Source organism: Castanea sativa, chromosome 2 (assembly GCF_040712315.1).
Source record: "Castanea sativa cultivar Marrone di Chiusa Pesio chromosome 2, ASM4071231v1".
Classification (NCBI taxonomy): domain Eukaryota; kingdom Viridiplantae; phylum Streptophyta; class Magnoliopsida; order Fagales; family Fagaceae; genus Castanea; species Castanea sativa.
This window is the reverse complement of record NC_134014.1, coordinates 52964600-53035888: the sequence shown is the minus strand read 5'-3', so window position 1 is coordinate 53035888 and position 71289 is coordinate 52964600. Positions and strand designations below refer to the sequence as shown.

Sequence of the window (71289 nt, the reverse complement as noted above, 5' to 3'; positions counted from 1 at the left end):
TAACATATTTAGCATCATTGTACTTCAGATTGTAAAAAATGGTCGTACCCAAAGCTTTTGTTTTTTCGAGGTCTGGGAGAGGTGGAATGTAGGCAACGTTAGCCCTCATTTTGGAGAGCTAAAAAAATTTGAGCTCTCACAAAATTTATTCTGGACTGTAATAGCTCTTTTTGTTGATGCTCTATTTGTAGAAAATTGTCTATAGCTTTTATCCTGTGATGATTGTGATATAAATGTGAATCTAAAAGATTTTGCAATCAAGATTCAGCATTTACTTTTGTCTGTTCTTTTGCCTACCTTAGTACACGCCCTGTGTGCTTTGGCTTTTGTACTGTTTTTTCTATCAATGAAGTTTATTACTTGTTAAAAAAAAAAAAAAAAGATTCGACATTCACTTTTGGATAAATAGCTATTGTAAGGTATTTGGTAAATGCTTGAAACGTGACAAGAAGAGCCCTGGCTTATGTAATGTTGTTTTAGAATAATCATTCTGTGCTACTGCTTTCATTTTCTTTAGTCTGAAGTTAGTTTTTCCTTGAAAAATTATTTCATGGTCCTGTGTGTATTATTTCTTTGTATATGTTGTTTGACAAAAGTATTACTGATGTGTGGAGTCTTGTATTTTATATGAATTCAAGATATGCTTCTTTCGAGTTTAATGGGCTAAGAATGTTTATACGTTATACAGAAGTATTTTTATTTAACTCTTTTTTGTTCAACAAGTCAAAGCCTCATGTGCTAGCTCAACTACTTAGAATTAATAATAAATCCTTCATCACTGTTGAACTTAAGCAAGGGCCTAATAACCCATGATACTTTAGGCAAGGTTTCTTAACCCTCTTCTGTTTTTCCTTCTGTCCACTACTTCTACTTAATGGCGAAGTTTCTTGTCTTTGCTGCAAATGCACAGACCATCATTGACAATATTTACTAATATAATCGTGTCCTCATCTCCTCTTAATGCTGCAGTTGTGCTTATCAAAAAAAAAAAAAATAGTCAATCTTTCATTAGTTATGTGCATCATCTGCCCAAGTGTTGTGTGCTTCTTTTTTTCTAGATTTCCTACGGTTGATATTATGAAGCTTGGCTGGCCTCTTTATATTTGTTTAGTATTTGACGATCAAATGACAGCCTGGAGAGCTTGTAGGTTTTTGCATAATTCGTCCGCCTTTTATGTTCAACTGCTCCCTTTTGCCATGTATAATCTGTGTTGCCTCCTCTAATACAAAAATGTATATAAATAGGGAATATATTTAGATGATGGAGGCAAATTGATGTGGGCAGATCACAGGTTTGATTTTGTAATGCACCAACTTTTTAGTGTTTAGGATTATGGTTCTTTCACTTTCTAGTCTCATACAGTTGAATTAGCATGTAAAGATCTATAGTTATCTTGCCCAGAGCATTGTAGCTTAACTGGTGCCTCTTGGTATTTTCAACGGAGACGTCCGAGATTCAAACTTCCCCCACCCCAACTATTTAATTATAAAAAAAGATAAAAAAGAAAAGAAAGAAATATACTTATCCTTCAAAATGCTTTCCACTCATGGTTCCTATAGCTCTCACCAGAAGACCAACCACAAGAATCAAGACCATGATCACCCACAACTAACCAAAACCCTTGCAAACAATTGCCACACCCCAAATCCCAGTCAAAAATTGCAACGACATCATCACCATCCAATTAACTCCCAGTTTTAACTATACTCCTAATTTTAGAAATCCTAGCCCAAATTCAACCTTATCTGAGATACCTACACTTGTATCCCACAACGTAAATGAATTGACTTCATTTATGTTGATGTAAGGTCTTATTATTTCTTATTTCTGGATTCTGATTTCTTAATAAATCTCTGAGTTTGTTATTTATTTATAATTTTTTTTTTAAATGAAATAAAATCTGTGTGTGGGTTTGCAGTTTTTTGAAATTTTTATTTCTGTGATTAAAATCTTTATTGGGTGCTAAACAAACTCACCAAAACTATGGAAGATAAGTTTTTAAGTTAGTTTGATGGCTTCCTTATTGACATGGATGCTTATGTAATTTCTTAAAAAGTATAAATCCTGCAATATAAAATAAGAAGGGAAAAAAGAGTATTTTTGTGAGTCTCTGTGTATAAAGGTGCTCTTTACTTAAAAACATAAAAGCATATATTATGGGCTAGTTAAAGAGAGACATGAGCCATGCAAACATTGATTGACTGGGTATAATGGATTTCTATTTAGTGACACATAATTCAAGAAGTTCAATGAGACCTGAGGCTCCCAAAATGATTTGGCAGTGAAGAATAGTCCTTTGTAAGGTAGATTAGAGGGACCAAACACAGTGTGTCGTAAGGTTGGCTATTTTGCTAAGATCAGCATTGAGGCACCTTGGAACAAAAGTTAGGTTGATAGTCATACATTGAGCTTTTATGCCACTAAAGTCTCTGTCAGCGCTCTATCCTCACCTAGAGTTCTTATGTAGGTGATTTTGTAGGGCTGAGTGTGAACACCTAAGCCATCATAGACTTCTAGTTTCCAAACCATACTGTGTTCTCTCCTATAATGTAGTGGTCTGGAGTCCAATATCTGGCATGTGGTGCTGCCTTTGTCGCAGTAGCTTTCTTTAGTTTCAGAATTGTGGATGGCAACAATGATATTATGATGAATTGCCTCTTGAATTGCAGACGCCTTAGATTACACTTTGTGTAACCCAGGATTTTGCATTGAACTACCATTGCTTTATTCACTAGAAGATAGTTCTCTGTTTTAGTTGCTCATAAGTTGACGACACTGTTATTTGTTCGGAAATTGAATGGGGCTTGATTGCAAATTAAAATATGGATTTTTGCCATTTTCACTCAAATAAGTTTGTTTAAAGTGTCCTTTGCATTGCTGGTCCATGGTGTTGCTTCTCTTCTTTATTTTTAATTTCAAATTTTATGTTGACCAGCAAAACTAAGCAAAAAGTTGTTGGCCAATCTTTTAAGGTTTACATTTATTTTTATTTTTTTACCAAAGGATGAACTTACCTTGTATTATGCTCTATTAATCTCCCTTAATCGAGACATTCATTGAAGTGCAAGGTTCGTGTTTGTGGATGGTAATATCATTGAAGTATCTATATGATTAAAGAGATACCTTCATGGGACCCTTCATTGGGATTGCAATGATAGGATCTAAGTTTTTGAACTATTGATGTGAATGTAAGCCATGTTGATGATAAAGTTGGACTGTATACAGGACGGTTCATCTGATTCTCCTGGTTTCCAAGTTTGGTTGTAGGCATCTTTTCCCGTGCACTGCCTTTACAATACTAATTTCTGATATATGATAAACAGACAGATGGATAGGTACATGGAGTATTTTGTTATTTTTGTATCTCTGCACATCTTATGAGTCGCTGCTGGTTTTTGGTTCTAATGATAGGTGATTGCACATGTTTACATTATTTAGAATCTGACAATTGTTTTCTTTGTGCTGTCCTATTCTTTAGATTTATTGTTTCTGTTTTTGTATTTGGGATACAGTATGAATTTTGGTATTTTTCCCTTTTCCAAGCCAAAGAAAAAAAAAAAAAACTTATAGATTGGATGTGCAAGTCCTAATACTGCTCTAGTGCCAAATCTCCTTCCCCCCCCCCCTCCCCACCCCCCAAAAAAAAAAATATATATATATATATATATATATATATATATATATATATATTGATGCGAAAATTTGACATTTTTCTATGGCTTCCTTCTCAGGTTATGCTCTTGACAGATAATATCCAGCTTATATTGGACGCTGTGCGGACTTCAAGTGTTTTGGAAATACAGGTATATTTCTAAAAAATCAGACTTAGGTAATAGTTCCTTAGATGCTGTACCTTAGGTTCCCAATTAAATTCAACCATGTGGCTTATTTGCCAATGTACTTGTGTATAGTTGCAACCTCCAGGACTACATGGTTGAATTTAATTGAAGAACTCAAGGTAGAAGACCCGAAGAATTGTACCTAGGTTTCACCCCTTTTCTATAATGTTATTGTGGCTTCTCTAATTTCAATATCTTTGCCTTTATCTTGTAGGGCGACAAAGTAAGAAGGCGCGGCGATTGGATGAGATGGATAATGCCACCAGTTCAGCGTCCTAATGTTTCAGGCCATCAGACCCTGGGAAATGATGTCCTGGCTGGTTATGTCGAAAGCATGACACTGGAGGAGAATACTACTAAGCACAACAGTGCAAGGGCTCAAGCAGATGTTGGTGCTGAGGGATTCCATAGTGGACTGTCATCTGGAGACTTGAGCAGCCAGTCACAGCTTTCTGGTAGGGACGGAACAGATCAGGTCGGTAACCAAGCCGGTTCAGATCACTCTAATTGAGCAAGTAATCAAGATAAAGAGAGATGTGCAGTTTTGCACATTTTCTATTCAAGAGCTAATTTCCGAAGAAAATAGGGGGAGGGAGTGACTTGATGACGATGGTGAATATCTAGCATGTTCTTGAAGATAGTGATCTTGCCATGGCACGATTAAACATGATTTCTTGTGAGCACATGGAAAGTCATTATTTACAAGGGGGAAAAAAAAAGAGAACCTATTATAGAACAGAAAGATTAAAGCAGGAAACAGAAACCAAAAAAAAAAAAAAGAACATTTATATGAATCGAGCTAGTAGCATGGGTTTATTGGGAATGCATGTATGGTTTTTGTGGGGGTTATGCATTTTAACTTTTTTTTTTTTAAATGGTGGCATGATCAGTGTTTTCCAATGGGGAAATTTTGATTTCATTTCCCTTGCTGCCCCTGAGCTGGTTTTTTGAATCTTTGGGGTCAGATCACCTCCACTTTCAGGAGGTATACATAAATTCTGAGAGTGATGGAAGTGTGTTTGGTGGATTCATGTCTGCCTACTATGAGGGGACGAGAGGAGGGTGGCTCTTGCTGGAAGCTGCAGCTCTTGCTACAATCATTATCATTTTATTCTTGATCCGGTTGTCTTTTTTTTTTTTTTTTTTGGACTTCCCTTTTGTCACATATACTATATTTAGAATTACATTGATATGTATACCTTATTTCTTCAAACCCTTTGAAGAATTTACTGCATAAAATGGTCCCTGAGGACAAACCTTTGCATTATCCAGGTTAGGACTGGCTGTGATTGGTATTCATGAAACTTTGAAATTTGGAGCTTGTGAAACTTACCTGCAAGTGGAACTTTCTTGTTCCTTAATTCTCTCTTTTGTCTCGTTTCTTTTCCTTTTCCTGTTTTCTAAATAACTAGTATTGCTATGTTAGCATGCGGAAATTAAAGTGTGAGGTTTATTGGATCTTGGCTGAATTTGGTTTTCTTGGCAAAGCTTGCGTATGAAATTAGCTTTGCATTCATTAATGTCAAGGGTAATAATCAGTTGGTCATACTAAACGCACACTCTGTCGGAATTACTGTGAATGTCTAGTCTTTCCCGAGCATACACTGTACAGAGTCAAGAAGAAATGATATCCACAATGCTTGAAAGTTGTGGGGGAAAACAGGTCACTGTGATCCTATAGCCAATTAAATTTTAAAGCTCCGGTTTGATTTGAAGGCACTTCCTGACTTCGATTATGGTCATATAGATTAAAGGGCAAGATGCAAATCATATTCATACCCATCTAACTGGAGGCCAATTTCAAGCTGACTTATCGGGAAAATTATTACATTAAATACTTCAGGAATATAGCTGACGTAAATCTCTAAATATATAAAAGTATGACATAATTTTAAAGGCAAATGAAAAAGAAATTTTTAATAGGTGGTTTGCTTTTATTGGTAAGGAGCACTACACAAAGTTGTAAATTTTGGTCTAGCCTTTTTTGGGTTGTCTATTGGAACAAAATATATAGGTATTAGACAATTCTGGTGTACTTTTTTAGTGATACATAAGAAGGAATTAATTTAAGATAAATCAATAACTTAGCCTATTAAGAAAATATTTCAAGTATCAAATCAAGAAAAAGAAATCATGATAAATCAATCAATATATCAAGTTGCTCAAATTTGTTATGGCAATTAGATAAAATCAAACACGGAAAATCAAATAACATATGTTAAGAAAGAGAAAAATGACAAGAAAAAAAAATTGTTCATTGAAATCACCACACCAACTGGAATTTAGAATGAATAGATTGAAATAGCAAAATGGATCACAATTTAGGTTGAGGTGGAGTAGAGTTTGTTTGTACCCGTTAATTAACCAGAACAAAATCTTATGGTTTTTTTTTTTAACCATAACATAATAATTTTGGTATCATGTGACTATACCTTGACAATATTTTAATATTTACTCGACTTATTGAGATTCTAATTTGAAATTTTTAGTCTTTAGGTTTGATACTTTAGTTAGCTGGGTTGGAAAAATAGTGCTTACTAACATCTTGCATGATTTTTTTAAAAAGTTGTTTTAAAGAAAATATCGAATTTTTTTTTCCAAATTTCAATTTTTTTACCTTTTTGTTCTTCCTATCTCTAGTGGCCAGACCTTGGTTTGATACCAAGTATTCCATGTCTAAGTAATATGTTGCAAGTTCAAATCTAGGAATCAAAACTCTCCAGGAGCCTTACACATAGGGTACGGTTTTTCCCCCTCTTCCTCTCTTTTCATCTGATACTTTCTCAAAATTAGAAATCTCGACTTTTGATAATTTCTGCTCGTTTGTTACGTGTGTTTAAATAACAGTTTTCAGTTTTTTTAGAAATACGTATGGGTAATAAAATGTATGAAAATACGTGTAATGTTATTTAAAAACTGAAAACATGTGTTTAAACTTGTGTACCAAACGGGCTCATCCTTTCATTTTTGCATTCTTGCACCCGACTACCCTTCTTTCAAATGCCCTTCTCATCATCCCAAGTGCAACAGAATTAGGCACATTGTATAGGCCCTTTAACTAGACCGGGCAAATAAGTTGGATTGACTGGGTTTAGGTTTAATCTGAGTGGATTCAAATCAGATCAAATTGGATCAGGATGAGTTGTTTTAAACAAGTTGTAAAACCTATGACTCTTACCTGGTCTTTAAAGGGTCGGATCAGCCCAATCCAACCGATATTTTTTTTTTCAAATACAAACATTAATAATAAAAAATAGAATGGAACTTGATAATATTGTCTTTGTCTTATTTTCAATACAAATAAGTAAATAAATAAAAACAATATCAAGAAGTCTGCAAAACGAGAATTAACTACTCACTGGGTCAGAGGACAACTGAAAAATTCCAAAAATCAAGGTAGGGGAGGAAACTGTAGATGGTTAAAGATAGAATGATAGAACTTTAACAAAAAATGCATAGGGTTAGACCTACTTTCGATTTTTTTTTTTTTTGACAATGACCTACTTTCGATTTGACATTCTTGGCTTGACTCTTGGACATGCTTCTCCTGCACTCGTAAAATTTCCTCCATCATGATCAAGATGGGTTATTGAGAGATTGAGGGTATATGGTACATGCACTGATGCACTTCTAAATTTAAAAGGTATTCAAAAATATGTGTAGGTGAAAAAATGTGTAAAAGTATGTGTAATGTTATTTAAAACTGAAAACATGTATTTGAATGAGTGTACCAAACGAAACCAAAGATTTCTTAATTTTGTAAAGAATGTTGGCTGGATTTTGCTTTAGCTTTTTTGGGAATATTTTTGTGGGATGACTATTTTATTCAAAGCTCCATGTAGCTATTATAAATTTGTTATGTTAATTTATGTTATTAAAAAGTAGTTATGTATTTGTTAAATTAAGTATAATATCACAAATTCTATCTGTAAGTGCACAATTGTACTCGGACCCAAAAATAAGTGCTGGGCTCAGACCCAATGAGTCTTATACAACGAAATTTGTAGAGTATGGATTTGAAATCTAGGTTTGGGATGTTGGAAGTTCAATTAATAGGCTAGAGTGCCACAATCTATGCAAATGATAAACAAGTATGACAAAGAGACCTCCTCGGACGTAAGCCGAGAACGATTTGTATAAATATTCTCTTTCTATGCCAAAGTTTACAATTCTTAGTTCTTTTCTAGCTAAGAAGCCGGTCTCCCTCTCTTTCCCCTCTCGTCTCCTTATAGACTTCTTCTTCTTCACTGGTTCATTCACGTGTCATACAAATCTTCCCCTTAGATACTTGTCTTATCCACCACCTTCTTGAAGTCTTCAACTAATAACAGGAAGGCTGTATTCTATTGTTCAGAGGTCATTTTCCCATTAATGCGGCCAGGGAGGTAGATGCAGGGCCTTTAATGTGGTGGTAGCAGCTTTTTCCTCAGATATTTCTCAAACGTTTTTGCTTCTAAAGAGTGCTTGGATCACCCTTTTACTCATCAATTTCTCCAGAATCCTGCCTCTAACCCATTTAGCAAGTCCCACGGTCATTGCCGGGTCTGTCCAAGGAGGTACTCCTCCTCGGACCTCTACAGTGCAGACTGACTTGTGGGCCAAAATGCCCTGATCAAAACAAATTGATACTAGCCAATCAGGCACAAAACTCAAACGTTTGTTCAAGAGCTTTTACCCCCTACACTATCATCAGTCGAATATTGACGATAATTACATCACAAAATAAAAAATTATTCCATTATTGATTATTTGACTAGTTAGGTTTTTAAAAATATGATGCATAGAAATACACCTGTGTAAAATATGATGCATAGAAATACACTTGTGTTGTGGAAATTGAATAATTCAGCGTGAGATTTGGAAATTGTGGAAAAATTGTAACATTTTGCCTTTTGTATTTAATTTTTTTTTTCTCAAAGAATCTAGCTTTTAACTTTTTCAAAACAAATTAGTTTTTAGTCTTTTTGAAACACATATAAGTTAAAGATATAAATTACCAAAAATTTTACATTTTAATAAACATTATGCAAAAAATTTAACGAAACAGACACAGATTATCCCTGTTAATAAGGTTAACTGCAAAAATATTACATTATGATTTATGACACTTATAGGAGCATATTATCAGCAGGAGACAATCACATGTAACTTAAAAGCAAGAGAGAGTCACCAAAAAGTTTTATAACTTGATTGATACCTCTTTTAAAAAAAAATGTTTAGAACATTCTTATTAAGAATTGTAATAAATTTAGCATTTAGTATCTCAAAAAGTTACTTTATTTATTTTAACATTTCACCTTACAATACACCCAACATTAAAAATTCTTTTATTTTACCACTTCATTTAAATATTCTTTTTTTTATTCTTTTTTGATGCTTTATTTTTTCTTTATGTTCTCAAATAACTACCATTCATACCATCTTTTCTGTACCCAACAACTATAATTAAACAAATCATTTTTTTTTTACAATGTTACTACAGTGAGCTGCTATAAATTAATAGAATTTATCATTTTTGATGGAGTATGCTTTTAACATTAAAATTTAGCATTTATAGCATTTACATTAAATGCTCTTAAGTCAAGGGGAAATGAATCTAGGTGCACAGAGTAGTTAAAACTGTTCTAACAGTAACATTTCTCACGATGGAGAGGGCGCTAGTTGGACTTTCTTCGTGTGAGAAAGAGAAAGACTGAGAGTTAACATAAAAAACAGTCATTGCTGTCTGCTATCCACGTGTCTGTAGACTCCATCAATATTGGCTATCACATCTCTAAATTTCTTTCTTCTCGTTTCAAACCCTACAAAGCAAAGATGTGTCAAGCACAACAGGTTAACACTGCTAGGCTCTTCTTATTTAGACATATTCATTCTTACCCAATTTGTTTCAAAATGGCATATTATCAGCCGAGACAATCACATGTAACTTAAAAGCAAGAGAGAGTCCCCAAAAGTTTTATAACTTGATTGATACCTCTTTATTAAAAAATATATATATTTACATTAAGAATTGTAATAAATTTAACATTTAGCATCTCAAAAAGTTATTTTATTTATTTTAACATATCAATTTACAATACATCTAACATTAAAGGTTCGGTTATTTTACCACTTTATTTAATTTTTTTTTTTTTTTTTGTTCTCAAATAACTACCATTCATATCATGTTTTTTGTACCCAGCAACTATCATTAAACAAATTTTTTTTTTCTTTCAATCTTGCTATAGTAGGCTGCTATAAATTGCAAAATTAATAAGATTTACAATTTTTGATAAAGTATAACTTTTACAAATTTGATATTAAAATTTAGCATTTATAACATTTGCCATTCTTAGAGCATCCACAGCAATGGAGTTAAAATTTTAGCAATTTAGCTCCACAAAAAGTTACTTTATTTATTTTACTTACTTATTTTACAAAATATGCTGCAGCAGTAGATCTATTTTAGCTTTCAATACAATAAAATAATATAAACATCACAATAAAATAATATATCTACTATAATAAAATAATATGTCCCACTACCCAAAAAATATTCAACCACAATTTAATTGGAAAGGTGAATAAAATTTTTTTTTTTTATAGCTCTCAGCTACAGTGCTCATGTATCAATACATGAGCACTGTAGCACTTTAGCTAAATTTTTTTACTTTACCTCCATTGCTGTAGGAGAATTTTTTGTATTTGAGTGGAGCTAAAATAACTATATAACTATTTAGCTCCACTGCTATAATTGCTCTTAACGAGAATAAGTCCGGGGGAAATGAATCTAGGTGCACAGAGTAGTTAAAACTGTTCTAACAGTAACATTTCTCACGTTGTAGGGGGCGCTATAGTTAAACTTTCTTCGTGTAAGAAAGAGAAAGGCTGAGAGTTAACATCAAAAACAGTCATTGCTGTCTGCTATCCACGTGTCTGTAGACTCCATTAATATTGGCTATCGCATCTCTAAATTTCTTTCTTCTCATTTCAAACCCTACAAAGCAAAGATGTGTCAAGCACAGCAGGTTAACACTGTTAGGCTCTTCTTATTTAGACATATTCATTCTTACCCAATTTGTTTCAAAATGGCATGTTATCAGCAGGAGACAATCACATGTAACTTAAAAGCAAGAGAGTCACCAAAAGTTTTATAACTTGATTGAGACCTCTTTATTAAAAAAAGATGTTTAGAGTATTCTTATTAAGAATGGTAAGAAATTTAACATCTCAAAAAGTTACTTTATTTATTTTAACATCTTACTTTACAATACTTTCAACATCAAAAGTTTCGTTATTTTACCACTTCATTTAAAATTTTTTTTTTATTCTTTTTTTATACTTTCTTTACGTTCTCAAATAACTATCATTCATACTATATTTTTTGTACTTAGCAACTACCATTAAACAAATCATTTTTTTTTTCAATCTTTGCTATAATGGGCTGCTATAGATTGCAAAATTAATAGAATTTATAATTTATGATAGAGTATACATTTTACAAACTTAATATTAAAATTTAGCATTTACAACATTTACCATTCTTAACGAGAATAAGGCAAGGGGAAATGAATCTAGGTGCACAGAGAAGTTAAAACTGTTCTAACAGTAACATTTCTCACGTTGGAGAGGGCGTTATAGTTGAACTTTCTTCGTGTAAGAAAGAGAGAGACTGAGAGTTAACATCAAAAACAGTCATTGCTGTCTGCTATCCACGTGTCTGCAGACTCCATTAATATTTGCTATCACATCTCTAAATTTCTTTCTTCTCGTTTCAAACCCTACAAAGCAAAGATGTGTCAAGCACAGCAGGTAAACACTGCTAGGCTCTTCTTATTTAGACATATTCATCCTTACCCAATTTGTTTCAAAATGGCATATATATAGATGATGATCATAATATGGCTATAAAATGAAGTCAACCTTGTTGCAAAAAAAAACCCAAGAAGGCATTAAAGCAACGGTTTGCGTGGATTTGGCTGGTTGAAACTGAAAGTTCGGCAAATTCCCAGGATAAAAAGAGCTCATAGATTTGGCAAACACTGTTGCCACATCTTCTGGAGTGGTATTTGCTTTTTGGTGCCAGGACTCAGGAGGCTTCAGCTTTGCCTTTGGTCTATTCTGTTTAGAGGATCCACCAGTTCTGTATCTATATCCAATTGATTGCCTTGGCTATCGTGCCTAACAAGAATGTCCATCGGTGATAAATTCTGTACACTCTTACTTCCATTGGACAATAAAAGAAAAGACCTAAACTCTTTTTTTTGATGAACAGAAAAGACCTAAACAAAGCAGTTCCATGTATATAAATTATGAAGATAATAGAGGAATCAGAATCTTATCCTCCAAGTCCTCTGGACCTTAGAACACATGGGATTTCGATGGGTCTCGATCAAACAAAACAGAAGAGTTAGAATATGTTCTATACGGACCAAGTCATTATACATAGAAAGTACCATCTCTAGTTCTTGTCGTCTTCTTAGATCTGTGCCATCCATAAACCTTCTTTTTTAAGTGAAAAATCTGGTCCATAAATTTTTTTTGCTAATTAGCTGCAGTTTAGTTATGCAAGCTATGTATGCATCCGAAAAAAAATTGGAACTTTCTGTTTGCATGATTTTGATTATTTTTAATGAATTCCTTGTTCATTATCTCATATCATTTTTCTATTATATTTTTCGTATTTCTAGCAATAAATTTATCTGAAGCTCTTATTTGAGATTCAATTAATTTTGGTTTAATTCTTCTCTACTTAAAGTTTTTTCATATGCTAAAAATAAAATAAATTTTAAAGTGTAAAGCAATAGAATCTAATTTATCAAAGGTTATTATTGCAACTTCATTTAATGATAAATCACTCAGAGTCTATTTGGTTGGGAAGATGGAAAAGTGGGAGGATAGAAAATTATGAGAAGATATAAAAGATTTAGTTTTCTCTCATTTGTGTTTGATTGGGGGTGGAAAAAGTGGAGAAATGAAAATTTTTTTTGTTTCACTGAGATAAAAAATGAGAGGATGAAAAATAAAAATATAAAAGCAACACATTTGTTATTAAAAAAAATTTGTATGGACACTTTAATTTTTTTTTTTATATATAAAATAAGCAAATGCTAAAAGGATATAAAATAAAATAAAACAAGATAAAAACAAACAAAAAGAACCAACATGTACTGTGCAACATTTTATTCAAAAAACAAAAAAACAAAACCAAAACCAAACCAACGTGAAGGTAGCAAACAAAAAGAAATTTTGTCCAGGCAAAATTAAAAAAAAAAAAAAAAAGGAAAGACAAAATAGAAAAAGACAAAAAGTTGGCTATTGGATAGAGTAGAGTAATTTTGTCCAACACGCATCTTCCTTCTTTTGGATCTCATTTTCTCTCCAAGAGATTGAATTTTGGTGAGCCTAAAGAGAAAACAGTTGGACCTCACCACTTTTCTCTCCCCTTTTTCCTCTCAACCAAACACCCTTCCCACTCGTTTTATCTTCTATTTTTCACTCTCTTTTTTTTCATCCTCCCTAAAATCCACTCAACCAAACATACCCTTAACAAACTCAACTTACCCAAAGCAAAGACATATTCAACATATAACTTAATGAATTAGCAATAATCGAACAAATATTAATTTCATATAAAGACACAAATATCATAGTTTAGCAGTAAAATTAAATAACAAGATATTAAAATTTTTAATTTTATTTTTTTATAAAAGAGTTTTAATTTACTTTGGGTGAAGCAATGTCAAATGAAAGAAAATTGAAATTTAGTTTTCAATTTTAATTTAAGTTAAGGAGAGAGATAGTTTTGTGTACAAGAAATAAATTAACTTTGCATGGAAGATTAAGTATTTAATATTGACAATTTATCATGTAAAATACTGAATTACAAAAATTACAGGCTCAAATCGTTATAAAAATTGAAAGTCAATGATGATTCAACACACTCACTCTTTTTAGAATATAATCAAGAATTTTAATTGGACCCAATTTCTGTTGGTTCATAATTTTGGGTGCCTTACAGGAGTGTGTGAGAGACCAAATTACTCTTATATATTTTTCTTTTTTTATCCCAATGAAATAATTCTAGACCGAAGTGACATTCTCTACTTGGACATTATCATAGTAGCCTCTAACTGTTCCAGAGCTAAAACTTCATTTATGATTAAATATAATAAGCACCAACACATTGCTAATGAGAGAATGGTGACTCAAATCCATATTCATTCGTATAGTCTTGTTGGCCCAAGGCTCCTTTCACTAGGCCACCAAATAAGTTGGTGTCGTAATTGGTTATTGTCATAAGTCATAACTTGCAAATTTTAATAAAATTAGTTCATTTAGGTTTTTTTTTTTCATCTATGAAAAATACAATAAAAATTGCGAAACAACTCATACATAATATCACAACTTAGTGTGATTTTGTGATTGTATTTCACATAGGACCCTTATAATAATTTAATTTAAGAAAAAATTAGTTGCACCAAGCAAAATGTGACATCAATTTGGGCAAGACTCGTGTGTCCCTGAACTTTCTGATTGTCTTTTTGGTAAGCACAGGAAAATTTTAAAGGGGAGTGAGTGGGGGTTAGTGGTTACCTTACACCCAACGTGGTTTGTAGCAAGAGAGAGGTCAGAGGTGAAAACAGTGACCGAGAAAACAAGAGTGGTAGGACCTGAGGAAAAAGGGCAGGTTCAGTTTGGCAGAAAGTACTGAAAAAGATGTGAAAGAGTTTCGATCAGAGTAACACAGTGTTGACAGCTGTCATGACTTCAGGACAAGACTCTGTGAACTCTGACCAACTTCTCTCTAGTGGAACCCCTCAATCTTTCCACTCTTGACCAACTTCGCATGCTACAGAATGGTTGGAATTTGCTAGTGCTCGGTTAGTTGGGGTACTCATAAAAGATTTCTTTTTCTTTTTTTTCAAGAAAATATTCATGAATTCGGACTTAAACAAGAAAATTCAATAACACAACTTATTTCACAATAATTTTTTTTTATTCACTTAGATAAAAGGGAAAATTGCAAAGAATATCTTTGAAGTTTGAAGTTGCTTCAATTTTATGTCTTTTATGTTTGAAAATTTTGATTTTACACTCTAAAATTTAGTTAAGTTAATAAAACCTTATTCTCACTATTAATGGAGTGTTTGAGAGAGTAGTTTAAGTTATGTTTTTTGAATGTTTTTTATTTATATGTGGGTGAAAAAGTGTGTGAAATATGTGTAATATTGTTTAAAATATGAAAAAAATTGTTAAAACTAATCTACCGAACGGGCTATAAATGACATGTTGGTGTGGAGAGAGAGAGAGAGAAAGAGATTTCTTTAGACACCATTGCCCACAATTAAATGACAGGTTTACTATTATGTGTGTGTGCATGTGTGTAAATATAGAAACGGTTTCACAGTGTTATAGAATAACGTTGTGAAAGCATTGTCCTTAAAAATTGATCTATGCCGCCCGGAGTAAATTTTGGAGGGACTAGTTCTCTTGGCTAAACAATCTCCTAAGATTAGACTATAGCGTCAACCTTTGTAATGGATGCACTTCCACTCACAAAGGTTGAAGAACAACCCTCTATTGCCTTTCCTTTAGAGAAAAATATAATTGTAGAAAAACATGTGGGAGAGAAATTTAATAAAATTGTAAGTTTGTTTGGATACCGCTTATTGCTGAAAACTGAAAACACTGTAGCAAAATAATTTTTAAATATGTGAATAGTATCATAAGACCTAGTTTTAAAGTTATTTTTGCTGAAAAAAATACTTGCGGGTCTCGTGAACAATGCAAAGGACACACAAAAACTCAGACGCACGTCTGCGTTCCTTTTCAGCCAAACCAAATGTGGACTACGTATATCTAAACTAAATATAGAGTAGTAAAATATGAAATTTAAAAAAAAAAAAATGAAAGAGTGTGATGATGTGTATTATAGGCTATTCATGATAATAATGGTCCATAGTTATTAGTTACTAATAACCTATAAAAGTTAAACGACTATATTATCCATTATTTCCCAACAGTTATTCTTCATATAATTGTCCAATGATTATTTTACACATAAATTCCTAACGGCTAGAAAATAAATAATAATAAATTGTTTGGAATACACACCCACACCAACAATCCCTCACATGTTATAAACACAAAATAGGAAAGGCAAGCAACTAAAGACATCATGCATTAATATGGTATCAAAAGGTTTTAACCAACTTAGAATAAATGAGTAGGAACTATAAGACAATGGTGGAGTTAAAATTCTTTTAACCAAGCTATTAGTAAATCAAACTTACCACTCATGTAACTTTCTTTACCAAGATTATTCTTAAGCAGGTTGGCGCCTTATCCAGGCCATTCGCCACTGGGTTTCAAGAGAGCTCTAGAGGCCTACTCAAAAAGTTTCATAGAAAGCAGAACAACTTCCACTCACACATAGGTGGCATCCATCAGGAATGTGTGCAAGACACCTCATCCCAACAGGTAGGGAATATGGATCCATTAAGAGCCTAAAACTTAACTTCCAACAATCTGCAATTTAGTCAGTGACATCCATCAAGAGTGTGTGCAAATATACCTGACCCCAAAAAGTAGTGATATGGATCCATTAAGAGCCAAAAGTTCAACCTCCAATAATCTGCAACTTAGTCAGTGGCTTCTATTAAGAGTATGTGCAAATGCACCTCGTCCCAATAGGTAGGGATATGAATCCATTAAGATCCTAAAGCTCAACATTCAACAACCTGCATCTTAGTCAGTGGCATCCATAAAGAGTATGTGCAGATACACCCCATCTCTACCCATCCCAACAAGTAGGGATATGAATTCATTAAAAGCCTAAGGCTAAACCTTTAATAATTTGCAACTTAGTCAGTGTCATCTATCAGGAGTGCATACAAATACACCTCATCCCAACAAATAGGGATATGGATCCATTAAAAGGCTAAACTCATCCTCACAAAATCCTGCAACTTAACACTGTTTTACACCATGGGGATGGATTCATCTCTAATCTCCTTCGTGAGATAGCCTAAGCTCATCCTCACCTAATAATTGGGCCTTGGAAGTTTCAATTAACAACCAACTATGTTAAAACCTTTCTTCATCTAGTTGCCAGATCTGCAAGTTGAGCCACCAACTGTAAGCAATCAAGTCTTTTTGGATTTGTGGTATTACTCCAATGATTTCTAGCTCTAGAAAAATTTCAACACTCAAGTATAGTGAAGTTAGTGATGAAATAATCTCCTCTCATTGATATGACAATGGTGAGAGGGAAAGAGAGGAAAGAAAGACTATGGTCTCTCTCTCTCTCTCTCTCTCTCTCTCTCTCTCTCTCTCTCTCTCTCTCTCTCTCTCTCTCTCTCTCTCTCTCTCAAATAGCCAATATTGTTCTCTAATTCTCCCTCAAGTATTTCATGAGTAAGAACAAGTTATATGGATTTAGGTTGGGTTGGCAAAGTATGCAAATAAATTGACATAGAGCATTAGTATTGATGGAGCTAAAATATTTAGCTTTTAGCATCTCAAAAACTCACTTTCTATTTTTTAACACACCACTATATGACAAACCCAATATCAATGGCTCTATCTTTATTAGCACTTCATTTAAATATTATTTCTTTATCATTTTTTATATATATTTTTTGTTTCCTTCACTCTCTTCCTCTTTGTATTTTCTCTTCTCTAAACATCAAACCACAGGCCACAGGCCAACCAACACAACACAAACCACCACACAGTGGTGCTTCACATCATTGATGGCCTGCAAGCTTTGAACCTTATGGCAACCCACCAAGCAACCCATCGATTAACCCAACCCACAGTATGACCCATCACCAGAATCCGATGAAATGGAGAGAGAGAGAGAGAGGAACGAGTTTGAGAGAGCTTGAATAAAATATTATTTTTTATAAATACCTTTGAGCTACAGTGATCGGCCATCTATGGCAAATCACTGTAGCTCATTTGGTAAATGTTTTAGATATAACTACATTAATGTAGTTCTTTTTTTGTGATGTTGGTTGTTAAAATTAGCAATTTAGCTTTTTAAAGCATTAGCATTGGTGATATAAAAAAGCCATATCGCAATTTTTAACACCTTAAATACTAAAACATGCTGCAACGGTGGTGCTATAGGTAAAAGTTTTAGCTCCTGTAGCTCAAATGCTAAAGCAAAAAATTATATTTTATTCTCCCTCAAATTAAAATAATGTTTGTTTCCATTTTTTTTTTCTCTTCCCGTTACACTCACTCTCTCTTTGTTTCACTTAAGCTCTTCGGTTCTCTCTTCCTTCATCTCCCCTGCTTAGCTACGACTATCTTTCTTCCTCAACTAGCCGCCGACTCAAGCCCCAAGCTGATGTAAAATAGATAGCACATGCTTTCTTGGAATTGTAAGGGTGCAGAAAGTCACGACGCAAGATCAAAATGGGGTACTAGTAGAGGCCATCGAGGTGACAATGTCAGAATTGCATAAAATTTGGCAAGTTCAAGGGAAACGACATTCTGATCTAGACTCATGACAGTTGCCATGAGTTTCACCTAAATTTAGGTGAATTCCTTCATCAAGTCCCCGAAAACAGTGTTTTTACTATTTATAGTATTTTTTTTCCTTAATAACTTTTAGTTTAAAAGTCAGAATAAGGTCCCGTCTATTTTGGGACAACTTTTAAGGTCAGTAGTTAATGATTCTACATTTAACCCAATTTTGCCATTTTTGGTAAATTTCGGTATTTTGTCATCTGATCGCGTAATTAGTGTGAATTAGGGTTTTAAACGTTTTTCCTCAGTATTTATATGTTTTGTAGCCGTCAGAGGCAAATCAAATTATTATCAATAAATATAGACTTTTTTCAAATTCTTTCTCTAGTGGATTCTAGTTTTTTTTTTTTTTTCCTTGTGGATTCAAGAAAACCCCTCGTGGATTTGAGGTTGACTACCATAAGCTAATAGTTTAGTTTTTGTTCTATCAATGGAGCATCGTGTGTGTTTTCTTTAGGCTTCCACGACATCACAAGCCCTAAGCCTCCATCACCGGCGTTTGTGTGTTGTGTTTTAGTGTGGGTTTTGGGCTAGGTTTGTGTTTTGAGCTGGGTTTTGGCCTCTCTCTGCGTTTTGGCCTGTCTCTGCACAATGTAAATATGAGGTGCACTGCTATTCAAAATCAGTGCACGACTTATTCTAAGATTAACTTTTTTTTCTTTTTTTTTTCAGATGTATCTTCTCTTTAGTTGTGTGGTGTTTTATGTTATGTGTGGTGGTTTTGGTTGTGGATGTGCGGTGGTTTCCATGACTATGGTGGTGGTTGTTATGGCTAGTTGTGACTATGGTGGTTGTAAGTGCACAATTTGTACCTGATCCAAATCAGTAGATGGACCCAAGCTCAAAGAGTCTTATACAATAAAATTTGTAGAGTATGAGTTTGAAACCTAGGTTAGGGATATTGGAGTGTTAATAAACAGGCTAGAATGCCGCGATCTATGCAAATAATAGATGAATATGACAAAGAAAACTCTCCTCGGACGTAAGCCGATGACCACTTGTATTGCCTTTCTATCTTTAAGCAAAAGATTACAATTGGTGTTCAAGTCTTCCGTCCCCCCCCTCTGCATACCTCTCATGTCCTCTTATATCCATCTTCTTCTTCCCTTTTTCTTCCATGTGTAGCACAAATTTTTCAAATAGATACTTATCTCATCCACCACATTTTTGAAGTCTTCAAATAATAGCTGGAAGACTGAACATTACTGTTTAGAGGTCATTTCTCCATTAATGCGGCCAGGGAGGTAAATGCAGGGCTTTTAATGCGATGGTAGCAGCTTTTTTCTTCTGATATTCTTCGCACGTTCTTCCTTCTAACGACTGCTTGGATCACGCATTTACCCAACAGATCTTCCAGAGTTCTATCTCTAAGTCCTTTAGTACGCCCCATGGCTTTTACAGGGCCCGTCCGAGGAGATACTCCTCCTCGGACAACTCCTTCTCCCCTTGTAGAATGAACTGGCCTGTGGATCTCGAATGCTTTGCTTAAACAGACTTACCCCACCAAATTGGGCCCAAGGCCCAAATATATATATATATATATATATTATTTATTTTTCCCTCACAGTGGTTATAATTATTTTTTATTGTATTATTTATATTATTTTAATATGTTAAATGCTAAAAGAAAATCATTAATATTAAGTGTTTTATAAAACAAAATGGTAAAACTGTAAAATGAATAAAATAATTTTTGTGACGTCAAAAAGTTAAAATTTGTGTCAGCACCTACGTGGATGCTGTGAGCACCATCTTCAGCATTTCGCGGGAATGAAACTGCCAGCAAGTTTCACACGAGTTGCTCCAATAATGTTCGAGTCTTTATATTTGAGGTGTCATTTCGCATGAATGAGAAAGCCCTTTTTTCCAGCAGTAGCTACAGCACAAATACTTGTACTTAATTACAAATAATCACAAAATATAATAAATTAAAAAAACATTACAAGTAAATTAACACAGAATTAAGCCAACACAAAATAAGGAAATGACAATATTGAAGGAAATAAAATCAGATTATTTTCCTTTTAAAAAGAGATTGAAAATTTATGCTCGTGACTTTCCTACTATCTTCTTGTTGTCCTGTCCTGCTTAAAAAGAGAAAGGTTTCTAAATAAAGAGACCTTATCCCCGAAACAAGGTTAGGCAGCAGATAATAAAAGTGTTCACTGTTGACGCTACTTGCTACCCTAAAAAAGCGCACACAACATAATAGAGGGTGAAAGCTATGGATCAAGGAAAATGATTACAGATAGACGGACGTGATACGTGGCTTCTCCAAGGAAAGCAAGTACAGAGGGGTAGTGTCTTAGAGAAAACCGCGGGCAACAACTTATCCCTTGAATAATAATGGTACTTTGGGTCATTTCGGCTATTTTTCCAATAATTATATACGTATTATGAAAAAATGTGTGTAAAAATATGTGTTTTAATATTTAAATATTAAAAATTATTGTTTAAATACCTTATCAAATACCTTTTTGTTTATTGTATTTTTTTTTGTATGGGCAAAATATAAAGGGAAGAAGTTCTAAAGAAATTGATTTGGAGATTATTTTCGTAAATAAATTAAGAAGAAAAAAAATGATCACCTTTAATATTTTTCATAAAATTATGTCAAAATTTTATTATGTCAAAATTTTATTAATATGATTTATTAACTATTGTTTCACGAACAAACGTTCACATGACGTGACAGAGAAAGAATATGAGCTGCACAATGCCACAAGCTTTACCCAAAGATGTATTCTTTTGTGACCGCATGCCCTTGCCTCATCCAAAGCAGAAGATTGTACTCTCTGCTGCTAGCTCTAAGAACAGTTGCACCAGTAAGTGCAAAATAGAACCCCAAAAAAAAAAAGTGTTGAGATATATATATTTTGATCAAAAGAATATCTACATTAGTGAGTATAAAATGATGCATAAATACATAAGTGTCATAGTATTTTTTTTGGGTAGTGTTAGGTTTGTGAGAGAGATAGAGAGGGATAGTGAAGAAGGAAATAAAAAAAATATATAAAAAAAGAATATTTTATTGAATTAATGTATAGAATAAATAGAATAAATAGAATGAGTAGATGTTTTATAAAAGTAGAGAGTTAAAATAAAATGAAAAAGTAATTTTTTTGTGCAAAATAATGACTGATGCAATTGTTGTAATGTCTTTTTATCAAGAATTTTGCTAATGTGTGTGCTAAGGGTACATAATAATTATTTATTTTTGAAAAAAAATTTTCTCATAATTGAAAAAGCGTTGATAATTTTTAAAATTTTTAAATTTCTTTTTACAATAAATAGATGGTTTAATATAACTACTAAACGTATTATTATACCAATTTCTTTAAATCAGTCAAATCATGAGTTCTTTCTTTCAAAAAGATCTCTTTCCATTCACAGATTTGAGGATGGAGATTTCAATGAGTCAACAAGTGCACCAATGACATTTCACTTCAAACTGTAAACACCAATACCAAGTACTAGCACAAAACTTGTACGAACATCCACCCCAAACCACAGAACCTAGGTGGCAATATAACTGCATCGTTCCAAGTGGTTTGCACTTTGTACAATATATCAAAACTTAAATTATAAGTTAATGAAGAATCGAACAGCTTTTACCAAAAGAAAAAAGAAAAAGAAGAAGAACCTCTCAAAAAAAATAAAAAAAATAAAAAAGAAAAAGAAAAAGAAAAAGAGACTATGGGTCGTTTGGATAGAACTTATTGCTGAAAATTGAAAACTGAAAACACTGTAGCAAAATAATTTTTAAATGTATGAATAATGCTGCGGGACCTATTTTTAATAAAAAATTGCTAAAAAAATACATAAACAGTACACGCACAGTACACGCACAGTGCGCGCACAGTACACGCACAATGCGCACACTGCACGCTTGTCCCCCGCAGCAGAGGAAAAAAAAAAAAAAGGCAAAACGTAGACCTAGCAAAAAAAATCTGAATCCAAACGCCCTATAAGAATGGCACACGTCCTAACTCCTGAGAGAGAGTTTGGATTGGACTGAAATGTATTCATTTCAACTTTTTTTTTTTGTTTTGGAATGCGCACAGTTTACTGTTTATTGGTCATAAACAGTAAATTTAAGCCAATAAATAGTAATTTTAGGCATAAATAGTATTTTTTATATGTTAAAAAATTATTTTGCTACAATATTTTTTTAGTTTTCAGTTTCAGTTTTTAACTGTATCCGAACGGAGTAATGCATTGGCTTGGAAGCCAGGACAGAGTAATGAAATATTATATATACAATTTTTTTTTTTGAGAAAAATTATATATTTGATATAATGTTTTGTTTTTACACAGAAAGTCATGGTTCAAGGCATTGTTTATTATTGATTTTAGAACTATGTTACTGTAACATATTTTAATCCAAAAAGGTTTTGTATATACTTAATTATAATTTTATATAAATAAGTGGAGGATTGATTGACTATTTTTATAAAATATATTTTAATTTTGATTAAATAGTCATAATTTAAATTATTGAAGGAATATAAAGTTCATCAATTTTAATATTTATTCCTGTTATCTTCTTATTATAGTCAAAATGGTCATTTAACAGCTTTTCTCTTCAGTGTTCCATTAGTTTGCTCAATTCACTGAGCATAAAAATGCTCAAACGGTTTGAAACTTTTTTTTTCTTTTTTTTGTTGAGCAAAAACGGTTTGTAACTTAATGGCTATCCAAACCTTCAGTAATAGCCATGCGTTACTATCATTTTTATTGTCAAACCTCAAACGTTTGATAACATAATGTTCCTTTTTTCGGGCGAAAATAAGAAATTAGCCATAACTTTCCAACTATATAATTAGTAGTTACTATTTACAAACTATATTTTTTACTAGTATCTCGAGTCTAAGGGACTCGATTTTGAGCTTAAAAATCGAGTCTTTTAGAGTCGATTTTTAAAGTCTGCTAATGTCTAATGTGACATTTTTTCCACGTGGCATCTACCTGAAAATCGAGTCTCTAAGACTCGATTTATAAGCTAAAAAAAAAAAATTTAAGTCATCAAGAACTTCTCATCTCATCAGAGAAGAAAGAAAGAAAAAAAAAACCCAGATCGCAGAAAGAGAGAGAAAAAAAAAAACCCAGATCGCAAAAAGAGAGAGAAAAAAAAAACCCAGATCGTCAGCGTGGGAGGGTGGGTTTCAAGTCGGCGTGGGGCATGGGTGGCCGTCGGTGCTCGTGGCTAGCCGTGGGTCGGGTTCAGATCGTCGTCGAAGATTGCGATCAGAGTAGGTGGCCATGGATCGGGTTCAGCCGTGGATCACGATCGTCATCGGTGAGTTTTTTTTTTTTTTTTCTCTATCTTTCTTCTCTGGTGGCGGATCCGATCTGTTTGGGTTTGGTGTTGTTGGATTTTAGGTGGTGGTGGTGGCGGCGACTACTGTGCTGTGGGTTTTTTTTTTTTTTTTTTTTTTTCTTCGGTCTGTTTGGGTTTGGCGTTGTTGGATTTCAGGTGGTGGCTGCTGTGTTGTGGGTGTGTGTTTTTTTTTTCTCTCTATCTTTCTTCTGCTTCTGATAAGATTCTGGGGATTTTGAAACATTATAAATCGAGTCTTAGAGACTCGATTTCCAGGTAGATGCCATGTGGAAAAAATGCCACATCAGACGTGAACAGACTATGAAAATCGACTCTAAAAGACTCGATTTTTAAGCCCAAAATCGACTCTCTTAGACTCGAGATGCTAGTAAAAAATATAGTTTGTAAACGGTAACTACTAATTATATAGTTAGAAAGTTATGGCTAATTTCCTATTTTCGCCCTTTTTTGGTATAAAAGCCATGCGTTTTTGATTTTGGTTTAAAATACGACATAAATGAAAAGACTCCACTCACCCTATGGCCTATATAAACATTATTGGGTGAAGGATAAAAAGAAGAATATTGGAGGTAGCCTTTACTCTCTAAACAACCAATCCTAAAACTTACTCCTCAACCATTTTGTTAAATATATAAACTCTCTGTACACTTTATTTTGGGATCAAGAAAGTATTGTTTGAGAGGTTTTTTTTTTTTTTTTTTTCCTAACAAGTGGCGTAGTCTTGTTAGGATATACAACTTGGTGGCTAAGTTTGCTGTATTCTGGGGCAGCACACAAAATTGATTAGTTTACTACCCCAAAAATTTCGTAGGCAGAGTGTATCATCTTAAGAAAATAACCTGGTTTGCTCCTCAACTTCACCACCTAAATAAGTCATGGATTGATTGTAATTTATATATCATGTTATGGATGTACTTCAAGCACAAGCAAGGCATTATAATTATTTTTATTATTATTATATTTGATACATTGATATCCGAGGGTGAGAGAATTTAAATTAAAGCCTCTTTGTTGGAAACTTACAAAAAAATACTAGTTGAGTTACAAAATTCTTTGCTTAAAATACTGTTGGAAACTCAACTAAATTTTAATGAAACCTTAAAATTTTGAAATGTTCTATTTAATTCTTATAGTTTCAAAAAATGTTTCATTTATCACTTTTTTTTGTTAATGTTAACAGTGTTAACATCACATATTGATTCATTAATTTATTTCAAACTTTGAGATTTAAATGAAACTTATTCAAAACTTTAAGCTCTAAATAAAACTAGTGTGTAACCTTGTGCATATGCAATGGTACAATTAAAAAAAATCATAATTACATGATTCAAATTATACATTTTTTAGTACAGGTTCAAGTTGTACATGATATTAGCATCCATTTTTTTTTAAACCATATGTGTGGCTACTTTTTGTACTCCCAGGGAAACTATTTGCGTACTCCCTGGGATACTATTGCAGTCCCACATCGCCAGAACACCCACTTTCTGCCTTATAAGCTTGAGCCGAAGAGAGTAGTGTACCATCAGTTAATAGTTTCCCAGGGATGTGGGGAAGTGTTCTGGCAATGTGGGACTGCAATAGTTTCCCTGAGAGTACAAAAAGTAGCCACACACCATACATTTCTAAAAGATGCAACAATTTCTCATTATATATATATATATATATATATATATATATATATATATATATATATATATATGATTTGAAATTTAATTGGATTTGGATTCTTTGATTTTTTTACTTAATAATTCACTTGGTATAAAAATTAAAAATTAGATGGAACATGTGGCACAAAATTAAGAAATCAATTGAAATCTAATTAGATTTTCTCTAAGTTTTAGCTTTTAATATATATATATATATATATATATATATATATATATATATATATGAAACTATAAAGTATAAATGAAAGTTTAAGGTTTAAATTAAATATAACCAAAATTGTAGGTTTTAAAAAATAATTTATCCAAAAAAATACTGTAGGGGCATTGGGCCCAGTAATTTACCAAGGATGGCCCAACGAGGTCTTTTGGGCTAGAAACCCTAAACCGAAGACATCAAAATGATCTTGGAGTATCTGAAGGGATCTCATAAAGAAATGTCAAATAAAGATATGATAAATGAATGACCAATTATGTCTGAGGAGTATATTTGTCCTCGGATTGTTAATCCGAGGACATTGGACGAGAAGTTTAGTATCCCCGGGATATGTTGTAAAGAATCCTACGGCTACGGGAATACATGGTACACGTGGAGGACAATAGAAAAGGCGGGGGAATATCTAAGGTAAAGCTGCTACCACCGCCCATACATTAAAAGCTATGTAAATTGATATATTGACTGCATGGATGGAAGGATGGGACGTGAGCATGAAGTTTGGAACTTGGTCCTTGACCCCAGCGGGTTTTAGGGAAGGATTGATGGGACAAGTATCCAAAACCAGCATTACAACCATGAGGTGGAGGACGATGAAGAGGAAAAAGAAGTATAAATGAAGGAGAAGTCCTACGAAGAAAAGGAGAGGCTTTTTCAGGAAGAAAAAGAGCCAATAGTATATGATAATCAATATTTGTATCCAAACTTAAGGAAATACTATTATAAACTATCCTCGGATTTCGTCCGAGGAGGAATTCTAAGTCTTACTCTTGCAAACAACTCTTTAATTTGTCCCATTGGGCCCAAAGCCCGTTCTTTCCCTTATTGTCTAAACCATCCTTGAAATCTAGATTAGAAACCCATCCTCTACAAATTTATTGTAAAGAAAGGCCTTTCAAGCCCATCTCCCTCCAGTCATAGTTTGAGAATTTGAATTATGTCCTTACAATTGGCGCCGTCTGTGGGAATTTAGTCTTTAACGAAGTTTAGAACATCATGGTAGGATCAGGACCACAACGCAGCGCGGAGTCCGTAGGCTCCCAGCGTGAGGATCACTCCTTGCATCCTGATCACGGAGAGAACAGGGAAGGTAGTGTACATACTACACACACCATCAGAAGTGCAAGTCATTCGCAAGGAGGAAGTAGAGTTCCTTATGAAAGAAATGCCAGGGCCATGCAGAAGGAGATCGACGGCCTAAAGAGGAGATTGCGTCACGAAAGGCGAAGGGGAACTCCTCCGGTCTCTGACCCCTCTTCGGAAGGATCCGAGGATGACAATTACGGGCAGAGATCCAGGACTCCCCCAGGTGAATCTTTCTCTTCCGAAGAAGACAATCTGCATGGGAGGCGTGGCAGAGACTACCCCTCTAGGGGCTTGGGAAATGACGCAATGGGAAGAGCGTTACACCAAATCTCCAGGTCACCCTTCACGCGCAGATTGGAGGAAGGGAGGTTACCTCGGCGCTTCACACAACCGGCCTTCATTATTTACAATGGTTGGACGGATCCTGTGGAGCACGTAAGCCATTTCAGCCAGAGAATGGCAGTGCATTCCAGGAATGAAACTTTGATATGCAAGATCTTTCCTTCTAGCCTGGGGCCCGTGGCCATGAGATGGTTTGACGGTTTAAGGGCAGGCTCCATTGATTCTTTCAAAGAGCTTACTAGAGCATTTGGTTCTCGCTTTATCACGTGCAGTAGAGTTCCTCGACCATTGGATTCTTTATTATCCATGGCTATGAGGGAAGGGGAAACCCTGAAAACGTATTCGGACAGGTATTGGGAAATGTTCAACGAGATTGACGGGGACTTCGATGATGTGGCAATAAGGACCTTCAAGGTCGGCCTATTGACGGAGCATGACTTGAGGAAGTCCTTAACGAAGAAACCTGTTAGAAGTGTGCGTCGACTGATGGATCGCATCGACGAGTACAAAAGGGTTGAGGAAGATCAGCAGCAGGGAAAAAGCAAGGCGAAGGTTATCCCACAAGAAAGGAGGGATTTCAGGTCGGACAGATACAACAACAATAGGCCTACACGGGATTTTTCCAGGCAGGCTGGTCACATACCCCCACAAGTGGTCAACACCATCTTCAGGGAGCCGGTGCAGCAGCTGTTGGAGAAAATAAGGCATGAGCCTTTTTTCAAATGGCCAAATAAAATGGCAGGGGACCCTTTGAGACGCAGCCAAAATCTCCATTGCCATTATCACCAGGAGAGGGGTCATACCATCGAGGATTGTCGCACTTTGTGGAATCATTTGGAACAATTGGTTAAGGAGGGAAAGCTGAAGCAGTTCCTGTACCAACCTAATGGGCGAGGAAACCAATCAGGAGTAGCAAACCACGACGGCCCTTCGTCGAGACCTCCTCTAGGTACTATCAATGTCATTTTTGCAGCACCTGGAAGGACTGGCTCAACTCCTTTCAGGGTAATGTCAGTGGCTCAAACATTGGCCGAAGAGTCACGGGATCAGCCGAAGAGGATTAAGGCAAGCATCCTACCAGTCCTAAGTTTCTCTGAAGAGGACAAGATGGGGACTATCCAGCCTCATGATGATGCCTTAGTGATAACCCTCAGAATAGGGAACTATGATGTAAAGAGGGTAATGGTTGATCAAGGCAGTGGCGCAGATATCATGTACCCTGACCTATTTAGAGGCTTGAATTTAAGGGTTGAAGATCTTATGGCATATGACTCACCCTTGATAAGTTTCGAAGGGAGAGCTGTCGTTCCGAAGGGACAAATTAGACTGCCTGTGCAATCAGGTCCGGAGGTGGTAGACGTAGATTTCATCGTGGTCGATGCTTATTCTCCCTATACGGCTATTGTAGCGAGACCTTGGCTGCATGCGTTAGGGGCTGTTTCCTCAACCTTGCATGTCAAAGTTAAATTTCATTCTGGAGACCAGGTGGTGGAGTTACTTGGGAGTCAATCTGTGGCTCGACAGTGTGTCACGGCTGCAATTCTGTGTCGACCAGAGCCAGATTCCTCGGCCTTGGCTAACGGAGAAGCATAGCAATCAAAGTCTCTTGTCGCAGCCAAGGTAGATGAAGCGGTATGTGAAGAATTAGAGAAAATTCTCATAGACAATGACCCTGAGAAGTTCTTTCAGGTTGGAGTTCAATTGCCACAGGAAGAGAAGACGGAGCTGATTTTATTTTTAAGGAAAAATATGAATGTATTTGCTTGGAATGTGTATGAGGCCCCTGGGGTTAATCCGAGCTTCATATGTCATTATTTAAAGGTCAATCCAACTGTGGTACCGAGGAGGCAACCACCTCGGAGGTCCTCCAAAGAACATTCCGAAGCCGTAAAAGAGGAAGTACTCAAACTCAAAAAAGCAGGTGCTATCAAAGAAGTGTTTTATCCTGAATGGTTAGCCCATACGGTGGTGGTAAAAAAGAAGAATGGGAAGTGGAGAGTTTGTGTAGACTTCACAGATTTAAACAAGGCTTGCCCGAAGGACTCATTCCCAATGCCTCGGATTGATCAATTGGTTGACGCTACTGTTGGACATCCTCGGATGAGTTTTCTTGATGCTTTCCAAGGTTATCACCAGATACCTTTGGTCGTTGAGGACCAGGAGAAGACTGCATTCGTCACTCCTACGGGAAATTATCATTATAAGGTAATGCCCTTTGGTTTGAAAAATGCAGGGGCTACCTACCAAAGGATGATGACGAGAATGTTTGAGGCACAGCTAGGAAAAACTATTGAGGTATACGTGGACGATATGGTGGTAAAGAGTAAGGAAGTTTCCGCGCATCTGGAAGATCTGGGCAACACTTTTCAAAAGCTAAGAGAGTATAAATTGCGGCTCAATGCCTCTAAATGCTCTTTTGGTGTGGGATCGGGCAAGTTTCTAGGTTATATGGTGACTCACCGGGGAATTGAAGTGAATCCTGCTCAAGTTAAGGCAATAAACAACTTACACCCACCTCGAAATCCTAAGGAAGTGCAGAGGCTAACAGGTATGACCGCTGCTCTCAACCGTTTTATATCTCGGTCCGCGGACAGATGCAGACCTTTCTTTCAATTGTTGAATAAATGGAAGGGCTTTGAATGGACCGAGGAGTGCGCAGTGGATTTCCAACAGCTTAAAGAATATCTCTCGCAACCGCCCGTTATGTCTCGACCAGAAGTTGATGAAATTCTGTTTGCATATATTGCAGTGGCAAACCATGCAGTTAGTTTGGTTCTTATCCGAGATGATAATAATATCCAGAGATCGGTTTATTATGTAAGCAAGTGTCTGTATGAGGCCGAGCTGAGTTATTTGCCACTGGAGAAAGCTATCTTGGCGGTAGTCCATGCTACACGAAGACTTCCCCATTACTTCCAATCTCATACGGTTGTTGTCCTTACACAACTCCCTCTTAAATCGATTCTGCGAAGTGCGGATTATATGGGAAGAATTGCCAAATGGGGAACTGTCTTAGGAGCTTTTGACATCAAATATATGCCTCGCACCTCTATAAAGGGGCAGATCATCGCGGATCTTGTGGCGGAATTTGCTGAGCCTTCGTTGGAAGACTATAATGAAGAATCAGGCATGGGTAAAAAATCAGTAGGCATGATTTCATGCAAAGAGCCTCCATTATGGAAAGTGCATGTGGACGGAGCAGCAAATCAAAAGGGATCTGGTATAGGGCTAGTTTTGATGTCCCCGGAGGGAATTATTTTTGAGAAATCTTTGAGATTGGGATTCTCGACCACCAACAACGAAGCAGAGTATGAGGCCGTCCTCGCAGGGATGAACATGGTTCATCAAATGGAAGGGAAGACGGTGCAAATGTTCTCAGATTCACTATTGGTGGTAGGCCAAGTAGAAGGGAAGCTAGAAGCAAGAGATTCCAGAATGCAAGCATACTTAACCAAGGTTAGGTGTATGCAATCTAAATTTACGTCTTTTTTACTATTACATGTATCCAGATGTGGCAATACCCATGCCAACTCATTAGCCACACTCGCAACGTCCTCGGCACAAGGTCTACCACGAGTTATCCTTGTTGAAGATCTGTTGAAACCCGTAGGGACGGTTGGTAACTCCACTCAAACTCTTCAAATTAGGACAGGGCCTAGTTGGATGGATCAGATAATAACATTTCTCAGAAATGACATCCTGCCTGGAGAAAAGGCCGAAGCAGACAAAGTTCGCAGAAAGGCCACTCATTTCTGGTTATCCGAGGACCAGAAATTGTACAAACGTTCCTTTTCGGGACCATATTTGTTATGTATGCACCCCGAGGCAACGGAGCTACTTTTGGAAGAGTTACACGAAAGGATTTGCGGAAGTCACACAGGGGGAAGGTCTTTAGCTCACAGAGCCCTTAGTCAGGGCTATTGGTGGCCAAATATGCAGAGGGAGGCGCAGGATTATGCAAAGAAGTGCGACCAATGTCAAAGATTCACTCCAAATATACATCAACCAGGAGGAGTCCTTAATCCTCTATCTAGCCCATGGCCTTTTGCTCAATAGGGCTTAGACATTGTTGGACCCTTCCCCAAAGCAACAGGAAACAGGCGATGGCTCCTCGTCGGAACGGATTACTTCACCAAATGGGTTGAAGCCGAACCATTATCAAATATCAGAGACATGGAAGCAAAAAAGTTTGTATGGAAAAATATCGTTACCAGGTTCGGCATCCCTCATATTCTCATTTCAGATAATGGCTTACAATTTGATAGCAAAGTCTTTCGGAAATACTGCTGTGATCTGGGCATCACGAATAGATATTCCACTCCGGCTTATCCGCAAGGAAATGGGAAAGCCGAGGCTGTCAACAAGGTAATAGTGAGTGGACTCAAAAAGAGGTTGGGGGACGCTAAGGGGAGGTGGGTAGAAGAACTGCCACATGTCTTATGGACGTATCGAACTACGCCATGAAGATCCACAGGTGAAACACCGTTCTCCATGACTTATGGAGCCGAGGCAGTAACACCCTTAAAGACTGGGTTCCCAACCCTGAAGAAAAGCTCTTTCGTTCCAGATAGCAATGATGATCTATTGAGGAGAAATTTGGACTTAATTGAGGAACGACGGGAGAACGCCATGGTTCAACTAGCTTATTATCAACATAAGCTAAAAAAGGGGTATGATTCTCATGTAAAGCTTCGACCTCTTGGACCTGGCGACTTGGTATTAAGGAAATTTTTGGGCACAACAATGAACCCAGCTTGGGGAAAATTGGGGCCCAACTGGGAAGGACCGTATCGTATTACTTTGGTCGCAGGAATAGGGGCTTACAATCTTGAAGATTTGGACGAACGTGTTGTACAACGTCCCTGGAATGTAAATAATCTACGAAGATATTATTATTAAATAAAAGGCACTTCGGCCATTTTTTGTTAAAACTACATTGTATTCATTGTCTTCGTTCATTTAAATATCAAACTGAAGCTTGGTATGCCTGGATCCTCGGACCACATACCTCGTCTAAATTGATATTTTTTACCAAGTGTTAAACAGAACCTAAGTTATGTCTGGTCCTCGGATCATCTACTTTGGAAAAATTAACATTTCAGTTGTTTCATTTAAATATCAAACTGAAGCTTGGTATGCCTGGATCCTCGGATCACATACCTCGTCTAAATTGATATTTTTTACCAAGTGTTAAACAGAACCTAAGTTACGTCTGGTCCTCGGATCATCTACTTTGGGAAAATTAACATTTTAGTTGTTTCATTTAAATATCAAACTGAAGCTTGGTATGCCTGGATCCTAGGACCACATACCTCGTCTAAATTGATATTTTTTACCAAGTGTTAAACAGAACCTAAGTTATGTCTGGTCCTCGGATCATCTACTTTGGGAAAATTAACATTTCAGTTGTTTCATTTAAATATCAAACTGAAGCTTGGTATGCCTGGATCCTAGGACCACATACCTCGTCTAAATTGATATTTTTTACCAAGTATTAAACAGAACCTCAGTTATGTCTGGTCCTCGGATCATCTACTTTGGGAAAATTAACATTTTAGTTGTTTCATTTAAATATCAAACTGAAGCTTGGTATGCCTGGATCCTAGGACCACATACCTCGTCTAAATTGATATTTTATCAAGTGTTAAACAGAACCTCAGTTATGTCTGGTCCTCGGATCATCTACTTTGGGAAAATTAACATTTCAGTTGTTTCATTTAAATATCAAACTGAAGCTTGATATGCCTGGATCCTCGGACCACATACCTCGTCTAAATTGATGTTTTTTACCAAGTGTTAAACAGAACCTCAGTTATGTCTGGTCCTCGGATCATCTACTTTGGGAAAATTAACATTTCAGTTGTTTCATTTAAATATCAAACTGAAGCTTGATATGCCTGGATCCTCGGACCACATCCCTGATCTAAATTGATATTCTTTACCAAAGTGTTAAATCAGTTATTGTCTGGTCCTCGGATCATTTACTTTGGGAAAATTAACATTTCTTTTCTTTTTGTTAAAGTATCAAGGTTTTGCATGCCTAGGTCAATAGAAGTCCAAAATGAAGAATTAATTACTTAAAGTCTCTCTGACATAATGATATACGGATAAGAAATCCATGAGCATCACTTAATGCAGTTCTTGGCATGTTAAGCCTGCCTAGAGTATCAATTTCGATCCAGGTTATGGCTTTAATTTAAGTTAGAGCAAAAAGATAGTACTTTTGGAGTGATATGGTTAAAACAAAACAAAAAGGGGAGAAGCCATCTAATAAGGAAAGTAACATTTGCACTTATATTAGATTCAAATATACTAGATTCAAATAGTACTTGCGAAATTACACTTAAACTACGGAGAAGCAGTCACGGTTTAAGCTTAATCTTCAGAAGGCCTTTAGGGTCTTGAGGAGGTGGAGGCTGCACGAGAGACTCATCGGCAATTCCTTTGCCTTTGGGATCATCCTTCAAAGTTATTGGATTAGCTTGATCGCCCAGCTCATCCTTTGAAGATTCCTGAAGGTCACTTAAAGGCTGTATGTCTTCTAGTGCCTTTTCTTGTACTGGATCAACTTGCTTGAGGGTATCTTCAGGAAGAGTTAAGTCTTCAGCCAAATCGCCTCTTTTATCCTCAGATGATACCTGGCCAGCTTCAGGAATGGTAGAAGCTCGAATTGCAGGAGGATAATAGACACTCTCTGCTTTCCAAAGAGTGGAAGAGGCATCAACCCCAGCTTGGGAAAGTGCCTCATTCCACACTTGGAGGCAGTAATGCCTACATACCTCGGGAACCTGAGCTTTGAAAGTTTCGGTGATCTCCTTCACACCTATATCATAACCGTCTTGTTCAGCTTAGTCCCTTGAGATCTCGGCCTCTTCTTTTGCTTTCTCAGCCTTTTTCTTTTCCTCAAGGGCTTCCTCTTTGCCCTTGATGTCCTCCTCTTTGACCCTCTTAGACTCGTTCAGATCTTTCTTGAGATCCTCAATGAGCCTTCGTGCTGCTGAGAGGTTATCGTCGGCTTGACGGAGCATTTGGCGCTGATCCTCGGCTTGTTTAGTCGTTGTTTTCAGATCAGCCTCTAAGCCTGCCTTATCACTCTCTGCCTTAGCCAACTTTGTTGAGACCTCCTGCAGTTTCTTCTTGTGAAGGTCCGAAATCTTTTGGGCGGTTTCACGCCTGGATTCCTCGGCCCTTAGAGATTTATAGGAGCTGATGGCAATCTCTTCTGCCCTATAGGCAGATTGAACGGCCTGCGAACGAAACATATAAAACTTAGACATATATGTATAAAAAATATATATATATATATAATAAAAATAATAGCCCAGGTTTTAGAGGAAAAAACTCACCATTGCAAGCTCCTTCTTCAAAGTCATAAAAACGTTGTGGTCCCTTTTCTTTCTAAGCTCACCCATGTCCTCGGGGAGTAACAGCGCCTGCTCCAATGCATCTGCGACGCATGCAGCTGTCCCTTCATCGGAGTTTCTGATGGACCCATCCACGGTGATAGCCTCGTCGTCCATGGACATGTCAGGGAGCCATATAGGGGTGCGCACGGCCACCTGTTGTTCGGTTATTCTTTCCGATCTAGTCTGCACGGTGCGGGCCTGCTTTCCACCCTTTTCTAGCTTGGGCTCCTTGAAAAGAGAGCCCTTTCCTGCCTCCACCACTTCCTTCCCTTTCGGCTGATCCCTTTTTCTTTTAAGGTCAGCTACGTTGGTGCGTTGAGTTTGGGAGGATGGGGGAGGAGGAGGAAGCCTAGTTTCAGGGCCTTTGTCAGCACCCTTTTCTTGGGTCCGAGGGCGCACCTCTTTAGGAGGTTCTTGGGCTCTAAGGCCTTTATCAGCGCCCTCAAGAACATCTTTTAGGCTGGGCTTAATCTTGCGTTGAATGCCCATATTATCAGTCTGTTGAGTAGTAGCTTTCAAGATTTGTGTAGAGGTGCCGAGGATGGGAGTTGAATCTTCAGGAGAGTGGGGTTGATTAAAAACCTCAAACTCGTCCTCGGAATCAGATACCTCAACTATTTCTTCTTCTTCTTCCTTTACGGTAGGGTGGGAAGACGCAGCTTCACTAGGGATTGATTGTGTGGGGAAAGGGACTATGGGAATCCCAACTGGAATGAATTGTGGTGGTTGGATTGGTTGGGTGACCAAAGTGCCTTGAGGAATAGTAGTCCCCTCCGGTAGCAAGAAACCTTCAACGGCAACGCTAATCCGAGGAAGGCGAGGATCGTGGGCTTTGATCACGCACTTTGGAGCCTGAAAGGCTTTGGATATCGGAGTGTAGCCGAGGATCAGATGAGCCGCTCGGAGTTGGCCGTCAGTATGCACGAAAACCTCAGCTTGTAGGATCCTGTCCAACCGTCCGAAATCAACAAGATTAGGATGACGATCCGCGGCGTGTGGATCTGTAGAGTTATCCAAGTAAAAGAGGGTAAGAATAAGTAAAAAGACAAAGGATAATAGTATGTAAAAGAAACTTCACCTGGAGTCCCTTCCCTTGTCGGAAAAGGGAGGCCGTCGTGCCAATTTCCTGATACGATCAGGAAGTCATTTTTTAGGCCCTTATTTGATTCAGGCAGACATTGAATTAGCCTAACTTTTGGGTATCTAGATTTTAAATAATATTCGTCTTTTTTGCTTAGGTAATGGAGGTTATAAACCCAGTTCACGTCGTGGTGAGTGAGCCCTAGGTTCATCTTCTCATTTAAGGCATCTATGGAACCTAGGATCCTAAAGACATTTGGGGCACACTGGGTGGGAGCTAATCTAAAAGCCCTAAGATAATCCCTAGTCACGGTTCCCATGGGGATTTTCATTCCCCCTTCGATGAACGCAATCATCGGGATTACAACTTCCCCCGTTTCTCTTTTTGTATAATATTCTTCCTTGTTACAGTACCTAATAGATACATCCGAGGGGATTTTGTACTTAACCTTAAACTGCTCTATTTTTTCGTTTGAATCCACCAGGGACGCAAATCTACCCATCTTTGAAAAAAGGGGGTGTGAAGAAAACTAACAAAGAACTACGCCGAGGATGAAAGATACAGAGAAAAAGAAAAGATGGGAAGGAAAAGAAACAAAAGAAACAAAAAGCTGATAAGGAGGGAAAAGAGTATTGAAGAACTTACTTTAAAAAAAGAAGAAGAAAGCACGGTCACCTCGGGCAGGGTACTTGATAGAAAGAGAAAGTATGGGAAGATGGAAAATATGGCAGGTACGTTATGAGGTTACTGTAGTGTGAAGAATTTCGAAGAAAATTAGTACTTATATATCAAAAGGTGTTATGAAGCGGGCGAATTCCCGCCTCAACACAGGAACCGCTCTCAACCGTTGGATATGTGTCACATCTTTGAAACATGGGGGACATAAAAGCGCCAGTAATTAATTCGGGGGCGTTTCGCATACCGAAATATTGGGAACATGCGACGGGTAGTTCAAAAGTTATTTCCCCGTCAGCAATATTGCCAAGGTTCCGCAGAATAAGAAAGTATTTTAAAGTCGAGATCCTATTTTCCTCCCGAGGTGAAGAAATAAAGAATCTCGAGGGGCTATTGTAGGGGCATTGGGCCCAGTAATTTACCAAGGATGGCCCAACGAGGTCTTTTGGGCTAGAAACCCTAAACCGAAGACATTAAAATGATCTTGGAGTATCTGAAGGGATCTCATAAAGAAATGTCAAATAAAGATATGATAAACGAATGACCAATTATGTTCGAGGAGTATATTTGTCCTCGGATTGTTAATCCGAGGACATTGGACGAGAAGTTTAGTATCCCCGGGATATGTTGTAAAGAATCCTACGGCTACGGGAATACACGGTACACGTGGAGGACAATAGAAAGGGCGGGAGAATATCTAAGGTAAAGCTGCTACCACCGCCCATACATTAAAAGCTATGTAAATTGATATATTGACTGCATGGATGGAAGGATGGGACGTGAGCATGAAGTTTGGAACTTGGTCCCTGACCCCAGCGAGTTTTAGGGAAGGATTGATGGGACAAGTATCCAAAACCAGCATTACAACCATGAGGTGGAGGACGATGAAGAGGAGAAAAAGAAGTATAAATGAAGGAGAAGTCCTATGAAGAAGAGAGAGGCTTTTTCAGGAAGAAAAAGAGCCAATAGTATATGATAATCAATATTTGTATCCAAACTTAAGGAAATACTATTATAAACTATCATCGGATTTCGTCCGAGGAGGAATTCTAAGTCTTACTCTTGCAAACAACTCTTTAATTTGTCCCATTGGGCCGAAAGCCCGTTCTTTCCCTTATTGTCTAAACCATCCTTGAAATCTAGATTAGAAACCCATCCTCTACAAATTTATTGTAAAGAAAGGCCTTTCAAGCCCATCTCCCTCCAGTCATAGTTTGGGAATTTGAATTGTGTCCTTACAAATACATAAAAAGAAAAAGGTAAAAAAAAGTAATAATTAAATATTTTGAAACAAATAATACAATTCCAGAGAAGTATAAATTATGATATTTGTTAATCTTTTTATGTTCCATACTTTGTTTATTCTGTCTAAATAATATGAATCCACCTTAACTTTTATTGAGTTACATGCCATTTCAAACTTTTCTTAGTCTTTCATTATTTTAAAAAAGTACATGTATATTTAGCAATAAGATAAACTCATAAAACTAAATATGAATTACACTTTCATAACTTTTAATTTGATACCAACATAGGACCATAATTAAATAATCAAATAATTTTAAATTGTATATATAAAAAGAAGCAAGGGTGATGATAAGTTTCATCCTGAGCAAAAAATAAATAATTATACAATCAACTAAGAGTAATGTTAGAGATACAAAATCTTTTACAAAAAAATTTACAAATTGCTGATGTGATGAGTGATTATTTGTAAATTAAGAAGTAATGTTAATGGTGAGCTTAGGTAAAAATCAATAAAAAGTTAGTCATATCAATTGTAGGGTCATTGGGCCCAAGAATTTATGAAGGATAGCCCAAGAATATCTTTTGGGCTAAAGGCCCAATCTGAGGACATCAAGTGATCCGAGGGTGTATGAATGTTAACTCATAAAGAAAATACTAGGTAAAGAAGTGATAATGTCTGAATAAATATGTCTGAGGAAAATTGTGTCCTCGGCTAGGTGAAGCCGAGGTAGGAGAAGGGTTGTTTGATATCCATAAGCTATGTTCTAGAAATTCCTATGGTTTAAGGAAGACACGGTACACGTGGAGGATAAGAGAAAGGGCGGTGGAATATTTAAGATAAAGCTGCTACCACCGCCCCCGTAAAAACTCTGCAACTGATATTCTGGCCGCATTAATGGAGAAATGAGACCTGAACATCAAATTTGAAACTTGGCCCTTGTCTCCAAAGATTTCAAGGAAGGTGGATGTGACAAGTATCTAAACCAGCGGTCTAACCATGAGGTGGAGGATGAGAAGGGGAAGAATGAGGGAGTATAAAAGAAATAAGGGACCTTCGGTAACAAGGGGGATTGAAAAAAGAAAAGAAGAAAGAGGAGATTGTAGACCTGACTATTCACAATTATAATCTATCTTGAGAAGCAGTATTATAAACTATCCTCGGACAGTCCGAGGAGGAGTTTTCATTCATATTCATATAAACAACTCCTTATTTGTGTCATTGGGCCCAAAACCCATAATTCTTTGTTCTTTAAACATCTTTAGAATCTAGATTTAAAGTCCACTCTCTACAAATTTACTGTAAAATGGCATTTCAGGCCCTTTCCCTTCTGATTGTGGGTCAGGGGCTCGAATTGTGTCCTTACATCAATAGTTTATAAAATAGTTTGTGGTTGTAACATTACTCATCAAATAATTGACTAGGAGATTTTAAACACAAGTAACTAAATGACAAAGTTAACTTATTGTATATAGAAACAAGAATAACATAAGAGAAACAAATTCAATTACTAAAAATTAACAAAACAAGTTAATGTAAAAAATAATGATTCACTCCATTTTCCTTCCATCTTTTCTCATTTTCACCCCTAACCAAGCACAACACAAAAAAAGAAGATACAAAAATATTACTACCAGAAAGTTCATTAAGAAAAAAAAAAGAATATACAATGATAAAAACGAAAATAAGATATATCTTAAAGAGGAAAAAAATATATCAATATTTTGTATCATAGTGTTGACATAATTAAAATTTTCTTTCCCTAATAAATAGACCTAAATAAAGGTCGTGCTACCAGTGACAGCTCTAGGAATAATTTCTAGTATTGTCATTAAAAAAACTTAAATTATACAAAATTTAATAAAAATAGAACTTGAATATATCAGTATTACAAAAAAAAAACCTATATGAAGTCTTACAATTCCTTGTACTAACAAAATTAAAAGACAAAAATGGACTAATTGGAGATAAAGTGAGATATGAAAATAGTGAAATAAGAGTAATAAAGTGAGAGAAAGTCTAAAATGATGAGAGAGAGAGAGAGAGCAACATATAGTACATGTTACGACTACGGCAAGAGAGTAGTGTTAGGATACGTGCCCTTTTAATCTTATTGTATGATGCTATGTATGACGCTATGTATGACATTATGAATGATATTATATTATGATTAATAAAGTTGTTTTGTCATTATCTAAAATAATGGTAACATGAATATTTGGAAATTATCATATAGTCCGTGAGATGTATAGTATTATGTGATTTAGTCACAGAAAACATAAATCACAAGTTATTTGTAAACTCAGAATTTTAGTTCGTAGTTGATAATGAGATTGGTCATTTCATCTGCGAAGACTATAATATATCAACTAGATGATTTGTCTTGATCATGGAAATGAAGATTTATAGTTGATATGTTTTAAAAGTTAAGATATATTGAACTGAACCGCTGTGAGATTTATTATTCTATTAACGACTGTCAAATGAATAATAAATCTCACGACTTCTATTTACATGAACTCTCAATCCTGAGAAAATAATGAACTTGATCATGAAGTGTAAGTTGCTTTGATTTTTCAGGAGTGAAATCTAAAGTCACGATCGAAACCTCAATATGTTGGGCAGCTGCATGTAATGTTGATAGAACATATATTCTCAAGATGAAATTCAAAATCTTTTAATAGTGATATAAAATATTCCCTTGAGATAAGTTTAATGGGTTTGGTTATTCAGAATGTTATGTCTAACTATTTTAGTAGGAAGTTACTAAAGTATATATTTATGAAATTGGATTTCATAAATAGATGATGAATAACTTAAAGGATTAAATCGGACACTCAAAAATTAAGACGTAATAATTTTCAAAGTAGCAGTTAACGTTCATGACTTTGTATTACTACGAATATTTTAATGAAGATGTTACATGTATAATAAAGTCTTGTGATATAATTTATTAATAAGGCCTAGAGTGTAATTATCTTTATATAGTAGTATTAAATATAATTAATGGTAACTTTGAACTTGTCAATAGTTGACAGATAAGCCCAAGACCCATTGGAGTTAGATCTTATTTGTTTCCTTTTGGTCACACTCTAAGCCACGTACTGAAGCCCAATTAGAATGGTCCAAAAGGCTAGTCTAATTAGATAATCAGTTAGATAAAATGAGAGAAACATATAGAATTTTGTGTGGAATGAAATGATATGTATGTGAATGTAAGTCACTATCTTATTCTTTCATGAACACATTCGTGTAAACTAATTGAGAGACCACACATCTTGGGCATAAGTGGAATTGGAGAGAAGATTAAAAGTGTTCCCGAGTGAAGACCATATATGTAAGGTACGCTTTCTTGTTCTTAAATTCTGAAATTTACATAGTACATGTTATCTATTACGAATAAAGTAGATCCGCTAATTTTCCTTTGCGTATGTTTTGTATGCAATATAAACTATGTTTTTCCCAATAAGTAGAGTTGTTCATGCCACTAAAGAGAACTCACGACCACATTATCTCTCTTGGTGTCATTTTTAGGAAAAATGAAATTACAAATTATTTTCATGTAATCATTTGAATGAGTTGTTACAAACTATGTTATTTTTGTTTTTAAATGAGCCTTTTGTTGACTATTTTGTTTATTTGTTGTTGTTTGCGCTATCATTTGAGCCAAATTTTATTGTCATTATTTGGGCTTTTAATTTTTTGTTTAAGGGGTTAAGGATTATATTTGGTAAGCCAATATTATTTTTGTGATTAATGCTAGGGATTGAACAAAATAACATAATAATTTACAACATTCCCAAACTAGTGTATCAAAAAATTTATATTAAACTATCAAAAAAAACAAAAACAAAATTAAAATTAAAGATTAGGTGGGTCTATGTGTGAGTTGACATACTAATTTAAGAATGTTGTAAAATTGTTATAACATCTTATTGTATTCCTAAGACTATTCTTATTTTTGTTGAACCCAAATTCTGAAAATTTTAAAATTAGGATGACCTATATTTGTTTTTAAGTCTGAAAAAATAGGTATAACTACGTATATCATTTTTTTTCAAACTTCTATGTAGAGTCGTCCCTGGTGCTTCGGGTTGTATAGGTTGTTCATAATCCCATAAAATTGGAAGATTGCAATAGGTTGATGGATCTTGGTCCGTTGGACCGTACACACGATCCTCTTAACGAATAAATGTAAACCATTATGAGATTGTTTAAGACAGTATAGGTGCCTGATCACTGGGATGAAGTAATTGCTTAGGAAAAAATCTGAAGGGCAGAAGAATAAAAACTATAGTAGGGACAATGGCCATAACAGCTTCTGTGTATCATATCAAGAGGCTGAGAAACAATAATAAATTCTCAACTACAACAAAAAATTTGGTTGAAGAACAAATGGTTAAAAGAATTTTGAAGGAGATAAAAGAGAGAATTGAGACCTTTTTGCCTAGAATGATCACAGCAGCTGACAGAGGAAAACGTAGAATCTATTTAGGAACAATTTATAGTAACAAAAATAAGTTAAATAGTAAAATAAGCTCTATTTTTTAGCTTTTTCCAAACACAACCGTAATAGTTTAGGTTTATAGGTGGAGTGAACTTGGGAGTAGCTACTTGATTGTAGTATGGTTATGAATGGTCCGCTGCTAGTTGAGTTGGTTCTTCAAGTACAACTGTTGTAAAGATGTGAAGTATTTTGCAACTAGGAAGTGGGACTGGTGAGCTGATTCTGTCTTGCTCGCTATCAGCATAGTTCTGCAGCTTCTGTGTTGTTGGTCTGATGTTCTGGTTTGTGTGCCTTACTGGTTTAGCAGCTAGCTGGAAATTTTGGTTTCTATATTAGTTTAGTGTGTAGTAGAATTGCTGTTAGAGTTTGTATGTAGATCTCCAATTTTTTTTGGTGTAATTTGCTAGTTAGCTAGGGAGTGGGGGGTTTGTCTAGTTTGTTGACAAAGTGGGGTCTGCAGTTATTTGTGAAAGCCAAGAGGAAGAAGATGGCAATGCAAAATGTAAAACGATGTCGTTAGTCTTACCATTCAAAAAGGAAAGTAAAAACAATGTCACATTGAGATGTTTTTAGTACTATATGCACCGTTTCACTAAATCCCTAGATGTCGTTGTATTGCAGTGTTTCAAAAACAAGTTGAGTAGTTCTCCCAAAAAAAAAAGAAAAAGGAAGTTGAGTATGGTTTAACATGTTTTAACCCCAAGTAAAAAATTCTCGGATTCAGGTTAATTTATATATATATATATATATATATATATATATATATATATATATATATATATATATATAAAAGCTACTAAATCAATACAAAAGCTAAACCATGTAAAGGTAATATGACATCAACCATCCAAAGATAATGACTAATTGTTTTCAAATAACAACCATTAGAAAGTTTTCTTTCTAGTTTTACAATAAAGAAACAAGATTCAAAGAAATTGAACTTAGAATATAAATTTTGAAGGCATTGAGTAGCTTAAATTAAAAATCTCAATATCGTTAGGTGCGATAAAAGAGTTAGAGCATTGATCTAAACCCTGAATTTCTCAATAATACTCCTAAGATCCTTGCCATTATTAGACTCATTGTTGCAACTTACAAGTGAATTAATATCTCTTTCATTGTTTCCAAGTGAAACAAAGTTTGCATATGAGAGAATGAGAGTCAAAGGAACGTGCCATTTTTGGCCAAGAATGCCACAAAAATTATAAGCGCTTACTATTCTATTTTTTTTATAAAAAAATTATAGATTTTTTTTAATGTAAGAATTTATTATGGCAAATCACCTAACTTTTATGTTGATGATATCATTAATTAGAGAATTTTGGTTTTGGTAAACTTAAGGTTTATGTAATATTTAACTTGGTATTTTTTGTTCATCTATTTTTTTTTTTTTTCATGAGAAACTATATAAGTTGACCTATAACTGGATCAACTCAATATGCTCACAACCAATTTAAGATGACTTGTTTTTACCCTAACTGCACTCGACTCGTTTGTCATGTCTAACATTTTCTAATGTTGTCACATAAACTTTTGAGAGTTCACATTTTTTCATGCAATTTTAATTTAGTTTAATCTAAGTGTATGTGTGTAAATTTTTTTTAAAATTTTTTTTATCCCTAAATTAAAATAATTTTTTTCAAAATTAAAAAGATATATCACAAAACCAAGAAAATTGTAATTCAAATAATCGACACATATTTTGCATTCAAAAAAAATATCCCCCGGTCAAAATCTCCATTGAGTTATCAAGTGAAAAAAAATATATTAAAAAAATAGGAAAAGAGGCAAGGTACAAGGAATAGTAACTAGTACACCAACGTTTACCATGGAGATTTGAGAGGAGTCGAAGGGTAACAGCCACAAGCGCAGAGCATAGTCTCACGCTTGGCACGCTTGGCACAGAGAAGACGCGTCTTAGACATGACCATTCACACAAGCAGCGCCATAAAACACACCCTCTCAGTTCCTCCCAACTCTCAAGTCTCTCTTTCTTTCTCAGTACCTTGTGTGTGTGTATGTGTGTTGTCTTAAGGAGGTTGGCAGTAGTGACTTGGTACGGGTCTAAACCATCTCACCTAGCTAGGTAGCGCACTCAAACTCAATGTGGTCATCAATAGGAGTTGAAGAACCAACTCGCTTAAATAACAAAACCCAGAGCCTCAACAGAGTGTCATCATCATCATCATCCTTAACCTCCAAATCACTATCATCATACACGTCTTCGTCTTCATCCCCTTCACCATTCTCATCCTCCTCTCTCTGCCAAAGTGCCCCAAGAAGCACCAAAGCCATGGAAGAGGTTTGGAAGGACATCAATCTTGCTTCTCTTCAAGACCAAGAAACAATCCTCCAACCTCACCCTAACTCCGACTTTCGCGGTGTGATTCTCCAAGACTTTCTTGCTCGACCTTTTAGCAAAGACCCACCTGCCAGCATGGTCTCCTCCTCCACCAACACTAAAGAGACTGCTCTCTATGCCGCTGCTGGAGGCTCACTGTTGCCACCTCCTGCCACTCTTTTGAGCTTGAATTCGGGCTGTGAATTTCATTTTTTTGATAACTCTGACCCAGTACTTAGGCCTAGCTCACATTTACAATCACACCCAAGTTCTAATGTTTCTTCTTTCAGTAGCCCATTTGAGGCCCTAGCTTCCCCTTCTGGCTTGCCATCTTCTGCTAAGAAGAGGGTTCCAGAATCTGAAAATTGCTCCGGGGATCGGCGACATAAGCGTATGATCAAGAACAGAGAGTCCGCTGCTCGATCGAGAGCTAGAAAACAGGAATGTCTCTCTCTTTTTCTCTTTTTTATTTTATTTTATTTTTTGAATGTATAAAATACATTAGTCTGTTTGATTTTGTTTTCTAAAAGCATATATTTTTGTTTGTGCTTTCTGTTTACAGGCCTACACAAACGAGTTGGAACTTGAAGTTGCTCACTTGATGGAAGAGAATGCAAGACTTAAGAAACAGCAAGAACAGGTGAGTTTTATATATATACATAAGTCCAACCCAAAATGGTCCCCCATAACTTCCTTTTTTAGATCTATTTGCTTCTCCTACCTAGAACTATTCACTTATGTTGACTGGTTTTATTTGGGTGAATTTTGATGTTAGTGTCTTATTGATTTTGTATCATTTTTTTTTTTTCCTTTCTTTGAGCAGTTGCGATTGGCTGCAGCCGCTCAACTTCCCAAAAAGCACTCGCTCCATCGAACGTCAACAGCTCCATTTTGAGCATCATCAATGCCTTCCTTTTCACAATTTCCCTCTTATACCTCAGCACAGTCCCTTTCGAGTTAGGGAGAAATAGAAAGAAAGGGTATTTATGGGTTTCAATGTTTTTGTATGTAATTGTACCTCAACTCCATATTTATAGTGGCGTGTCTTTAGTAAAGAAGGGATAAATGCGTCTGAAAAGATAGTGTTTCTGTATTCCTAAGATGCAGGAACTTTCTTTTGGTGGGTCTCTGTGCTTGTTTTGTTTGTATCCTTCTCTTGACTTTTTTCCCTATTATTTTTATCTCATTTTAATGTATTTTTATCCCATTTTAATATATTAATATTTGTTAAGATGATATTTACTATTTAATCAATAAATTTATATTTTATACTTTATTTTAGATCATAAAAATTTAAAATTTAAATATTTATTTAATAATATAGTAATAAATTTTTTATCTTTTTTAAAATTTTATAAGCATGAAAGAAATAATAAAAACATATAATTTTCTTAAATTTTTAAAATTCACGTTGAATATAAAAATATATAAAGAATATAAAAATATATAAAGAATGTGCAGATCTTAAAAACCTTGTTCTTACAAATTTCAAGTATTTCTTAATAGAAGAGAGAGAGAGAGAGAGAGAGTGAGAGAGAGAGAGAGATTATGGGAGGTGAAGTGGGGTGAAAGAAAGGACGGGTCATGTCGCTCCAAGAAGATGCACAGTGCAAAATGGACGTGACGCTTTTGTTTTGTTTCTTCGCTGGCTATATATATATTGCTTTCAATATCTTTCCTGCTTCTTATCTTTCCCTGTGCGTGTCTCTTCCTACTCCTAGTACAATCTTTTCTTTCTCGTTATTATTACAGTCACTGATGCCCTATTTTGTTTGGTTTCTGGTGGCTTTTTCTATGCCGTTAATTTCTGTCCCAGTTCATCCATATTCAAAAGCAGAATGTGGTACAGTGTAATAGTAGCTCCACTTATTTCAATTAGTAAAGTTTTTTGTTTGGTAGGCTCTACAGAAACTTATATTTGAATCGTCTAAAAAAAATCTATTAATATCTTAATCAGATGACAAAGATAAGGGCAGAACCATGATTCAAATTTAGAGATATTTGAATTTTTAAAAAATCTATTATTATCTTAATCGGATAACAAAGATCAGGACAGAACAGGATTCAAATTTAGGAGGCCAAATTCTTTGTTTAATAATTTTAAATAGTTAGAATATTAATATTAAATGTTGACAACGATACATTATTAGTATTAATTTTTTATTTATTTTTGTATTTTTTAAAAGTCAATAATAGATATTATAATCAAAGAGTAAATTAATGCTAATAATGTATTGTTAAAATAAATTTTTAAAAGACACCAACTAATTCAAGTGAGCAGTAGATTATAAAAAAAATAAATTTTTTTCAAGGATTGAGTTAAAGATACCAACTGATCTAAGTTGTTATTGACACTAATTGGTGTGTGGATGGAGTGATAAGTAGCACATTAGTTGTCTTTGTGACTATGAGGTGGAGTTACTTGAGAGGGACAAAAAACTCTTAAATGAGAAAAAATTAAGTAAAGGTTATTGGGTTTTTGTGATTTGTTTTGCTAGGATTTATAATTGATTTGTTATATTTTTTTTTTTTAACTTAGACTATATCCAAAGATTTTTTTTTTTTAATTATCTGAATATGTGAATTGTTTTGTAAATTTTTCTTATTATCTGGATTTGTAAATTGTTCAAATGTTTAGCTAAATGTTTTTCTTCATAATCTTGGGACAACTAAACAAGTGATGATTTGATAATTTTTTTTCATTTTTGTTTCATGGGTTAGCTTGTAAATTGTTTGGGAGAGGGGGCCAAGTATATTAATTTTAGACTCAAAAATATATTTTTTATGCTAATATATATACTAGGGAATTCTTTTTTAAAGGTTGGGTGCCATGGCCCCCTCAGCCCCAAGTAGTTCCATCCCTGACAAAGATAGGATAAAAAAAAAGAAATGTACGTTTGCTAAGAGCCTTACTTCTTTGTGGCATTGACTCTACTTTATGAAGAGAATTAGGGTTTGAATTCTCTCCCTCCATTACAACTTGTTAAATTAATTAATTATTAATTTAGATTGATTTTCAAGTTAATTTCTACTGATTAAATACATCACCAATTAAGCAATTAAGTGGTAAATAAAAGATATAACAATATGGTGACCAATCCCAAGGAATATCTACTATTAGAATTGAAGTTGTTACAATATAAAATAATCCTAACTTGTATTGCTACCTCTAGTAATGACTTCCTCATGTGACCTTACACAACTTTAATATGGTTAGACTCTTTCTATCATCGATTTTCTACACGAACTTTGTCCATGACTCTAAGAATCTCTTAAAGGTTACCCTAGTATGGCTTTGTGACCTCAGTCTTGATTTGTACCATTGCAACAACAACACTATATTGATTATTCTCTAGCAGCTTCTAAACTTGCATGTTGAATAGGTGGAGGCTAGGGTTTCTCTCTAAATAGTATAAGCTTTTCTACCTCTACCAAAGTTATTAATTTTGTTTCAGTGACCACTTACTGTCCGTTGGAACAAAAAATTTCAGTGCTAATCTATTTTAGCACTGTTTTAAGAATATTGTTAAAGTTATTATACACCTAAATATTCATCAAATATTATTAGAATAATGCTAGAGATACAAACTATTTTATAAATTTTTTTACAAACAGCTGATGTGATGAATGATTATTGGTAAATGAAAAAGTGATATTAATGGTGGGCCTAAATTTAAACCAATAAAAAGTTGGCCACATTAATATTTTGTAAAAATATTATAAAATAGTTTGTGATTGCAGTATTACTCTTATTGTTATGCCATATCAAATTATTTATTAAAAATAAATTAATATACATCTTTAATATCATTATTACATAACATCTCACATATGAGATTATGAGTGTATATATATATTCTCAATAACTAAAAAAAAAATGGTATGTGAGTAAAGTAAAAGTAAAAAAAAAACACACACACACATTCTTAACAAAAGCAATAATATATTCAATGGAAAAGTGGTTTTAGAAACCAAATAATGATTTGGTGTCATATCGATTGAAATCAGTACTGTACCGATCGTAATTTGGTGGATTTGATGGAAACAGGCGGAATAGAAGAAAATTAAGAATAAAAAAGAATAAAGGGGTGATTCATATCGGTTCACTAATCAATATAGAAATTTCTGGCCGTTCTAGGCAAAACAACACAGAACTGATAAATTGGCCTCTACCACCTTGTAAAAATTGTCCATAATGAGCTTTTATATAGGTACTTTAATTTTGGTTATAAAAATCCACTTCAACAGTCAGCTTATTGTAAAACACGTCAAATCAAAACCATCTTTGCAATTCTCAATCAATTGAGAGTCTATTGAGGAGGCTATTAAGGTGAGTATTCATGAGACACTTTTTTTTTATTTTTTTTATTTATACAAGATATAATTCTACTCTAACCTAATCTAAGTGTATATGTGTGTGAAGTTCCCTCCTGAAGACTTGAACCCTGGCCCTTGTCCCCCCCATACTTCAGAAACACTTATACTTGTAGAGTGACCATTGTACCAAGGATGTGCGGTGGTCATGAGACATAAACTTATATTTTCTTGAGTTGTTCTTATGTCTTTGCCTTGATCTTTAAATACATCAATTTGACACTATAAAACGTACAAATGACTCAAGTCTTACAATTTAAGTTACAATTTAACATAGTTTGCCAAGACACTAGCATATGGACCTAACATGAATTATACAAAAAAAAATTATAGATTTATTATAGTTGTCTAATTTTGAATCTTGTCTTCTAGTTTTTTAAGAAAATAATTTTGAATCTTGTTGTAAACATCCAATTTTGCAACTTTTGTTTAACCATTGTCCCAAGAGCAAAACATTTGTTTTAGAATGTAATAGACAACTCCTAATTTTGACCTCTAGATTTTCTAACACTCAATTAAAAATAAATCTAGAAGCTCAAATGTTCAAAATTGCAAATAGTGTGTGCTTGAATCTGACCACAAGATCAAAATTTATAGCCAAATAAATTTTAATGATTAATATTCATTTTCATGATTAGAATTTATCACATGCAATTATGATTAAATTTCTTTAAAGAATTAATTATATGTCATAATTTTATTTGATCACGTTGAACATATTGGTGGGAGTTCATGCACCAAATTAATTTGAAAAAGGTCAATTATTTTAGGAAGTTCAGTGATTTTAAACTCCCATTCCCTTTCTCTCTCTTTTTTATTATTATTTTTTTAAGAAAGAGTAAGTAGGAACAAAGTGGCAACACGTATACCATATCTAAAATACCACGATCTGGAATTTATAGGACAAATATTTAATTCTATCCTGAAGAGAATATTGTCCTAAATTCCTATTTGTGTAAATCATATATATTCTATAATACCAACCAATCCTTGTGAAGTTAGTTGATACCGTCGCAATAAAAGAATGGCGAAAATGCACTTTTGGTCCCTACATTTTGGGTCAATTCTCATTTTGGTCCCAAAATTGATTTCGTTACAAATGTAGTCCCTAAAAAAGGAAAATCGTTTATAAAATGGTCCCTTCCGTCAACCCACTGACGGAAACCTCCTACATGGCAGACGGAGTTCCTTGTTTGCTGACGTGGCGCTGATGTGGCAAAAAATTATTATTAAAAATAATTATTTGGCATTTTTTTTAATGCCACATCAGATTTAAATTCAAAAAAATTTTAATTCCTCAATTTTAATATAATTAATATAATTAAATTAAATTAAATATAAAAACATTTCTTCTTTACATTAATATAAAACTAAACATTAATATAATTAAATTAATTTTTTTTTTTACATTTTTTTTTCGTAAGAATATTTCTTCTTTTCCAGAACATGAACTTCATGTTCTTCCCTGGCAAACAAACTAGCAAACCCAAAAATTTTCTTAAGAAACAAACACACAAAAAAAACCCAAAAAATTCAGCTAAAAAACAAAATCATAAATCTCAAATCCACCATTTTTTCAAACACCAACAAAATCATCAAATCCCAAAGCCCCAAAGTACCAAATTAATCCAAAAATACAACATAACCAACCTAAACAAAAAAAATCTCAAACCCAGAAAAACCCATCTTAGGCAAGTTGAACCCAGCAAATCTAGCAATCCCACCTCAGAAACCAGAAAGTCGAACCAAGAAATCGACCTTAGAACCCAGTAAATCCCACCAAGTTGAACCCAGCAATCCAACAAGTCGAACCCACTAAAAAAAGTAACACAAACAAACAAACAAACAAAGAATTTCATATTTGAGATTCAGAAAAATCAACAACAATGGAGGACATTTGGAAGAGAGCGAAAGGCTTGGCAGAAGAAGCGGCGAAGAGATCTCAGACTTCCGTCAACATTTCCGATTTGGTCACCAAAACCACCAAGAAGGCCGATCAGACGACGGACCGAGGTCCCCCCACCCTCCGACGAGCAACACCGCCGATCAGACGCGAAACACTTCTCTCAAACCCACCCTCTACAATACCCGATCCACCCAAGACCGATCTCATCGCCGCTGCTGAAGAACGTCGCCGCCGCTGGAGACTGATCTTGTTGACCCGATCTCCATCTCTTTCCCGATCTATCTCTCTTTCCCTCAATCTCTCACTCTTTCTTCCTCCTTCAATCTCTCTTCGCTTGGCAATTCTTTTGCCTCAATCTTTAATCTAAAAAAAAGTATTTTTTTTGGGTTTGTTTTTAATTAAAACTAAAATTAAGGAATTAAATTTTTTTTGAATTTTCTGATCTGGCCTTTTTTTTAATGTTTTATTAATTTAAATCTGATGTGGCATTAAAAAAAATGCCAAATAATTATTTTTAATAATAATTTTTTGCCACATCAGCGCCACGTCAGCAAACAAGGAACTCCGTCTGCCATGTAAGAGGTTTTCGTCAGTGGGTTGACAGAAGAGACCATTTTAAAAACGATTTTCTTTTTTTAGGGACTACATTTGTAACGAAATCAATTTTGGGACCAAAATGAGAATTGACCCAAAATGTAGGGACCAAAAGTACATTTTCGCCTAAAAGAATCTCATGCACGGAATTTTATATTTCCCTTTTCTAACATATCTATAAATAAAATTTACATAACAAGAATGAACATCAATTCCGTTGTCGTCCAGCGGTTAGGATATCTGGCTTTCACCCAGGAGACCCGGGTTCGATTCCCGGCAACGGAATTTTTTGTATTTTGGCATCTTCATTAAGTCCAAACCCAAGCCTATCCCATGTGAAGCCCATTAATATAAATGGCGTTTAACTAGCTTATATTATTTTTTAAAGTTTAGACAAAAAAAAAATGATTTTATGTAAATAAATTAGCTTTAAACCAATAATAAACTTATTATTATTATTATTATTATTTATGTAACCATTTTTATCTCACATTTATTTAAGCAAATAAGCATCGTCAAATGCTCAAAATCTTTGGACAATTCATGGTAGTATACCGTATAAGTGCAATTTTTAAGAGTTGGGCTAAACTTGGGGGCATTCGAATTAGCCTAAGCCCATGTGAGTCCTTACCAGTTACCACCAAGGACTAATTATGAGCAGTTGTCCCCTATGTACAAACTAGTAGTGTTAGCAGAAAATATAGTATAACTGTATATGTATATCCAAATGGACCAATAAAAAAAAGTTGTGTATATTATATGAATATGATATACAACTGAATCCATACAAATTAATTATCTAAGGTTTAGGTTGTCATCAAGGTATAATTACTTTAAACAGAACATCCAAGTTCCATTGTCGTCCAGCGGTTAGGATATCTGGCTTTCACCCAGGAGACCCGGGTTCGATTCCCGGCAATGGAATAGTTTTAGCTCTTTTCTGTCCTTTTTTTTTATCTTGACAAACACACAACAAAGCTCACCCTCAAACTCAACCAAGCTCGAAATGGATGAACCTTCCCTCACCTTTTGCATAACCATATCCGAACCAATCAGCTTGTGAGGAAGTTGAGCTGCCTTGAACGTTGGCTGAGCTCAGCTCACCCTCAACCTCAAACTCACAACACAGCTCACCCTCAACATCAACCTCAACCAAGCTCGAAATGGATGAACCTTCCCTCACCTTTTGCATAACAATATCCGATCCAATCAGCTTGTGAGGAAGTTGAGCTGCCTTGAACGTTGGCTGAGCTCTTAGATCACCAATTAAGATTATAGACAAAGGACACTTAGAGCATATTTGGAAAGGGGCTAACTCAAAACTCATTACTCAAACTCATCACTCATATCTCAAAACTCTATCTCACCAAGAACCCAAAACTCTTTACTTCTTGTTTGGTTCATAACTCAAAACTGTGTCCCTTTTCTCATAAGTTCACTTTATCTGTTTTTTAGAGGTGTCCACAGCCTGTCTAATAATTAAAACGGTCATTGCTCTCTCCTCTCACCCTATATAAAAATTGTTTTATTTGTTTCCTTATCTCCCACACACTCCGAATTCCATCTCTAACACATTCCATCAAATACACGTCTCTAGCAAATAAAGAGAGAATCATTTCAAGTTGATGAAATTTTTCCACAAAATTTATATCAAATGAAACAGAGCATAGTGGGTTTATAGAGGGAGAGAGAGAAAACGTGTTTTCTTAGGTAGTACAAGGATTTGATGAACAAACCGCCGTTGGTGCTAGTATCGGATGGTTGTCTCAGGGTGTGCTCATTTTCTGATTGAGATGATTTCTTATTTTCTCGATTTGTACTGGGTTAAGATTTGCTTGTGAACATATGGAACTAGTGAGAGGTCTGAGCAATAATAATAATAAAAAAAAATAAAAATAAAAAAGCAAAAGGAAGAAATAATGGTATGTTGGAAGAGGTGGGTGAGAGGAGTAAATGGAGAAGTTGGGAGTAGTAAAGAGAATAGAGAAAAACAAAGGCTAGAAACGAAGCTGGAGTATTTGGAACAGAGAAAGCTTCCAATGGTGCTGATGATGTGACAATACACTAAAGGGAGTCCCACACAATTGCACTTATTTATGGAAACTACCACAAAACTCATTCTCATAACTCAACCAAACATTATTTCAGCTAGTGAGTCCCACGGATTTTGAGTTTTGAGTTATATAACTGGAAACACTCTGATCCAAACATCCTCTTAACTTCTTGAAAACCATTTCGTCTTACGAGTCCTAAGTCCTAACATTTTTATTACATCTTGATTGGCAGAGATGATTGTTCAAGTGCCCTGCACAATGAGGGCTGAGGGCAGTTACACCTAAACAGAGTGTTGTTACTCTTGACCTTTCTTGTTTTCTTAATAAACAGACCACAGATGATGTAAAATGCTATAACCTCTCCTCAACTCCAGCTTCATGTCTTTCATTTGTACTGTTGTTTTCTTTTTCTTTTTTTGGGTACAGAGGATCAAACCCACTACCACAGGTCTATAAGCCCGTTGGCAAGCTAGGTAAAGTTTTGTGCTAAGATTTTAGTAGTCACATCGCATCACACTCTCATAACATTAATATCTACTCACCCTGGCCTTGTCTGTCATAAATTGGTCACCCCTGACCGTAAAAAATTAGTCATAAAATAGGATAGCCCTGGGCCCAGAAATAAATATATTCACAGAACGATTATAACCTTACAACCAACACGACCATTTTAATTTTCTTGGTCTCACATCAAAAAGTGAAAGAACAAAACCGAAACATCAAATTCATTAATATTACTCTGCAGAAGATCAAATGGTCCATGTATATGTAAATGGATATGAACTATTTAGTAGCTGAAAAACATGCATATGAACTTTAACACCATAAATTGTGGTTATATACTTATATTCCTCTCGAAACTGCTTGACAACTGCCTTTTTAGATAACAATACAATATTTTTTAAATTTTAACTATAACCCACGCAAGAGAATTTTGCTGTGTTATTAGTAATGGAAGAAAAATATGAACCTCTGAATAAAATAGCTGGAATTGAAGGCCTCAATCCTGTACAACAGGGCTGGAAATTGTATGTAATTTCATTCTACCAAATATGGTTCAAAGGTCAAATGAAAATAAGATCTATTAGGAACCTCCATCCTGTGCGGAATCCAAAACACACGGAAAAGTGATTAGACAACCTAATGTGTGAGGCATTAACATGTCAATCGGGAGTGATTAGTAAGAATTCTGGTTGAGCCAGTAGAATCTATTCAAGCTGCTCATTGTGGCACATATATATTCTTTTTGATAGGTAAGTTTTGGTCCCAAGGGGAGGGGAGTAAAGGGGGAAGGGAAGTTTGAACAAGTGACCTCCATCTAATGAGGTGTAGTCCCCAACCGATTGTGCCCTTTAGAGTTTCATCGTGGCCCATATATAAAACAGACTCAAACCAGTTCACCTTACGCTTTGATGTAAGAACCACAAGGTTGTATCTCAAGGCATTTTTATATAAGTTCAACCCAAGAGAGCCACAAAGAGTGTTCAGGACAATGATTGTGAGGAATTATGAAACAATTCTTCATACCATGGCTACTACAATTCTAAAAGGCACAAGCTTAATGGCCTATTTGGATGGAGGGGAGAAGGAGGGGGAGTGAAAGATAGTAGAGTAGAGTTGGCTAAAAATAAGCTAATTTTGTGCTAAATCTACTCTACTCCCCTTCTCTCTCCCTCGATCCAAACAGACCATAAGTACTTGAGGAATAATCACGTAGAAGAGAAGGAAAACAGCATTTAGTGATTTAACAGATCAACAAAAACCACCACCCAAACAAATTTCCCAACATACTTGAATAACTAAAGTTGTTTCGGTAGTTCTCTAATACTAAGCACATGCAGCAACATATGTCTAAAACATAATTCACCACTAATAATGAATAAATGTAAGACTTATCAATAAAAGAAAAAGAATAAAGCCATTAGCAAACATACATTCTAGAGCAAAAAGGCTCATCCCTTGATTTGAGAGAATTTCGGATACAAAAATAACAAGCAAGATAAAATAAGTCTTCAACAACTTATCTTCCCAAAATAAACAGGATCACTTAAAGAACAATGATGACTTTCTTGCATAAACGCAAGTATGCCACTGTTGCCCACAAAAATAATTAGGCATTGTATAATGGCGGCAACAATATTTCTAAGGCTGACAAACATAGTTCTATTTATGGGCCAGAGTATATATATTCTCACTATCCAATACAAGGGCTACCTCCGAGCTATTGATTGTTCTTTGAAGATAAATCAGCAGCATCATCAGTTTTTGGCATGTCATCAGCTTCGATTATCTTACCATCCATTGGAACCAAGCAAGGGATGCCATCCTTTATCTAAACAAGTAATAAATCATACACATAACATTTATGAGTAGAATACATTTCAGACACATGAAGAAGCATGTTTAAGGTATTAATGTGCATGTACCAAAGCTACCATATGAATGCAACATAATTTAGAGATCAGTTTATGTAGACATTAGTATCACTGGTACTGCATAGCATCAGTTCACAAATGACAAAGGAAACAAAAGGGTTACTTTTGCAATCCATGAAAGTCACGTTTCAACTTGAGAATTCAAAAACAGTGGATTTGGAAAATAATTGTCAGTATAAATTTCCAGATATAAATTTAACAACAAATCATGATTTGAGCTTTGGAGATATTGTTCAAAACCTCAATTAAAAAAAAAAATACTTATGATATAATAGATTTGCAATGACATCTTAAATATGGTCATTTGAAATCTGTTAGAATTATGTGATTAAATGATTAAATTTATCATTTCTTAACAGCTTAATCTTTTGGGAGATCTATAATTTAACATGGTATGAAAGCAGAAAGTCCTGAATTTGATCACTGTTTCCTGTACTCTACCTCTCATTTAAAATCACTCGTGTTTGTCCTTACCCGTTAAAAAGTAGTTTGAGCCCACACGGGGAGTGTTAGATTTATCCCGAGTGTTAGAATTATGTGATTAAATTTACGACTTCCTAACAACTTAAGATTTTGAGAGAATTATTTAAGCTCAAACCAATCCATTCAATAGGGGAAAATTTTGCTATATCATACTCTCAGTAAGTCATTTAAAAGTTAAACTAAACATTAGAATCCAATTGTTGATGCAAAATAAACATCAGTTACCAGTAGGCAAAATTCCAAGAAAAGAAACCACATTTCGGGGAGATATTATACTATCAAGTGACAAGGATCGTTTAGAAAAGTGAAATTGAAAAAAAGGGTAAAGGAGATAATAGAACTCACAGGAAAAGAAACGCCAATGGCGTCACTGATTAGAGAATTTGTTTCCTCAGAATATCTAGAAAGAAACCCAGAACCAAATTAGAAAAACAGAAAAAAAAAAAATTTTAACAAACAAAAACTACAAACAAATAGAAATAATATAACCTTAAAGGCTGCTTAGAGAGTGGGCAGACGAGCATCTGAGAGAGAGAGTTGCAGAATCCACGCCCCGCATCTTTGAGAAGCATTAGGCTTGCTCTCACCATTTCATTTCCAAGAAACCTTCCCTTTTTCCTCTTTTTCTCGCAGGGGGTTTTGGTTGCTCAGCTTAATTTGGCAGCGTCTAGAACTGCCAAAATTAGACCGGACCTGTTAACTGAAAGAACAATATTTTAACAGCACTTTTTATGAAATTATTTTTTTCCCTGTAAATAATATCTTATAATAACTTGCTGTTTAAAATTTGTTGTGAAAATATTGTAGAGATAAAATTTTTTGAAAAAAAAAAATTTGTCACTCAATAGTAGAAAATAAATAATTAGGAGTGTCTGGTAGAGTAGTTTGAGATGAGATTTTTGTAATTTTTTGAAATACGTGCGGATAAAAAAGTATGTGAAAATGTGTGTAATATTGTTTAAAATGTAAAAATGTGAGTTTGAGATGGGAAAATAAACGGGTCCTTACATTAACTCGTGCAAAAATTCCCGTCTATTTTAATATAAGAATCTACTTTTTCATAGTTACTTTACAAAACACAATATCTAAGAGGGGAACTTAAGGAACTATACCTAAAATAGTAAATTTTGTCCTTTTTATATTACATTTCTTTAAAATGTCTTTTTTTTCTTAATTTTTAAAATTATTTTTCTTTTTTCAAACACAATAATTATCGTCTACTTTCTTCCTTTATGAGAGATACATAAAAAAATAATAATAATAAAAAAATATGTAAAATTATTTGATTATTGTAACAAATTTATAAATTTACACAATTATAACAAAATTGTTAATTATAATAAAATTGTTACATTATGCAGTAATTGAATACGGTAATATTAACCAAAGGCTTTATAGTTGAATTGACACCTTACCATGTACGAAATACTTAGAGGTCTAGTGAGCAAAGAATTCGAATTGTGAAATTATCATTATGTTGTAATTATTTATCAATAATAAAGAAGAATACCGTAATATCAGGCTTTATATTATACACCCAGCGATCTGAGTGTTGCCCAATCCCTAGAGCCGATATATAATATCAGCTGTGTGTCCATATGTGATGTTGAGAAAGATGTAGGCCGTGAGTCCATCCTTCGAAGGGAAGAGATTTATGGGCATGAGCCCAATCCAAAAATATGTTTGATAAAATATGGGCCTTTTAGTGTTTTAAAGAAACTTAACCCTAAGACCCATTATTTCTTGATTGTGAAAAGTAGTGTTGATGTGGCAGGGATGGCCCAATAAAATTGTGACATGTGGCTTGTGGAAAACAAATTGACTCGAACATTTAGTTGCTCGAGTCAATTGTGATCAATTTTTGGCTTGCTATCAACTTTTGCATGTCATAGAAAATTCACATGAAATAATGAAAAGAGTAGAAGAATATTGAACTTTTTTCTTTCACTACAGAATTTTTACCACTATATTATTTTTTGACAAAGTTTTAATTAGACATTGTTAGTAATTGATCATTGAGTATGTAAAATTAAGTTTGTTTTATAAAACATCTGTTCTTTCCACTTGCCAATTAAAGATTGCCTTCAAAACCTTAAGGTTTAATGTTCTTAATCAAACACACACACACACACACACACACAAATGTATATAGAGCGAGAGGATCATGTTCAATCGTTCAAATTACATTCGGTATAAACTTCATTTAACAATTATTTTGTCAAATCAACCATTCGATTACATTATATTTTTATATTTTTTGTGCTTACAAAATATCAAAATGATCGGAGACTTAATCAACAATAAATTTATCATAAAAATGTTTAAATTTCAATTGTATTATATAAAAAACATAATTTTTTTAATCAAATAGCAATTCATATATGATTAACTCAAAAATTTTAACAAAGAGATTTTCAAAATATTAATCCAATAAAAATTCATATATTAGTTAACATCACATGTGTGTATTGTAAATGTACCATTACATCATATACATGCTATACAATAAAAGTTGGGCCTAGAATCTATGATTGCCTTAGGTGACTACCTTCTTTCTATAATAAATGGTTAATTCTCATTACTTAGGATATGGGTGGTGCTACAAGCATAATAGTTTCACAACAATTTTACAATAAACCTTAGGTTGCAAGCGGTTACCAATTTTCATCTTGACCAACCATTCATGTAACTTTTTTTATTTACCATTAACAGTTTGCCATGTTTTGTTGTAAAATTGTTATAAAAATATTGTACCCCTAACTTTATTTTTAGGATAGTTCACTTTAGGCCAAAGTCTATCAACTCTAGGTTTCAAGAAATTTAAAATTATATTTCAACTATTGTCCCATTTGGGTATGAATTTTTAGCTAAGTTTCAAAAAAATTTAAATTATACCAAAACTAAATTCTTATTTAAAAATTTTACAAAATTTTTAAAATATAATGTAAATTTTATTTTAATTATTTTGATCACCAATTATAATTTTTTATTTTAAATTAAACATTACATACCATCTCTATGCAAAAGTAAATGTTTACATTTCAATAATTTAATTTAGATGAAACTCCATTAAATTTTTCATAAGTGGCTCACTATAAGGTCTTGTTTGATAGGAGGATTTTTGTTTATGTTTTTGTTTTCAAAACAATATAAAAACAATTTTCAAAAAATTGAAATTGAAACTAGTTCTCAAATAATATTATTTAAATTTCACAATATTTTAAAAAATATTTTTCTTTTATATAATACAAAGTTTTTAATTAATTGGTGTACTTACGGTCATACTACCAATGCATCAATTTGGATTTTTTTTATAAAAAAAATAACTATACAAACCAAACTATTTTATTAGTTAACCAATGTTTGAAACTATTTTGGTATCTAACAACTCGAGTGTAACAAACTCGATTTTCGATTGCTAAATTGAGTACAATAAACTCGATTTCAACATCATGCAGCAGCTGAGGTGGACACTTGGTCCACGTAGGCACTGAACTTGAGTCAAAAGGACTTGATTATGTCATATGTAAATCGAGCCCTATGGGCTCGATTTAGTACCACCTAAACCTAGAAATCAAAACGCAAAGATCAACAAAACCCAGAGATCAAAACGCAGAGATAAACAACCAAGAAGAAAGAAGCAACGATGTAAAACCCAGCAACCCAGGTGTCGATTTAGGCAATGGAAATCGGATTGGACGTGTGGTTTCTCGCCGCCGTTCCAATGGAGGAGAAGAACATGTAACCAGCAACTCAGGCACCGATTTTGACCAAACCTAAGCAGCGAAAGCTTCATGCAATTGAAATCGAATCGGATGTGTGGTTTCTTGTCGCTGCTCCAGTGGAGGAGAAGAGCACGTTGGAGTAGAGAGTGGGTTTGATTTGTTTTGGATTTGATTTGTTTATTGGTTTTTAGGGCTTGGAAGCGGAGAGTGGGACGACATTTGGAGAAAGTAAAAAAAGGAAAGGGAGAACAAGAATGTCGCTCAGTTGTTGAAGCAAAACTAAATTGAGTTCGTAGGACTTGATTTTTAGATGATTGAACTCGAGACCCTTTTACTCGAGTTCTATGTCTACGTGGACAAATTTCCATGCCAGCTGCAGCATAATGTTAAAATTGAGCTTATTATACTCGATTTAGTAATCTATAATCGAGTTTGTTACCCTCGATATCAAAACATTGGCTAAGTAATAAAATAGTTTATCAAAAAAAAAATCCCATCAATTCATAAAAGCCATGAGTCCATGGCATGCCTGATGCCTCGGAGGCTTGGAAGAAGAAAGTTGGATATGTATTCAAAAGTCTTTGCGTTGTCTACCATTTACAAGGGACATAGTCTTTAAGCCAAAAGCTTTCGCAAAGTTGAGAAACGATCGAGCATGGTATTTTCTACTTATTCAGCTCATTGCATCACTCAAAACCATAACCATTCCCACAGAAACCAAACTCGCTCCCGAGATTGGAATGTGCGTTAATGGGGAGAAGGCAAATCTGGAGCTGGAGAGTCACTCAAAACCATATACCAAATGAATGGCAAGAGCTTCCATGCGAGAACTTTTTCGGTTCCGGAGCTCCATTCTCACTTCAAAAAAAACCAACCTCTCTTCCCCATTCTACTCTTCTTGTGCTTCCTCTGATACCACCGGAACCTCAACCTCTCTTTTTCAGCGAAGTTTCGCAGTTCTCGAAGCATGTCAGAGTATGAGGCAGCTGTTCCAAATCCAAGCCCATTTCATCACTTGCGGTCTCTTCCACAACCCCTTTTGGGCTGGCAAAGTTCTGCACTTTTCTTCGGGTTTCGGCGGCGATATAGATTACACTCTCTTGGTTTTCCGATATATACATTCGCCTGACAGGTTGTGTATCAACACTGTAATCAAGGCTTACTCTAAGAGTTGTGTTCCGTACCAGGCTGTAGTTTTCTATTTTGAGTGGTTGCGAAATGGGTTTTTGCCCAATAGCTATACTTTTGTACCGCTTGTTGGTTCTTGTGCGAAGATGGGTTGTGTTAAATCTGGACTAGAGTGTCACGGGCAGGCTATTAAGAATGGAGTTGATTCTGTGGTTTTAGTGCAAAACTCGTTGATTCATATGTATGGTTGTTGTGGGGATATTGAGCTTGCTAATAAGGTGTTTGTTGAAATGTCAAAGCGGGATTTGATCTCGTGGAATTCGATTGTGGATGGGTATGCTAGAATTGGTAATTTGGGTGTTGCTCATCAACTGTTTGATTTAATGAATGAAAGAAATGTGGTTTCTTGGAATATTATGATTAATGGGTATTTAAAAGGTGGGAATCCTGGGTGTGGGTTGAAGTTGTTTAGGGAAATGGTTAAGACGGGGTTGAGAGGTAGTGATGCCACTATGGTTGGCGTGCTCACTGCCTGTGGTCATTCAGCTAGACTGAAGGAAGGAAGATCAGCTCATGGTTTTCTCATTAAGATGCACTTGAGACCAACTATAATTATTGATACAGCTTTAATAGATATGTATAGCAGGTGCAAAAGAGTGGATGTAGCCTGTGAAGTGTTTAAAAGGATGGCAAATAGAAATATAGTTTGCTGGAATGCAATGATCTTGGGGCATTGCCTTCATGGGAATCCAGAAGATGGGCTTACCCTATTTGGTGAAATGTTGGGTAGAACAAGGTCAAAACCTGTAGAAACCAACCTTGGGAAGCATTTGAGGCCAGATAAAGTGGAAGGAGGAATTATCCCAGATGAAATAACCTTCGTTGGTGTTCTGTGTGCATGTGCCCGTGCTGGATTTTTAACAGAGGGCAGAGATTACTTCAGCCTAATGATAGATGTATATACTATAAAGCCCAATTTTGCACATTATTGGTGCATGGCTAATCTCTATGCCAAGTTGGGGCTTATCCAAGAGGCAGAGGAAATCTTAAGGAATATGCCAGAAGATGAGGACAAGTCATCAGAATCCCTGCAGTGGGCTAATTTGCTGGGTTCATGTCGTTTCCTAGGAGATGTGTCTTTGGGAGAACAAATTGCAAAATCTCTAATCGATATGGACCCTCAAAATCCCTCATACTATCAACTATTGCTGAATGTCTATGCTGTGGCAGGTCAATGGGAGGATGTTGCTAGGGTAAAAGAGATGATGAAGGATCGAAAGTTGGGAAGGATGCCGGGATGCAATCTTATAGATCTGAAAGAAATAGTCCACAATCTGAAAGTAGGAGATTATTGGCGAGAAAGAATGGAGGAGGCCAGCATGATGATGGATAGGCTCAAAAGTTAAGCTTGTTGAGTACTACTCTGAAATGACCACCAGAACACAGCACAAATTCTGGAATTTAACATCAAAAACAAGTGAAGACAACAGCAAATGGTTTGGTTTTGCCTGACTGGAAAATATCATTACACTTTGGCAACAGAGTTGGTTTCAAATAGAGCGGATTAACAGAACTACAAGCATAGATCTTTCTATAATGGTAATGATAATGCTTGCCTTATGAGGGTGGTTTGGTGACAGTGAATTGAGTGTAAATTCTACAGCCTCAGCCAACAATGCATGTAGTATTGACTACGAATGTCAACCTGATGATACTTGGTTTTTCTAGGCTCAGTAGTTGTAAAGGCAATTTCCAATAGCCACTGCAACACACAAGTTATGACAGTTTCTTTGACACAGTTTAGTAATTGATACCTTGCATCAATTATGCTCAATCTCTCTGCAGTTGCATTCTAGACTGCAGGTCATGATTGTTCAGTTTTTGCCTCTTTTCAGAAACATTTGATAAATAATTTGTTGATTTTTTTTTTTCATGTGAATCTGCAAGAAATTTCCTGATTGTTTAAAGCATCTCAAGTAATGACCTTGATTGTATTTAACTGTTGGGAGAAGTTGCATTTCTGGGATAGCACAAAGTAGTGCTACTTGTTATATCAAGCACAATGTTGAATGTTTAATTTTGACCCTCTTGGGAGTTGAGTTTATAACAGTGGTATTATCACTTGCTGCATCTTCTCTACCCTGCCCAATTTAGCAACCCAACAATTGGCTTACGCGTTGTTTATCATTTGCCTCGGTGAATATTTCTCCAATTAACTTCTGCCTAAAACTTTCTAGGTTAGATGCCCCCCAAGACTGAATCTTCTATTTAATTCAGCCATCACTTGGGGGAATTTATCGCTGAAGACAACAAGCAGATTGTTGGTCATCTTAAAGGTTAGTCTTCAACCGGTTTTCACATTTTTCTCTCCAACTGGATTTCCATTTAAGTTTCTATTGTTTTAAGTGATGGGTTCTACATGTTTCTCCTATTTTGTTTTTTAGATCATTCTGATTTACATGTTTGAGCACGAATTGAAAACTTCAGGGGATTGGAACTCTGATAATGTATTGATTGTAGTGGGAAAATCATGGTTCAAATTTTTACAATCATTACTTAAATTGTTTGCATGTACTTATTGTTTACATTTTTAAACTACTTATGTTCTAGGACATGGAACGGCCACTCATTAAAAAGGGTCCCAACTTTGGTTGACAAAGAAAGAAATTTGTGCTGATTTCAGGATATGGCACAAAGGTTTAAAATATGCTTGATAACTTTTTTTTTTGAAATAAATTATGTATCAATGAGAATTTGGTAGAGATTGATGGTAATAATAAGTTGTGCTGAATTTAATTGTTGCTATCTATCTCATATGTTGTAGCATGACCTTTCTCCCAAATGTGAGAACTTCTTGGTTTATATTGCTCTTATCTCTGATCTGTTCATTTTTTGTTCTTGTTTGTTGTTGCATTCTTTCTTCATTTTTTTGTGTTTCATTGTCATACCTTGTTCTCATATTCTCATATCTCATATTCACATTCTAAAATCCATGGGTACTTTGCTGTGCATTTTCTAGAGAATGGGAGGTACAACTTAGTTTGCTTGTTCACTTAAAATACTTTTTTTTTTGGGGATACCTCAAAAGATAGGAACAAAGCAACAATTCATAGATGACAAGCGCCTACATTAGTAACAAAACACATTTGCTGCTTGATTTACCCATTGTCTAATATGGTCTACAATTCTCTGATTTACCACCATACAATAAAAAAGTATGCACTGTTTCTTCCATTGTGAAAGATCTTCAGCCACTACTGAAATATTCCATGGAAGAATGTCCCCCCTGCCATTACTGCACTAGTGTACCGAAAGTCTGTTAGGATAATTATCTTGCTAAAGCCTTTGGAAATTGCTTGGTACAAGGCTTCTCTGGCTGCTAGTAGGTTTGCAGATCTTGAGTTGTGAACTTGGCTGGTATGGCATCCTCTAAAAAGTTCATTTCCCTCCCTGTTGCTAGGTAAGCTATCCCCCACCTCTTTGTATTTTCAGAGCTTTGTACCCTGCCACTATAATTAAAATTTGCCAATCTTTTTGGATCTATGGTTCAGAAAATAGGTCAGGTGGAACATCCATTGTAGATGTAACTTTTTATTAGTACCAGTTTTGGAATACTCAATGTTAGTTAATTGGGTATCAATTAAGATGGTCTTTATGGCCTCTGTCATGTCAGTAAATGTACCATTTAGGAATGCATATCTTTTTTCTAAGTCACAGAAAAATGTTTGGCTTGTCAATTGATTGAGATAAGAACTTAAAGCCTGAGTTTTGATTCTTTAGGCTTATTATGTTATTGTTAATATTTATTATTTATTAAGGAATGGATTTGCAAATGCCAGGGGACTAGAATTTTGCGGAGGTCTTACAGCAGGAGTCTAACATGAATAATGAATTCATGATGGAATCCCCACAAGATGAAGTACCTACCCAACAGTCTCCACCTAAAGTTCAAATGAACCCATTGTTAAGAAGACACAACAGGGTGGTAATTTCACGGTAGAAGAAGACTGCCTCATTGTATTGGCACGGCTCAATATGTCCATGGATGTGGTGCAAGGGAATGAGCAAAAGCACAAAATATATTGGAATAGAGTTTGGGACTACTTCCATAAAGAGAAGACATCTAAATTTGACCATACTGCAAACTCTGTAATGAATAGTTGATCATTGATTCAACTTTGCATCAATAAGTTTGATGGGTGCTTAGCTTTGATTGAGATTAGTAATCCAAGTGGTGTGAATGAGCAAGAGAAGGTAAAAATTGTTTTCAAAGTAGTGTCAATGCATTAATGAACCAATACTATCTATTCACTAATCCAACTCCCGTTTGTCAATTTTTCAGATTTCTAAAGCAAAGGAACTGTATAAAAAGGTTCACAAAACCTCATTCCAATTCGATCATTGTTGGAATATCTTGAGGCATCAACCAAATGGTTGGAATTTCATTCAAAGCCTCAAATGAACTGAAGATCATCTGCAACATCTTGTCCTTATACTGCGAAGTTGATACATCTAAGGGAAGATGAGGCCTCCCATGCTTCCTTTGTAGATTTGGAGAGACCATCAAGTCAGAAGGCAAAAAAAGAATGATTAAAGAACTAAAAAAGTAATGATGGTATGATTTCAAATCTTGAAGGGATATTGAATGACATGAGAAATGAAAGAAGAAAAATTCTAATGAGAAAAATGTTTTTCTTGAGAGGGCATATTCTCAAACTTAAGAACTCGTTGAGCTAAAGAAGCATCAAGAACTCATGGAGATCAAGCAAATGGAGGTTGGCAATTTGTTTCGTGTCAAGGGAGAGAAGCTTCAATTAAAATGAACTAATCAAGATTTGGAAATCATTATGGACACTACAAAATTGGATCTAGTGCAGTAACAATGCAATAGCCAACTCCGCCAAGAAATCATTGAATGTCAGGAGAAGAGTAATTAGTGAATATTATTACAATGTAGCTCTTAAGCAAACTAGTCATGCAACTTATTGCACAATGTATGGATTTTGTTGGTAATCTGTTTCTAACTTGTTACACTTTTGATGTTTATAAATTAATCGGGGTTTTTTGACATTGTTTGTTATGTCTATTCTTGTTTTGCTTTGTTTGTATGTATTCATTGATATTGTAAAGGAAAGGTGATACAAGACTTATTGAAATTAGAAAATTTTGATAATTAGTTTTTTTTTTTTCTTGTAAAATCATTGGGGTGATAGAAAACTTGAGCTTATCTTAATATAAAATTTGACTGTTACAAAAATAAATAAAGAAATGCTGAAAAAATAATATTTTAATGAAATATGGATAGAGTTTTGAAGCTAATATAGTTATCTGTGAATAGTAGATTAGCTAAAGTAGTAAAAGTGAGGTTTTATAAAACAAATTTGACTAAAAATGTAGTGAGCTTGATGCTGATACTCTTAGCTAAACAATTTGGAAGAGTTGTGTCAAACCAGAATTGTTTATTCTCTAACGATTCAGGCCAAGTATTGCAAAAGAAGTAACATTTTTAGTGTTAATGACCTTCTGACCCTGTGGTAGGAGAAGTATTCTGTCTTGTTCATCCTTAACTAAGGCCAAGTGTTATGTGGGGGATGGAAGATCTATATCCCAATTGACCACCGTATCTGGTTTAAGATGAGGGAGGGTTTGGACATTGTTTTTTGTTTTGTTTTTTTTTTTTTTTGCTGCTTAAACTAACACGCCACAGCAACAACAATAAAGTCTGCAATGTCCGAATTTCAAACAGCTTGCATATGGGGCTGAAGCATGTTGTATATATAGGTATATACATGAATAGGTTGTAATAATGATATTTAAATTTGGAAAATATTATTTGATAAAGTGAAAATTCAAATTCTGGAATTTTCTAAATGAAATTCGAAATTCAATATATTCGATTGGTCGAAACTTTTGCTCGATCGATTGAAATGATGGAGAAAATAATCCTGATTTCACTGGATGGTTCGATCATTGTTCGATTCTTGTTCGATCGATTGAAAAGAACATTAGATTGATGCTAGATTTCTCTCAACTGATCAAAACTCGTAAAACTAAATTTTCTAATAATTGTTCTAAATGTTTGAAAAAGTTTCAAGATTTGTGAATGGTTTTATGAAATATTTTAACTCTCCATACGTGTCTTTTGATAAAATATAACCTTATGGTTAAGTTAAAGATAAACACAAGAAATCCTGTAGTCATTTTTCAGAATTACTATCTGTAGAATCCAACAACTTAATTGTATCTTAGGAATAAGTTTGCAATAACTCTTTCGTAACAAGAGTGTGGGGGCAAATATTGTCTAAGGATAACAATTTTGTTCCTCTAAATTATCTATTTCTGTTTGTCTTTGTGTTATCTTTGATCTGCCTTTATTACTTTGTGTATTATCCCTAACAAAGCAAACTAAAAATGGCATAAGCAGTGTCGTCAACTGCCTTCTCAGCACCAGTTGCAAAAAATTGATCTATGCTTTGACTTCCACAAGTAGTTTTAACATGGCAGCCTGCAGCAACCGAAAGCTGAATTGCGGCAAAACCTACTGTGTAGAGTGGCTGAGGATGCAATCATGAGGGAATACTGAATGACAATTGACAATTCACCATAAATAACAAATGATAATTTTCAATGGGAAAGTTAATACATCATACATCCCATCCTCATTTGTAGTGTTCATGTAAAAGCATAACTGAAGCTAATACAAATTGCTATCAAAATAAAAACGAAGGTTAAATGCAGGAATCCACCCAAAACAATAGGGTCATTTGCGATGTACATCCTATATACAGTACAAATATTTGTGCTATTAAACACCCTTTCAATAATATCTACTATGACAAATTAGAAAGCTAATGAGAACTAAATAGTTAATTTTGACATTGTCCTAGTCAAGTCGGATATTAATGACATGCGCATTTGGTCCATATAATATAAGATAATAAACTCTGAAATGAATGGTGTACCACAGTACAGGTAGAAAATTGCAAATTCCCTCTTCGTTTAAGGTAGATTACTACAATTAACCTTGAAAATTCATGCAATGTTACTAAATTCTTTTGCTTCACAATAATTTTACCAGTATATTGCTGAGAAGACATTTGTGAAAGAAGGGGGAGAGACACAGGCTAGACAAATACTTGTTATACAAGCAGGTCCTTATTAAAAAAAATCAACTCAATGAAGCTACATTCTGACAAGTGGCTAAAGAACAATCAGATGTCTTTCATTGTACAATGATCATTCAAAATTTCTTATATATTGTCTTCTCAGCTTTTGGCCAGTGTGAGCCTATGTGTTAACTGGTGAATACTCCAATATGCAGCTTTATGCCTTCAGACTACGGAGAAAAAAAATCTAATGACCAACAAAGCAACTTATTGTAATTACAACTTGATAAAATAAGTCGCTAGTTAATACATGGCAACAACAGTAATGTTTTTTTAGAAGGCAGACCATACGCCTCACTTATCCTAGTAGTGCTTTCTAGAGCACGCCATGCCGTCAGTGCAGCAAAAAGGAATGGCACTCGCCTCGTAGCAGCACAAAAATAATAAGTCTGGTCAATCTCTGTAGTCAACAAGAATTATACAAAATTCAATGTTTCACAATTAAGTAATAAATCATATATTGAGAGCTGTGGTCACACCACAAGGGATACCCAAAATGAAAATCTGTCCCACTATAGTAATTGCTTCATCAGTTCTATTACAACTGCTTGAAAGGTTTAACACATGAAAGTATCAAAAGACATGCTTAAACAAGGTGTGGAAGCACAACTGCAGCTTTTGCAACAACCAAGTACTTGGGGCTACCTTTGGGATCTATATTCAATTCTAGAGAAATTTGAAATCCTATTCTTGAGAAGACGGAAACAAAGTTAGCGGAGTGGAAGAAATTTTATTTTACTAAGGGAGGTAGGGTCACTTCAATAAAGAGAACTCTTCCAAGTTTGTTGACGTCCTTGCAAGGATAGACCCAGGAGGGGGCTCAAAGGGGTCCAGCCCCCGTGCTTATGAAAAACAAATATGTTAGGTATATTTTCAGCTTAAAAAAAGGTTATATTTAGGCCCTTCTTCTAGGTCTCTTCTAGGTATCTTGGTCCCCCTCCCCTCCAAAATCATTAGCCCAACCCAATCCAATCCAATCGAAACTCATGTAAATCTTCAACCCAAAACATATGGATGCTTATTTTTTAATACTATATGAATGTTGATTTGGATTTTTTTATTTTTTTATTATAGAAATGCTATGTTTATTGGAGAGTAAAAAAGTAATTCAGTAGTGGGTTTAAATTAGAAATAGTAATAACTAATCATCTACGATTTGTTGTGAAAATGTTGTGAACGCACTCATGCACTACTTTTTTTACTAGCTTACACTTTCCCCTCTAACTTGAAATCCTGAGTCCATCCCTGCATCCTTACCCTTTTTTCTAACCCTTCAACATTTTTATGTGTATTGAGAAGTTGCAGAGGGATTTCTATGGGGTGGCATAGGAAACAAATTTAAATTCCACCTTGTTAATAAGAAGGTTTGTGAACCATTTCAATAATAAGAAAAGAAATCACGAAGGCAACAAACAATAATGTTACTCAAAAAGTGAAAATTTTATTGAGATTACGTAAATTAAATGAATACACAAGTAGATATGCTAACTATTAGCTATTGACTACTTGAGAAATATGCTAGAGTTCCAAAGATTGGTCATCTGGTTACATCATTGATTCAGATTAAAAATAAAAAAAATAAAGAACTGAAAAGAGAAGAACAAACAAGCTGTGCAAGACTAAAAAAGAGAAGAAAAAGAATCTGTCCAAGACCAGAACAATCTCATAGACAAAAGACTCAACTCCATGCTTCATCCGGTTGTGTCAGATAAGCAATTAATGCAGCAGTCTCTTCATCAGATCAGCAAAAGTAACAGGGTCAGATTCGGATTGACTGCATAGTTCAACCAAGGGTGGTAAATCAGAAAATATTTGGCTCAATGCTTCATCCGGAGATGTGTGATCCAACCTGGCAGCAAGTTCTTCATGCGTATAAACATCAGCATCAGGGCAAGCATTAGGCTCAAGGCACCGTCTTTTTCTGTGTTGTTGGGCTTGGGCTGCTTCTTCTTGTTCAAGTGACATCACAGCAGTTGTATTGAAGCATGAGACCTCTTCAGCAGCAGCAGCAGTAGAAACTCTTCCATTGGCCTCCTCATAAGGTGACCCTTTATTTTGTTTATAGATGACACAGAGGACTGTGTTGATTCTTGGAGATTCTTGATTTGCGAGGGAGAACTCGTGCATTATCCAATCAGTCTTATTGAATTTGCTTGAATCATGATCCTTGGCCTTAAAATTGAGCATCCTGTCGATTCCAATAAGATTTCTCTGAGAATCAAGGATTCTTCTGGGCTTGCTTTTTTCAAGCCAGGTTCCACAAGAGGCAGCCCTGCACACACGATTGCCGGTTGTTTTGAGGTTAGCGAACACGTAGAGTTTTCGGTGGGAGGTGTGTAAATGATAGTGTGTATGAGAATCATATATTTCCCATGGAGGAACTTCGCCATATACCTCACAATCCTTGACAACAAAATGATTTAAGTGACGCTGTTGATCACCCTTTACCTTGTTCTTCAAAAAGTCTATCAAATTCTCATCCCTCGGATCAAATCGAAAACCCACATTCATCTTCATTGGACACTGACTCTGTCTGGTCTGGCTCGCCTTTGATTTCCAATCCCACAGTATACAGAGATTTTCTTGTGTGTAAACTTACAGTGTTGTGTTGTGCTTGTGCCCCATAAATATAACTATATAAGTCGGCAAGTAACTTTTACCGAATTCAGGTAGTATTCTTTATTCCAAACCGGCTTATACTTCGCTTTGACAAACATATAAAAGACAAAACAGATACACATTCAAATTCCATTGCCGCGCGTAAGAAAATTTTATGCCTACCCTACCGGTTTTTGTTTTCCTATATTACATTAATTATTTTTATGTTCTTGCATTTTTTTTTTCATTAATATGTTTTTTTAGAAGAATGCTTTTTTTATTGTTAATGTGGTAGTGATAAGTGTCATATATATCTCATCAATAAATAAATAAGTAAATAAGTATTATATATATGTGTAATACTACAACCAGAAACTATTTTACTATATTTTTACAAAATGTTGATATTGCTAACCTCTTATTGGTTTTAATCTAAGTATACCATTAATATCATTTTTCATTTACTAATACTCACTCGTCATAGCAACAATTTGTAAAAAAATTTGTAATATAGTTTGTATCTGTAGGATTATTCTATATATATACACTCTTATTTAAGA

General features: G+C 35.0%; 4 protein-coding genes and 2 non-coding genes across 7 annotated transcripts in view; 5 read left to right on the top strand and 1 right to left on the bottom strand.

Moving 5' to 3' along the window:
• Window positions 1-5201, top strand: part of LOC142624230 (la-related protein 1C) — a 7901-nt gene extending 2700 nt beyond the window's left edge. The window contains exons 5-6 of the mRNA XM_075797763.1: window positions 3733-3804; window positions 4055-5201. Of these exons, the coding sequence (XP_075653878.1) occupies window positions 3733-3804; window positions 4055-4351 (369 nt within the window). The 3' untranslated portion in view covers window positions 4352-5201. The remainder of the gene's footprint in view (window positions 1-3732; window positions 3805-4054) is intronic.
• A 38569-nt stretch (window positions 5202-43770) lies between these two features.
• On the top strand, window positions 43771-45288 carry LOC142626123 (protein FD). Its single transcript, XM_075799909.1, has 3 exons — window positions 43771-44708; window positions 44830-44906; window positions 45090-45288. The coding sequence occupies exons 1-3, from the start codon at window positions 44030-44032 to the stop codon at window positions 45159-45161; spliced, it is 828 nt and encodes a 275-aa protein (XP_075656024.1). The 5' UTR covers window positions 43771-44029; the 3' UTR covers window positions 45162-45288.
• A 6065-nt stretch (window positions 45289-51353) lies between these two features.
• On the top strand, window positions 51354-51425 carry TRNAE-UUC (transfer RNA glutamic acid (anticodon UUC)). The gene has a single exon. It is a non-coding gene; the product is annotated as a tRNA-Glu (tRNA).
• Window positions 51426-51992: 567 nt separating this feature from the next.
• TRNAE-UUC (transfer RNA glutamic acid (anticodon UUC)) lies at window positions 51993-52064 on the top strand. Its single transcript has one exon. It is a non-coding gene; the product is annotated as a tRNA-Glu (tRNA).
• Window positions 52065-55132: 3068 nt separating this feature from the next.
• Window positions 55133-56849, bottom strand: LOC142625737 (uncharacterized). Its single transcript, XM_075799445.1, has 3 exons — window positions 56602-56849; window positions 56458-56512; window positions 55133-55526 (listed from the first exon to the last, which is right to left on the bottom strand). The coding sequence occupies exons 1-3, from the start codon at window positions 56700-56702 to the stop codon at window positions 55416-55418; spliced, it is 267 nt and encodes an 88-aa protein (XP_075655560.1). The 5' UTR covers window positions 56703-56849; the 3' UTR covers window positions 55133-55415.
• Window positions 56850-60378: 3529 nt separating this feature from the next.
• On the top strand, window positions 60379-66097 carry LOC142623440 (pentatricopeptide repeat-containing protein At3g51320-like). 2 transcript variants are annotated; one of them, XM_075796857.1, is made up of 4 exons: window positions 60379-62564; window positions 63203-63301; window positions 64805-65219; window positions 65308-66097. In XM_075796857.1, the coding sequence occupies exon 1, from the start codon at window positions 60644-60646 to the stop codon at window positions 62369-62371; it is 1728 nt and encodes a 575-aa protein (XP_075652972.1). In that variant the 5' UTR covers window positions 60379-60643; the 3' UTR covers window positions 62372-62564; window positions 63203-63301; window positions 64805-65219; window positions 65308-66097. The 2 variants fall into 2 exon arrangements, with proteins under 2 accessions (XP_075652972.1, XP_075652971.1); XM_075796856.1 differs by having other exon boundaries at window positions 60379-62828.
• Window positions 66098-71289: the final 5192 nt, after the last annotated feature.

Coding starts and splice junctions, on each gene's coding strand:
- LOC142623440 (XM_075796857.1), top strand. CDS start 60,644: ATGGCAAGAGCTTCCATGCGAGAACTTTTTCGGTTCCGGAGCTCCATT.
- LOC142625737 (XM_075799445.1), bottom strand. CDS start 56,702: ATGGTGAGAGCAAGCCTAATGCTTCTCAAAGATGCGGGGCGTGGATTC. Junction 56,513..56,601: donor CTCTCTAAGCAGCCTTTAAG/GTTATATTATTT, acceptor GTTTCTTTCTAG/ATATTCTGAGGAAACAAATT. Junction 55,527..56,457: donor CCATTGGCGTTTCTTTTCCT/GTGAGTTCTATT, acceptor TTACTTGTTTAG/ATAAAGGATGGCATCCCTTG.
- LOC142626123 (XM_075799909.1), top strand. CDS start 44,030: ATGTGGTCATCAATAGGAGTTGAAGAACCAACTCGCTTAAATAACAAA. Junction 44,709..44,829: donor ATCGAGAGCTAGAAAACAGG/AATGTCTCTCTC, acceptor TCTGTTTACAGG/CCTACACAAACGAGTTGGAA. Junction 44,907..45,089: donor TTAAGAAACAGCAAGAACAG/GTGAGTTTTATA, acceptor TTCTTTGAGCAG/TTGCGATTGGCTGCAGCCGC.